Genomic DNA, 72,089 nt, shown 5'->3' on the forward strand with positions numbered 1-72,089 from the left:
GACGATATATCGAACGCCACTGACAAGGATGCGTTTGGATCATGGGAACTTTCCGACATCTCCACAGGATAACCGTAAGAGAAACATGTTTGTTACCAGGTGATTTACATCATTCATTTCGTGGGAACATTATGGCGATGAGCAATGATCTTTGTGCGATAGACTAATCACATTCAATTACCAATTTCCTATTGATGTCATCAAAAATCAACGCATGAGGAGAAGCAAACATTTACAAATCACTGACTTAAGAGATTTTAACCTAAACATAGTTACTACGTACTTCGTATCTACTATCATAAATTTGCTATCGTTACATGCACTGCGAATATAATATTGTGCTGACTGCATAATACGTACACCAACGGCTAATAAAAGGGAATAAGAAAGATACAACGCTCTATCCAAGCAAACATCATAGAGAAAATAAAGAAAATAAAAACCAATAAGAAAAGGAACACATGTATGTCAAATAAGGAAAAATTACCCGAACAGCCAAAGATGTTATTAAACCAAAGCAGGAGAAAAACAATAAAGTAAATAACTAGAGTTTCATCGACCCAGCAAAAGAATCTCGGTACTTGTCTAGAAAGGTGATTCAGAATCTCATACGAAATTGCAGTCTGGACGAATGTTAAATTATCTCGGATGCAGTTGTTACACAACTTGCCTTGTGTATTCTCGATCATCAGTTATTAGCTAAGATGTGCAACTGTGTTTTCCCTGCTCTGTTTCGATTCCGTATTTATCCTCTTGTCAGAATCGAGGACAATATGCTAATTAACGACTTACGAAAGACGGTTAGTGTTAGCATTACTTGTCAACAAGTAATGAGCTGCACTGAAACTCCAACTGTTCATTTCTTATGAAACTGAGGGACGGTAAACAAGATTATACAGGCGCACAGAAATATTGCTATGAATAATGGGTTATTTATGTGTCGGGGGGACTAAAACAACGAATAACTAACATGTACAAAGAAGAAAAGAGAATTAACAACGAAACGATAGAGCCATTGGATGATTTTTTTTGTATGTAGGGCAGCTGAAGAAAAGGCATGGACAGCAAAAAAATTAACATTATAGAAATGATGTAGAGTGCTTTTAATAAACGAAATAGTATTTACAAAATTAGGACTACCGTATATGTGGAAAGGGGACCCTATAAGCAGTACGTGATTTCTTTTTTTGACGTAGGACAGGGAGACGTGGAATTTTTAACACGAAAACCATTCATAAACTGGAGGTTGTTCAACGAATAATTGAGATATGGATGTGAAAAATTACTAGCAGGGACAATAAAATATAGAAGTGGGTCCGAGATCCAACTTGAGTAAAAGAATCGTGACTAAAATGGAGATGGGCAGGACATGTAGCAAGGCAAATGGAACGTATACGGAAGTACTTAACTGGATTCCAAGGTAAAAGAAGAACCCGAGAAAACAGCTTAATAGAAAGTAGATAGATAACATAAAAAAATGTAGGACCAAAATGAATGTATCGTGCGGAAAAGTTTGGATGACTTTAGCGAACTGTGGATGCCAAATGTTTATTATATAAGTGAATAAACGCGAGCGTGTTAACAAGTAGGGATTTAGCTGTTTGTAGTGAGAAGCAAATAATCTTTCTGAGAAATACAACTGATCCATTGTACGTAGAAACTGCTATCGTGACAAATTTCTATTGTTGAGACAGAATTTCTGTGTGAACTAGAAATAAATTTCTCACATTCATAGTGTATATGGTAGTTTAGTGTAGATCATGAAATAGGAATGTTGACTGCGACTACCTCGAGTAGTAAAAAGTCCGTACTGTGATTTTAAATGTTGTTAACGTCGTCTGTGAGCTCCTAAGGCAGTGGGTGCCGTTCTTTTGGCAATGCTCGTCTCAGAAAAGCAAGGAAGACTGGAATGCGAGCAAAAACGCTTTCTTAAAAGTTTTCCAGATACCATATGCAACAGTAAGGTAGAAATACAAAGCTGACAATTTTTTTCTTTACCGTTCATGCATGGTGCGATGCATGGTTGTATAATCTGAACTAGGATCTGTATAGGTGTAGGAGACACCAGACTTTCACCTGGAGATTCCTTTGCGCCCTGTTTGTCAAGCAAAGCATCAGATGGCTTAGCCGTAGTGATCTTGTTTATCGACCGCACTGATTGCTCCACGTTTTCTCCAGTAGATTCTGTTTGCGAAGAGACAAACAAAAGAGACGAGTTTGTCAACCGCGTTATAAACAGTGGGAGCCTTATAGAAGTACAGCAATAGGCTCTCAGACGAGCTCCCTGTGATGCCACGGCGAGAACTTATCTGTGTACCGAGGTCGGTTATTAGAATTTTGTTTGCAATAAAATCATGTGCTTTTGCACTGAAAAATTCCTTGAACACATTATTTGTGTGCTCTTGTCCGCTACAATATACTACTGGTCATTAAAATTGCTACACCACGAAGATGACTCGCTACAGACGCGAAATTTAACCGACAGGAACAAGATGCTGTAATATGCAAATCATTAGCTTTTCAGAGCAGTGACACAAGGTTGGCGCTGATGCCGACACCTACTACGCGCTGACATGAGGAAAGTTTCCAACCGATTTCTCATACACAAACGGCAGTTGACCGGCGTTGCCTGGTGAAACGTTGTTGTCACGCCTCGTGTAAGGAGGAGAAATGCGTACCATCACGTTTCCGACTTTGATAAAGGTCGGATTGTAGCTCTTCGCGATTGCGGTTTATCGTTTGGCGACATTGCTGCTCGCGTTGGTCGGGATCCAATGACTATTAGCAGAATGTGGAATCGGTGGGTTCAGGACGGTAATACGGAACGCCGTGCTGGATCCGTACGGCCTCGTATCGCTAGCAGTCGAGATGACAGGCATCTTATCCGCATGGCTGTAACGGATCGTGCAGACACGTCTCGATCCTTGAGTCAACATACGGGGATGTTTGCAAGACAACCATCTGCATGAACAGTTCGACGACGTTTGCAGCAGCATGCACTGTCAGCTCGGAGACCATGGCTGCGGTTACCCTGAACCCTGTAACGCTGAATCACAGACAGGAGCGCCTGCGATGGTGTACTCAACGACGAACCTGGGTGCACGAATGGTAAAAACGTCATTTTTTCCGATGAATCCAGGTTCTGTTTACAGCATCATGATGGTCGCATCTGTGTTTGGCGATACCGCAGTGAATGCACATTGGAAGCGTGTATTCGTCATCGCCATACTGGCGTAGCACCCGGCCTGATGGTACACGTCTCGGTCACCTCTTGTTCACATTGACGGCTATTTGAACAGTGGACGTTACATGGATCTACCCTTCATTTGATCCCTGCGAAATCCTACATTTCAGCAGGATAATGCACGACCGCATGTTGCAGGTCCTGTGCTACCTTTCTGGACACAGAAAATGTTCGACTGCTGCCCTGGCTAGCACATTCTCCAGATCACTCACCAATTGAAAACGTCTGGTCAATGGTGGCGGAGCAACTGGCTCGTCACAACACGCCAGTCACTACTCTTGATGAACTGTGGTATAGTGTTGAAGCTGCATGGGCAGCTGTATCTGTACACACCATCCAAGCTCTGTTTGACTCAATGCCCAGGCGTATCAAGGCCGTTATTACGGCCAGAGGTGGTTGTTCTGGGTAATGATTTCTCAAGATCTATGCACCCAAATTGCGTGAAAATGTAATCATATGTCAGTTCTAGTATAATATATTTGTCCAATGACTATCCGTTTATCATATTTATTTCTTCTTGGTGTAGCAATTTTAATGGCCAGTAGTGTAGTATATCGTTCTTCAGAAGTCACACACATTTATTAGTGTGTATGACTTCTGAAGAAGGCTACGTTATTATAGCAGAAACCATGGTCAAGGTTTAAAATAAACATAATTTAGTGCAACTGTGAGCTGTTTTTCATTCGAGACAATTTCTAACGGTTGCTATTGTCGCTGCCATGATGAAAATCATGAAAACTTCTTTCACAACAAATTCCGAACGAGGGATATTCCAGGATGCGAAACAGCATGTCAAGGTCTGTTGACGGCTTCATTCTCACAGTTGGCGCTGAAGCAAAAACCCTGCATTAATTAACTTGGCGAGCACGTGGCTTTGGGAACTGGAACTTCCAAGGCCGGGGCACGCTAGTAATACGTCATCACGGCTTCTGACCTCAAGTGGGAAACAGAAAAAAGAACAATTACACTGTATCAGCGAGGAAAATCCCTGAAAATACATGCTTTTATATTGTACAGCTAGATAAAGCTTTTGATAACTTTTCTAGCTCCAGTGTCTGTGCTATCACTCACAGACAGAACAGAAGATCCGTGCAAGAATAAGTTGATAAGCTTGGTAAACAAACATATGAACCAACATTTTCCTTAAAAAACGGCACTTTTCAACATAAACTCGATCGAGAACGTCGTAGTTGGTCTTGTATCACTCTAGTTTATTTTAATTTTCTTAAAAAAGAAATTTACTACCAACCCTATACAACACTTGTCTACATCAAAAAAGCTTCATACCACGAACGCTTTTTACCCGAAAGCATCTACATAGTTTTAGAAACAGAAAAAAGTAAAATTTGATGAACATATGGTACAGAGTGGATGAAGAACTACTGCAAAGCCAATCCCATGGAGTTTTGGTGTCTCAGCGACTGATGTCCGAATTGGTAGTATGTAGTGCTACAAAACCCTGTATTCGTCGCGTCTGTTTTATTCCACTAAACAAACACTTTGATAACTTTGCTCAATGAAAAGTGTGTTACAGTGGAAGGTAAGATAAGGAAGAAAAATTTACATCTCTATCAACTCGTGGTTAAGTGAAATCGCCGCACGGAGTGGCCACGCGGTTAGAGGCGCCATGTCACTGACTGCGCGGCCCCTCCCGCCGGAGGTTCGAGTCCTCCCTCGGGTATGGGTGTGTGTGTTGTTCTTAGTATAAGTTAGTTTAAGTAGTGTGTAAGTCTAGGGTCCGATGACCTCAGTAGTTTGGTCCGTTAAGAACTCACGCACACGCACGCACACGCACGCACACGCACGCACGCGCACGCACGCACGCGCACTTTAAGTGAAATCCTGTTCTATTGACTGATTCGGCGTACACGTTTCTGCCACAGTAGAGCGCTCTCCACTTGCAAAAATATTACTTTCCCAAGATTGACTATTCTGTTCGAACTCACTCACCTGCTGATCACACGCACCCTGATGTGTAGTTCGCTGTCACAATCCCATTTTGTTTTATGTCTTTTCATGGACTTGGAACTAAGACTGGCGTAGCATCGATCTTCCTCAGTAAGGAAGATAAGGCACCGCTGCGTCTAAATGAACATAATCTTAATGTCTGATTACCTCATCACTTGCCGATACACTGTTCTGCACAATTTATGAGTTTGGTGTTGCAGTTCTCGCAAATTTTAGTGCACTTGACGACTCACGCGATGTCTCGAGGCCAAACATCCTTAACAGCAAACAATGCAACGAATGTGCTGAAGAACCCATCTGCCGATACTCCGACAGTACCATCTTCCCCCCTGCGGGTCCGGGGGTTAGAATAGGCCCGAGGTATTCCTGCCTGTCGTAAGAGGCGACTAAAAGGAGCCCCTCCCCCTCAAGGGGGTAGTTAGGCCTGCATCCGGAGACGGACGGTTCCACGACCTATATTTGCGGTCATTTTGTTTTTTCACTTCTCGTCTCTTCCTTCCTTTGGTTGGTTCATTTCTTTGTTCTTCTCCATCTCACTGTCTTCCTTACTCTTTCCCTTGCCTTCTTCTCCTTGCCTTCTTCTCCTTGCCTTCTTCTCCTTGCCTTCTTCTCCTTGCCTTCTTCTCCTTGCCTTCTTCTCCTTGCCTTCTTCTCCTTGCCTTCTTCTCCTTGCCTTCTTCTCCTTGCCTTCTTCTCCTTGCCTTCTTCTCCTTGCCTTCTTCTCCTTGCCTTCTTCTCCTTGCCTTCTTCTCCTTGCCTTCTTCTCCTTGCCTTCTTCTCCTTGCCTTCTTCTCCTTGCCTTCTTCTCCTTGCCTTCTTCTCCTTGCCTTCTTCTCCTTGCCTTCTTCTCCTTGCCTTCTTCTCCTTGCCTTCTTCTCCTTGCCTTCTTCTCCTTGCCTTCTTCTCCTTGCCTTCTTCTCCTTGCCTTCTTCTCCTTGCCTTCTTCTCCTTGCCTTCTTCTCCTTGCCTTCTTCTCCTTGCCTTCTTCTCCTTGCCTTCTTCTCCTTGCCTTCTTCTCCTTGCCTTCTTCTCCTTGCCTTCTTCTCCTTGCCTTCTTCTCCTTGCCTTCTTCTCCTTGCCTTCTTCTCCTTGCCTTCTTCTCCTTGCCTTCTTCTCCTTGCCTTCTTCTCCTTGCCTTCTTCTCCTTGCCTTCTTCTCCTTGCCTTCTTCTCCTTGCCTTCTTCTCCTTGCCTTCTTCTCCTTGCCTTCTTCTCCTTGCCTTCTTCTCCTTGCCTTCTTCTCCTTGCCTTCTTCTCCTTGCCTTCTTCTCCTTGCCTTCTTCTCCTTGCCTTCTTCTCCTTGCCTTCTTCTCCTTGCCTTCTTCTCCTTGCCTTCTTCTCCTTGCCTTCTCTGGTCTCCGCCTCGGCGTTTGAGACAGCCTGTCCTCTCTCTCCCTCTCTCTCTTCTTTTTCCTCTTCTTCCTTCCTCCCGCGCTTGAAGGCCGACCCACGCTTTCGCACGCGTAGCCGGTGACGGGGTAACGCGTAATTCCCCGCCCTGGGTAGACAAGTAAGGCACGCACGTACCCCCTGGTAATGGCCAGGCCCAGGGAGGGGTGATTGCTTGAGCATGCTACCTTCTGACCATGCCGATTGGTCCCTCCGTCTGTTTCTCGGGAGGTGTGACCTGAGGTGTAAACATTCACCTAAGGCGGGAGTGCCCTCTGAGAGGGTCCCCACAAGGAAGGAGCGCGTCATCGGAGACGCTGGCAATCATGGGGGATTCCTCCGCAATGGATTTCTCTTCTTCTTCTCTCTCGACTTCTGCCCACAAACGGAAACTTGACCAGCCACCAGTGACAAAAGTACTACCGCCTGCCCCACACTTCCTCGTAGTTTCTCGATCTGAGGACGGAAAGGATTTTTCCTCTGTCAACCCTTTCGTTATCCAGAAGGACGTAGATGCCATAGCCGGATCTGTCAAGTCTTGTACCAGGTTGCGCAACGGTACCTTGTTACTAGAAACTGAGAGCGCCTTTCAGGCACAAAAACTGCTTCGGGCCACACTTCTGTACACGTTCCCTGTCCGGGTGGAGGCTCACCGCACTTTGAATTCGTCTCGTGGTGTGGTATATACTAGATCACTCGACGGATTGACTGACGGGGAGATTCAGTCTTTCCTCGCTGAGCAGGGCGTGACGGCTGTCCATAGGGTCATGAAAAAGGTCAACAATGACCTTGTCTGGACCCGGACACTTTTCTTGACCTTTGATAGTGTTCAGCTCCCGTCACGCATCAAAGCGGGCTACGAGGTTATTTCTGTTCGCCCCTATGTCCCGACACCTACGCGCTGCTACCAGTGTCAGCGTTTTAATCACACTCGCCAGTCTTGTTCCAATGCGGCTAAATGTCACTTCTGGCAGGGATGCCCATGAGGGTGACTGTCCGTCTCCTCGTTGTGTGAACTGTCAGGGTGGCCATGCAGCGTCCTCCCGCGACTGTCCCATCTACAAGGAAGAAAGCTGTATCCAAGAAATTCGGGTCAAAGAGAAAGTGTCAACCTCGGCTGCTCGCAAGCTATTTGCTAGTAGGAAGCCCACCTGCTCCCAGCGGGGAAATACAGTACTGTCCTCGCCTCTCCTCGGACTTCCATGGAGGTGGCGAGGCAGACATGCGATCTGACCTTCAGCACCACGGTCGTCCGTTCGGCCAGTGCTAAGATCACAAGGTCGACGTCTCCTCTTCCTCCCGTCACCCCTCAGACACAAGCACCTTCATCAGCTTCAGATGCACGGGCCTTCAAGAAGGAACCGTCCCGTGCAGACTTCCTACGTACCTCGAACTCCCAGCCGTCGACCAGTACTTCCACTAAACGTCCTTCCAAGAAGGCTCATAGGAAGCACAGTTCTCCTTCTCCGCCACGGCGCATTTCTTCTCCTGCGCCACCCAGCGGTTGCAGCCCCAGGCCGTCATCCGTTCCGCCTGGCCGCACCGTTGGTAGCCGAACATCTGGCCGTTCTCCTGCAGAGGAAGCTCCCCCTCCCGGCCATCTTAACAAGATGGCCGATGAACCTATAGAACCAATGGACGATGACTGTCCGCCTACTGATAGCGGCGGCAGCGCTCGCTCGAAGCCAGGCCCTCAGCGGCTTTCGAGGTGACTCCTTCTTTCATCTTCCTTTTTCTCTCACGATGGCACTTATTCACTGGAATATTCGCAGCATTCGCTCCAACCGAGATGACTTAAAGTTGCTGCTCCGCTTGCACCGTCCGCTCGTCGTAGCCCTCCAGGAAACGAAGCTACGCCCATGCGGTCAAATTGCCTTGGCACACTACACCTCTGTGCGTTTCGACCTATCCCCTGTGGTAGGTATTCCGGCTCATTGAGGAGTTATGTTACCGGTCCGGGATCATATTTACTACGATCCCATCACATTGCACACCGGCCTGCAGGCAGTTGCCGTCCGAATTACTCTCCCCACTTTTACATTTTCCATTTGTACCGTTTACACTCCATCGTCGTCTGCCGTTACCAGGGCAGACATGATGCAAATTATTGCTCAGCTACCTGCACCATTTTTGTTAACTGGAGACTTCAATGCCCACCATCCCCTTTGGGGCTCTCCAGCATCCTGCCCGAGGGGCTCTCTGTTAGCAGACCTTTTCAACCAACTCAATCTTGTCTGCCTCAATACTGGCGCCCCTACTTTTTATTTGGGACACATCTCGCACCTATTCCTATTTAGACCTCTCTATATGTACTACCCAACTTGCCCGCAGGTTTGAGTGGTATGCACTTTCTGATACATATTCGAGCGACCACTTCCCGTGTGTTATCCATCTCCTGCATCATACCCCCTCTCCGTGCTCAACTAGTTGGAACATCTCCAAAGCAGACTGGGGGCTCTTCTCTTCCAGGGCGACCTTTCAGGATCAAATTATCACAAGCTGCGATAGGTAGCACACCTCACGGAAGTCATTCTCACTGCTGCTGAATATTCCATCCCTCACACTACTTCTTCTCCACCTCGCGTACCAGTCCCCTGGTGGACCGCAGCATGTAGAGACGCTTTACGTGCTCGTCGACGTGCTTTACGCACCTTTAAACGCCACCCTACAGTGGCGAATTGTATCAATTATAAACGATTACGTGCGCAGTGTCGTCGTATTATTAAAGAAAGCAAGAAAGCCAGCTGGGCTGCTTTCAAAAGCACCTTCAACAGTTTTACTCCTTCTGTTGTCTGGGGTAGCCTGCGCCGGCTATCTGGCACTAAGGTCCACTCACCAGTTTCTGGCTTGACGGTCGCGAATGACGTCCTTGTGGCCCCTGAGGATGTCTCCAATGCCTTCGGCCGCTTTTTCGCAGAGGTTTCGAGCTCCGCTCATTACCACCCTGCCTTCCTCCCCCGAAAACAGGCAGAGGAGGCTAGGCCACCTAACTTCCGCTCCTCGAATCGTGAAAGTTATAATGCCCCATTCACCAGGCGGGAACTCGAAAATGCACTTGCCCGGTCACGGTCCTCCGCTCCAGAGCCTGATTCTATTCATATTCAGATGCTGAAGAGCCTTTCTCCTGCGGGTAAAGGTTTCCTTCTTCGTACTTATAATCGCATCTGGATTGAGGGACATGTTCCCGCATGCTGGCGCGAGTCTATTGTTGTACCGATTCCTAAGCCGGGGAAGGACAAGCACTTGCCTTCCAGTTATCGAGCCATCTCGCTTACCAGCTGTGTCTGTAAGGTGATGGAGCGAATGATTAACTCTCGTTTGGTTTGGCTGCTCGAATCTCGACGCCTACTTACCAATATACAATGTGGATTTCGTAGGCGCCGCTCTGCTGTTGACCATCTGGTTACCTTGTCGACCTTCATTATGAATAACTTCTTGCGGAAGCGCCCGACCGCGGCTGTGTTCTTTGATTTGGAGAAGGCTTACGACACCTGTTGGAGGGCGGGCATTCTCCGCACCATGCATACGTGGGGCCTTCGCGGTCGCCTCCCTCTTTTTATTCGTTCCTTTTTAATGGATCGACAGTTCGGGGTACGTGTGGGTTCTGTCCTGTCAGACACCTTTCGCCAGGAGAATGGGATGCCACAGGGCTCAGTTTTGAGCGTCGCTCTCTTCGCCATAGCGATCAATCCAATAATGGATTGCCTCCCACCTGATGTATCAGGCTCCCTTTTCGTAGACGATTTTACCATCTACTGCAGCGCGCAGCGTACATGTTTCCTGGAGCGCTGTCTTCAGCGTTCTCTTGACCGTCTTTACTCCTGGAGTGTCGCCAATGGCTTCCGTTTTTCTGCCGAGAAGACGGTCTGTATTAACTTCTGGCGCTACAAAGAGTTTCTCCCACCGTCCTTACGACTCGGTCCCGTTGCTCTCCCATTCGTGGAGACAACAAAATTTTTAGGTCTTACATTTGACAGGAAACTTAGCTGGTCTCCACATGTCATATTTGGCTGCCTGTTGTACCCGTTCTCTAAATGTCCTCCGTGTTCTCAGCGGTATGTCGTGGGGAGCGGATCGAACGGTCCTACTTCGCCTATATCTGTCGATCGTCCGCTCCAAGCTGGATTATGGGAGCTTCGTCTACTCCTCTGCACGGCCGTCCATCTTACGCCGCCTCAACTCCATACAACATCGGGGTTTACGTCTTGCGATCGGAGCGTTTTATACTAGTCCCGTCAAGAGTCTTCATGCTGAAGCCGGTGAATTGCCACTCACCTATCGGCGCGATATACTGCTTAGTCGGTATGCCTGTCGGCTACTGTCAATGCCCGACCACCCGTCTTATCGTTCCTTTTTTGACGACTCTCTCGACCGTCAATACGGGTTGTATGTCTCTGCCCTGCTACCCTCTGGAGTTCGCTTTCGTCGCCTCCTTCAACACCTTGATTTTTCACTCCCTGCAACCTTTCGAGTGGGCGAGAGCCACACGCCACCTTGGCTCCAGGCTCAGGTTCGCGTTCACCTTGATCTCAGCTCGCTCCCAAAGGAGGTTACCCCCGGTTCGGTATACCACTCCCGTTTTGTCGAACTTCGTTCGAAGTTCATTAATATGACCTTCATTTATACAGATGGCTCTAAGACCAATGACGGGGTCGAGTGTTCTTTTATTGTCGGCGCACAAAGTTTCAAATACCGGCTCCATGGCCATTGTTCGGTCTTCACAGCTGAGCTCTTTGCCCTCTACCAGGCTGTTCTTTACATCTGCCGCCACCGACATTCTGCTTATGTCATCTGCTCCGATTCCCTGAGCGCCATCCAGAGCCTCAGTGATCCGTATCCGGTTCACCCTTTCGTGCACCGGATCCAACGCTCTCTTCAGCAGTTGGTGGACGACGGTTCTCCGGTTAGCTTTATGTGGGTTCCTGGCCATGTCGATATCCCTGGGAACGAAGCTGCAGATGCCGCGGCCAAGGCTGCGGTCCTCCAGCCTCGGACAGCTTCCTGTTGTGTCCCTTCATCAGATTGTAGCAGGGTAATTTGTCGGCGCATTTTATCACTGTGGCATGCCGATTGGGCTGCACTTACGGACAACAAGCTTCGGGCCTTGAAACCTCTTCCCGCGACTTGGACGTCCTCCTCACGCCCTTCTCGGCGGGAGGAGGTCGTTTTGGCCCGGTTACGAATTGGACACTGCCGGTTCAGCCATCGCCATCTGCTGACGGCTGCGCCGGCGCCGTTCTGCCCATGTGGGCAATTGCTGACGGTCCGCCACATTTTAACGTCCTGTCCGGATTTTAATACACTGCGTCTTGATCTTGGCCTGCCATGTACTCTAGATGTCATTTTAGCGGATGACCCAGGAGCAGCTGCTCGCGTTCTTCGTTTTATCACCTTGACAAACATGTCTAAGGACATTTGATTATGCTGTTTTTTTTAATCCTATGCCTGTCAATCTGTCCTTTATCGTGTTTGCCCTTTTAGTTGCTGTTGTAAACTTGTGCCTCGTGGTGCATTCCTAACGTAGTCTGGGCGCTAATGACCTTTGAAGTTGTGCGCCCTAAAACCACAAAAAAAAGTACCATCTTTCTTGTACACAGAATCTCCAAGCTTTCTGGCTGCCCCTGCAGATCCACTAGCCTTACCCCTTGCTTTACCCAATGGTACCTCAACCAGTCCCATCAAATCGAGGCAATAATCACAAGACGGAGTTGCTGTCGCTAATGTCTCACTGATTTCAGCCTCATTATCTACAAACATTCGACCCACCTTACTAACACACTTTTAGACTGAACGTCGATCAAATGGTTCAAATGGCTCTGAGCACTATGGGACTTAACATCAATGGTCATCGGTCCTCTAGAACTTAGAACTACTTAAACCTAACTAACCTAAGGACATCACACAACACCCAGCCATCACGAGGCAGAGAAAATCCCTGACCCCGCCGGGAATGGAACCTGGGAACCCGGGCGTGGGAAGCGAGAATGCGGGCGAACGTCGATCAAAAACTGACTCGGCGCCCATCTAGAAACAACGCAAAAGACTACCATAGAATAAAACTTCTAAACCTACAAGCAGGTCAGACATGTAGATTACATCTTTCCATTATCTTATACAAATATGAAAACCTTATCTAAGCCATCCTCACCTTCGTCAGCGTAGCTTGGTCTCCATGGCCCTAAATTTTTACTACTCCTTACAAGTCTGAGAACATCGCATACATCTACATCTACATCTACGTGATTACTCTGCTATTCACAATAAAGTGCCTGGCAGAGGGTTCAATGAACCACCTTGAAGCTGTCACTCTACCGTTCCACTCTCGAACGGTACGCGGAAAAACGAGCTCTTAATTGTTTCTGTGCGAGCCCTGATTTCTCTTATTTTATCGTGATGATCATTTCTCCCTATGTAGGAGGACGCCAGCAGAATGTTTTCGCAATCGGAGGAGAAAACTGATGATTTAAATTTCATGAGAAAATCCCGTCGCAACGAAAAACGCCTTTGTTTTAATGATTGCCACTCCAATTCACGTATCATGCCTGCGACACTATCTCCCCTATTTCACGATAATACAAAACGAGTTGCACTTCTTTGTACTTTTTCGATGTCATCCGTCAGTCCTACCTGATGCGGATCCCATACCGCACAGCAACACTATAGAATAGGGCGGACAAGCGTGGTGTAAGCAGTCTCTTTAGTAGACCTGTTGCACCTTCTAAGTGTTCTGCCAATTAATCGCAGTCTTTGGTTTGCTCTACCCACAATATTATCTATGTGATCGTTCCAATTTAGGTTATTTGTAATTGTAATCCCTAAGTATTTAGATGAATTTACAGCCTTCAGATTTGTGTGACCTAACGCGTAATCGAAATTTAGCGGATTTCTTTCAGTACTCAGGTGAATAACTTCACATTTTTCCTTATTCAGGGTCAACTGCTACTTTTCGCACCATACAGATATCTTATCTAAATCATTTTGCAAGTCGTTTTGATCATCTGATGACTTTACTAGACGGTAAATGGCAGCATCAATCATCTGCAAACAATCTAGGACGGCTACTCAGATTGTCTCCTATGTCGTTAATATAGATTAGGAACAGTAGAGGGCCTATAACACTTCCTTGGGAACGCCGGATATTACTTCTGTTTTACTCGATGACTTTCCGTCTATTACTACGAACTGTGACCTTTCTGACAGGAAATCACGAATCCAGTCGCACAACTGAGGTGATACTCCGTTGGCACGCAGTTTAGTTAGAAGACGCTTGTGAGGAACGGTGTCGAAAGCCTTCTGGAAATCTAAAAATATGGAATCAATTTGAAATCCCCTGTCGATAGCACTTATTACTTCATGAGTATAAAAGGCTAGTTGTGTTTCACAAGAACGATATTTTCTGAAACCGTGATGACTGTGTCAATAAATCGTTTTCTTCGAGGTACTTAATAATGTTCGAATACAGTATATGTTCCAAAATCCTACTGTAAATCGACGTTAGTGATATAGGGCTATAATTCAGCGGATTACTCCTACTTCCCTTTTTGGGTATTGGTGTGACTTGAACAATTTTCCTGTCTTTAGATACGGATCTTTCTGTGAGCAAGTGATTGTATATAATTGCTAAATATGGAGCTATTTTATCAGCATTCTCTTAGAGGAACCTGACTGGTATACAATCTGGACCGGAGGCCTTGCCTTTATTTAGTGATTTAAGCTGCTTCATTACTCCGAGGATATGTACTTCTATGTTTCTCATCTTGGCAGTTCTTCTTGATTGGAATTCAGGAATATTTACTTCGTCTTCTTTGGTGAAGGAGTTTCGGAATACCGTGTTTAATAACACTGCTTTAGTGGTGCTGTCATCAGTGACTTCACCGTTGTTATCGCGCAGTGAAGGTATTGATTGCGTCTTACCACTGGTGTGCTTTATGTATGACCAGAATCTCAGTACCATCACTTATTAATTTATGTGGTATATATCTCTCAATTTCTGTTGATACTATCTTTTTGAAAACATTCCACAACTTTTCTACACTTACATGATCAGATCGGAAGGAGTGAAGACTGTCTCTTAAAAAGGCGATAAGAGCATTTTTATCAGCTTTTTCAAATAGATATACTTTGCGTTTCTTTTCTTTGGTTGTAGGTGTTACTGTATTCAGCCTAGCAGCAACTGCCTTGTGGTTGCTAATCCCTGTATTCGTCACAATACTCACTATTTGTCCAGGATTATTTGTTGCTAAAATGTCAAGTATGCTTTTGCAACCATTTACGCTTCGAGTGGGCTCATGAACTAAGTGTTCAAAACAATTTTCTGAGAAAGCATTAAGTACGATTTCGGATGACGTTTTATGCCTGCTGCCGGCTTTAAACGTATAATTTTTCCAGCATTTCGAGGGTAGATTAAAGTCACCACCGACTATAATTGTATGAGCGGGATACTTATTTGAAATAAGACTCAAGTTTTCTTTGAACTGTTCAGCAACTATATCTTTTGAGTCGGGGATCGATAAAACGATCCAATTAATAGTTTAGTCCGATTGTCAGGTATAACCTCTACCCATACTATTTCACACGAACCATCTACTTCAGTTTCGTTACAAGGCAAACTACTTATGACGGCAATAAATACTCCACCACCAACTGTATTTAATCTATCCTTTCTGAGCGCTGTTAGATCGTTTGAAAAAATTTCGACTTATTTCCGGATTTACCTACAACTATTTGAGCTTCAGTGCTTTCTATTAGGGCTTGGAGCTCTGGTTCTTTCCCAACACAGCTATGACAATTTGCCGTACAACTACAATACCAATCGTTTCTAGAACTAGCTTACTGTGTTTTACCTGCCCAGTTTTAGACGGAGGTCCCTTCTGTGGTACCCTGAGAGCCTCTAACCTAAAAAACCGCCCAGTCCCTTCCACACAGCCCCCGCTACCCGTGTAGCCGCCTCCTGTGTGTAGTGGACTCCTGACCTATTAAGCGGAACCCCGAAACCCACCACCCGATGGCGCAAGTCAAGGAATCTGCAGCCTACACGGTCCCAGAACCGCCTGTGCCTCTGATTCAGACCCTCCACTCGGCTCTGCACCAAAGGACCACAGTCGGCTCTATTGACGATGATACTGCAGATGGTGAGCTCCGCCTTAATCTTGGAAGCAAGACTGGCAGTCTTTACCATTTCCGCTAGCCGCCCGAAACCAGACATAATCTGCTCCAATCCAAAGCGACACACGTCACTGGTACCGAAATGAGCCACCATCTGCAGTTGGCTGCACCCTGTACTCTTCATGGCATCCGGAAGCACCCTTTCCACATCCGGAATGACTCCCCTCGGAATGCACACTGGCTTCCTTCCACTCCTTGGCAGCCATGTTCCTAAGGGGCCCCATTACGCGCCTAACGTTGGAGCTCCCAACTACCAGCCAACCCACCCGCTGTCAATGCCCAGACCTTACTGGCCGAGAAGCTTCGTCTGGAACAGTGTGGACGACTGCATCCGGCTCAGACGTCGTCAGCCACAGATAACGCCCGAAAACTGTTCGTCAAACGAACCAGGGAGGCCCTACGATCGGCCCCTCGGAAAGTTTTTCGCTGCCTGCCAGACTTTGAAATGATCTCCCGTCCGACCACGGGTGAAGGGTCAACCTCAGTGGAGGCAGTAACAGGGGCGTCCACGGCAGTGGACCGATTGGAGGACACGTGGGACCTGCTCGACGTCCGTCGCATCCCCGCGTACGGTCCAACACAGTGACGCCCCTTGTGTGACGGAAGCCAAATCAGCCTGGAGCAGAGAGCGAAGGGTCGCCAGCTCAGCTTGCATCTGTACACAACAATCACAGTTCCTATCCATTACTACAGTCGCTCCTGTTTGAAGCTCGTAAAAATATGTAACAAGCGAACGGTGTACTCGCCTTATTAGTAGCAGGAACTAGCGGTGCTGCTCTCGCTGACGGTCTAACCGACGCTGAGCTGTTCTAACCGTCACCTTGGCTTCCGTATCCACCGTCCTTCTCCTAGGCCTGTCCTATACACCATTCAGATTTGAAGAAACTTTGCAAATCTTCTGCCTCCCTGAAGAACATCAACATCCCTAGTCGTTGTTATACATTGAGGAGTGTGTCTGTGAGTGGGTGGTAGATCAGAGTTGAATACGAGAGTCAGACTGCTGGATAAATTGTCCTTTACTCAAGGAGAGGATGAGTTTTGTGACACTGCCGAATCATAGCCAGTGTGACAAGTGTTGATGCTAATTCACAGGCATTGTGACTAGTCGAGATGCGAATCACAGCATGACCATTGGTGATTGAAACGGCAAGTGAACTACGTGCTTGTGTAGTGGCAGGGCTACGCCATCAAACGTCACTCGCACAATGTCAGTTTTATTAAAATAAATCAAAATACAAAACATTGCCCAAAGCTTTACAATACGATTATAAATGCCAGCGGTATACCTATTAGCTTCCTTTTACAATCAGCTGAAAGTTGGGAAGACACAAAGCCGGTAACAGCTCACAGCACTAGACATACCGTTCTAATGAATCTGGCCAAGCATCCCAGTCATTAGCACCTGGAAAACGTATAAACAGAATACTTTTAACGAATACAGAATAACCAGTTCTCAAAAGTGGGCGTCTCTAGAAAGTTTTCCAAATTACACATTGCACTGCGCCACACCAGAAATATATTTAGAATAACCTGTGTTGACACTAACAAATATTCCAAACCCAATAAACAAGAATAAGTTGAAACAGTAGTGTTCGTATCTGACGCCAATAACTATTAAGTCTTCAATAATAAAATAACAATTCCTGACAAACCTAGTACAAGCGTAATAGGGTTAGGTTTAAACTTATTAGAAACAGTGCTGATGACGTAAGGCGAATCAAATAGACAAGGAATGGACCAACTTCGATTAGGACGAGCTACAATATTCATATAAATTGATGTTGAAACCGGACGCACTCGCTGAGCAAGATGAGACCAGTTGTACCACTCAAATCTATTCTCATCATGCACTCTGGTACTCAAACTAATTAATGAGCAATTTAAACCTAAGGCAAAAAAATAACTGGAATAACAATTTAACTGAAACAATAAATAATCAACTCTTTTCAAGTCACTCGGAACTAATACCAAACACCAGATGAAAAAGCCAATTGCAACTTAATGGGGAGTGGAGTTCGGTAAATACCACTAAACAGACTGGACTGCATATTAAAGCTGGCTCTGCGGCACAAGTGCACAGCAACGACCAATGCTCTGAAACGTACTCACCATGTTTAGTTCTTTTTGGTTGAGAAGGAACTGTTACAAGTAGCCACAGGTACGCCAATCTTCCTCGGGCCACGCCCCGCGACCTGTTGATTCCTTTGCCCCGTGTATAGCTGCCCACTTCGCCATCTGACCGCACGCTCGCATAAGCACTTGGCCACACTCTGCTCTGAAGACACCCACCCAGATGGTCTGCTCGGAGTGGAGTCGACTGTCCTGTTACCAGCTCGAAACTTCTTTCTTAACCGCCAGAGTCCACCACGCGAGCCTAGTACGCCTGTAAAAGGGCGCTCATGTCACCTCGGGCACCACACGTTAAGCTGTTGTTGTGTAACATTGAAACAATTTAACCTGGCGCAATATCGATAAGAGTCCACACGGCTCAATCTCGCTTTCCCCCATCAACCAGATACCCTGGGGGTGGGGTTTACAAAATTTTAAGTACCAGGACCAGTCTTCACGTGGCTTATGTATAATCGGTATTTTACTTTTGGACTGGTTCTCAAGCAGAGAGCTTATTGGATTGAGCACTTTTACAAACTTTCAAGATCCCACATTTCACGTTATATGAGAGAATGATGGAGAATAAGTTTGTCGGATGTGAAGGGCCTCTGACTCACACGCAGAAGGGTAATAAATATGTACTTGTCATCACTGATACCTTTTCGTGTTTCTTATGAATGACCCCTTGTTGAGTAGTAACAACTGGACTAACGATTAGGCTTCTTGCCAAAATCTTTTCCATATTTGGATCATCTAAGTACGTAATGAGTGACAATGAACCCGCTTGTGTTTCGAGGCAATTTAAGATATTTTTCGTTCAGGGCAGTATATCTCATATATCGATCATTCTTCATAACCTCAGCCTTCTTTCGCTGAGAAGGTGAATCGTAATTTGAAGTCTGCTCTACAAATATTGCATTTTCGAGCACAGACAAAACTGGACAGGTCTATCCCTTGGTTGAACCTAGCATTTAATACTGCCACTCACGAGACACGTAAGACGACCCTGGGACCTTTAAAGTTGAGTGTAAAACTTGACTGTAAAAATACTCACCGCAGTTAACCGCCTGGATGATAACTAATCCACAGGTAGGATGCACCGAGTACATATAACTCATGGTAATGCTGGTTCTGGTACTTAAAACTTTGTAAACCCCACTCTCAGGGTGTTTAGTTTAAGGGAAGGGGGAGGAGGGAGACTGAGCTCTGCTGCAGAGATGTGTGCGAGCGAATAGACGAACAACGGTTTAGCGACTGACCTATCAGATGAACCAAGGGGCTACAAACAACGTCTCCTCAACGACCATTCAGCGAATGTTGCTGCGTGCGGGAATTTTCAGCAGGCGCCTGGTTCATGCGCCCTCGCTGACTGCTGTTCAATGGCGACGAAGGCTGCAACTTGCACGCCAGTACCGCAACTGGGCGTCCACTAAATGGCAACAGGTGATCTTTTCATATTGTAATGGTTCTCTATTTGCGTGACCAACCTCAGTTCCCGATACCAGTAATATCGTACTACTTTTCTGCGAAGTAACAGACATATTTTTGTGACAATATTCACATTTGGTTTTATTAATGCGTAGGTACTCCGATGTATCGAAATATTACAGTGATATGGTTCTTGTGTGTATTCATTTCTGTAAGACTGTCGTAATCTTTGACTTACTTGTAACCGTTTTGGCGTGAATGCGCACAGAGCAGTCTTTGTTTCATTTTGCAGAAGTTAAGTTGTTATTTCGCTTTGTAAAAGAACAGTTAAGTCTTGTGTTATATATATTAAATATATATATTACATATTATATATACTAAATATATGAATATTGACATGAAAGTGTTTTCTTGATGATGTGACAAGAAGTATATATGAATTTACAAGAAGATTAATAAAAATGTGGATCGTGAATACCAAGTCAAAAATTATTTCTACCATACCATTGTTCTGATCTGGGATTGTTTAATCATTAAGAATTTCCTGAAAAATGCATTTGTTAGGTCTTCAAATATTGCTAAAATACAGATCTGGACCTTCCAGCAGTCAAAGTGGAATCACCCTAGAATCAACAAGATGAGCCATAACAACTTCGACGAAATCTACGTGGGAATCCATTCGAGATAAGTGCCAAAATTGACATTTTTTACAGTGACTTCATTATTTCCATTCTGACGATACCATCCACAGTCAATAACTTTGTTGTTGCCCAATAAGGCGAACATATGCTGCGTGAGCAACATTATTAATCTGATTGGTAACCTACTTTGCAAGTGGTGGTATTGTTAGAACATGAACCACGTCATATATTCCGTCGGACAGACGGCCGCTGGCGTGTACGGCGCGAAATGTCTGAAAGGAAACAAGGAGGGAGCTTTATGGTCTGAGAAATGTTTTCGTTGCATTCCCTGGGTGATCTCGTCGTTCTGGAAGGCACAATGGCTCAACAAAAGCATGGACCACGGCCACCCACAAATGGAGTTTATTTTTTCTTCTCGGCACGATGGCATCTGCCAGCAGCACAATGCAAAGTGTCACACGGTTCGCAGAGTAGATGCATGATTCAAAGAGCACCAGCATAAGTTAACCGTACCTCCATTGCCACCAAACGCTCCAGATTTAAACCCAATCAAGAATCTGTGGGACCACCTCGATTGGGCTGTTCAGCGCAGAAACTTAGCGCAGCTGGCCTTGGCGCTGGAGTCATGGCTCCACATCCCTGTGGACACCTACCGGAACCTCACTGATTCTCTCCCTGAACATCCCACGGCTGTCCGCGCAGCAAAAGGTAGTTATTCGAGCTTTTGACAGGTGGTCACAGTAATGAGACTGGACGGTGCATCAATTGACCAGCACTAAAAGACCATGCCGCTGTCTCACCCATTATGTACATCGAGACTGTTCTCCTGCCCTTACCGTTCGTAGAATTCGACGTTGGGCACAAATGTTAACTAACTTATTCGCTCACTACTAAAAATCAGAGGGGATGATGCAGTGGTAAGACAGTGGATTCATATTCTGGAGGACAAGTCCCAGTTCGGCCACACAGATTTAGGCTTTACGTGATTTCCCTAAATAACGTAAGGTGCATGCAGAGATGGTTCCTTTGGAGGTCCGATTTCCTTTCCCATCCTTCCTCTCTCCGAGCTGGTGCTCCCGCTCTAATGATGCCGTCGTCGACGGGTGGTAAACTCTAATCTATCTTCCTTCCTTCTTCCTCTCGAAGTTCTGCATAACATTCGTACTTGTATGACGAAAACGCAGTAGACGACTGCTCCATACACTGTCCTCATTTTATAGCCCTGCCCACCTTTTCTTCCAGCCTCACAAAAATCAAGTTCTTGTAATAAAATCAACAAGTTGTTCTTAGGTGTACTTTTCATTTCAGTCGTGAAATACAACTCATTACCATATTAAAATGGATCACTTACATCATCTCTTTTACCCTGTAATTCACAAATGCTCATTAAGATTTAGCGCTTCAATAACATAAATTTTATAAAATGTTATTGTTATCAGCAGCCGTTTTTGATTGTTTTTAGACGTGTAGTTGAAGATCACCTTTCTCTGAACTGACAGCTCACACTCTCGTCCTTGAGGGGTGAGGGGAGACACTATTAAAGAAGAAAAGGACAACTCTCGAAGCTGAAATTATTGCTGAAATCAGCAACATCAGCAATTACTCTGTCGAAGCAAAAGTAAAGTCCCGCGGGACATGGAATTGACAGTGAATGTACTCAGTCATTATCTCGCACTTTCCTCGTGCTTCCAAGAACTTCGGAAAGTCAACAAGACGGTTTCTCGTGAGCCCACCGAACAGTACATAACACCTCAGTTACAAGTTGACGCTTCCCCGTAGTTGCAGTTGCTAGAATTCCGTTCCAGCCTTAGCAACCACACGCTACGAAGATGAATTTCATGACATATTTCTTTAAAAATGAGATATCTGCGCCACTCTACACATTGGCTACGACCTCTTGGTAAAGTCACAAAGCTTGTGCTGAAATTGACTCATTATCCAAGAAAGACAATAATTATTACTTATTAGTGTCTGTCCTACAATTTAGTTTCACTATACGTTCACAATTATTTTAGAAACTGATGAAACAAAGAATTTTACGAATGTCTGCGCGATTCTGAACAACGATCGCAATATTTGAGGTGCGAATCCCCTGATGATAAATAAGTAGCAATTTTTAATGCACCACAATTATATAAAACCTCATGTGGTGACAACAGTGCAAAACTAGGAAATTCATATAACGAGCCTTCGTAGTGTGTGCTACGGTCACGAGAACTCCCGTGAATGAACTAACATATTTTCGATAGTTAGATTATATCTGTGAGGGAAATAGTCCCAAATGAATGACATGTCGAATGCATACGCTGTTCTTCAGTCGTGAATGTAAAACAAGTTTTTAATATGCCGTTTAGAAAAATATGTTGAGCAGAATCTCATCTGACAGTAAGAGAAAATCCCCTATGACTCTACATCCTACAGACGAACCACAAGAACAAGAGTCACTTTTCTGGTGCTCCTTAACTATTTACATTTACAGCTTTATCTTGCCAATCAGTGTAAAATGAGTAACAGATTATTTACTGTGGTTTTTTTGTTTTTTTTACCGTTCCATTCACTACTTAGTATTTCTCCGTGCATGCTATTATTGTTTAATTTTGTCTCTACGGGTCTGTGGGGAAGGAAATGGAAAAAACAAGTAGCTACATAGTATTCCTTTTTTTAATTATTTAACGTATTCCATTACATTTTAGTATTATATGTTACGTAGTGCCCACTATCATTTTCTATGTAGTAATTTGTGAAATGTTCAAATGGCTTTAAGGAGAGAGAGAGAGAGATGAACAAACTACTTGAAGGTGTACTGGAAAAGAAATAATGAAGCGAACAAAGAAATGAATCGTCAGTGACTGTGAGGTCACGGCACAGAATTAACGAACGATACCGCCAATAAACCGCCAGCATCCTGGCGAAAGCGGCTTCCGAGAGAGGGGATAGGCAGGACGCCACCGACAAAGCGGGAGCAATGTAGGCAGGCGACTTCCTTTCAGAAATGTTGGAGGCTGTAGCATGAGACTTTGTACGGATGTAAATAACGAGTATAACTAAATTCTCTTTGCAGACGTTGAAGACTTGGAGTGGAGACCAAGATAATTAAGTTTGTCACAGGAACATATGTCTGGAAAAGTAACGTTTTACCGCTACACGCGAAATACCACAACACACTTTCAAATATCCCGCATTTTCGGCGCTACTGACTGGGATGTTACGCACATCATTCACCGATCACCTGATGTCCCATGCCCAGTATAGCTTTGTTTACATGCCATCCAGTCGAGTTTGTGATCTGCCCAGAGAAATTTGAAAACGTTGTTGTGCTTGCGGAATTTCTTCATATTTTACTACTGTACCCACCCAGAGATGTTTCTACTTGCTGTTGTGATTGTGTTCTTTCTTCATACTGTACTACAGTACAGCAGAACTCATCCACAATAATAGAGAATGCAAGCTGTACGTGTATTTCATATTTAGTGTGTTTCTGTTGACCATAGTGAAATTTACGATTGAGGAATACGCCGATACGGTGCTACCGTACATCGAAGCTTGGTGCAGTATGAGGGCTTCTAGTTAGCTGTATGAAGAGCGTTTCCCACACCGCCAGACATCTTTGCGCTCCCTCATTGCTGAGGTGTACCAGCGGACCTCGGGTACATTCACCACCAGAAGGGACGACTGTGGTGCTCCACGGCGGCGCCGCACACCCGGGTTTGAAGAGGATGTACTCCATAAGTGGAAGAGGACGCAACGACGAGTACCAGAAATAAAGCAGACAGACTGAATGTGGGTCACCAAACAGCCTGGCGTGTTCTGCAGGAGCAGCAGCTACGAGACCGACTTCAACGGCCAATCTCCTTCTTCACGGAAGGCATTCTCAATTTCCTCAAACGCCATGTGAAGACTGACGAAAATCCGCATACTGCACGCCCTCGAGGGATTCAGGAACGATACGGTCTGAACATCTGGGCAGGGTTCCTGGATGGACATGTGACTTCTTTCACCACATCTCGCGGGTGCCGCGTACTTGCAGTTCCTTGATGGCGCCTTGCATGGACTCTTAGAAGATATGCCACTGCTTGTGTGTCAGAACGTATAGTTCCAGTACGATGGCGCACCCGCTCAATTTTTACGTGCGATCCGAGGTCATCGGACCAACGATTGGGGCAACAGTGGATAGATCGTGGAGGCCCGAATGCTTGGCGTTCATGTTCTCCCGACTTGAGCCCGCTAGACACTACATGTGTGGTTACATGAAATCCTTGATTTACAAAACCGTTTTGCCATCCGAGGAAGACCTAATGAGGCGGATTATGGATGAGGCGGATGCTGGAGGACCAGGGATTGGTAATCGTATGTACCAGAAAATGGTACGGACGTACCGCATGGTGTTGATGGCCGTGGTAGTCATATAGAATCCTACTTGTAAGTGGTCTCAGGCGAAAAGCAAAGTGTGCTCTGATACTTTACGTGTATCGGGAAAAATGTACGTTGCCGGACTTTAGGTTCCAATCTAAACTTAACCTTGGAAGGTACGTAAAAAAAAAAAAATTGTTCAAATGGCTCTGAGACTATGGGACTTAACTTCTGAGGTCATCAGCCCCCTAGAACTTAGAACTACTTAAACCTAACTAACCGAAGGACATCACACATCTCCATGCTCGAGGCAGGATTCGAATCTGCGACCGTAGCGGTCGCCCAGTTCCAGACTGTAGCGCCTAGAACCGCTCGGCCACATCGGCCGGTAAAGGTATGTACAAAGGATAAATTAATTCAAGTTTTGAAAGAAAATATTGTATATAAGCAGAGATGGTCAAATGTGGTATCGATTGTATACTAGCGTCGCTGCTCAACAGCGATCGTTGATTCAAGGTAATGTGTTAGAGTAATGTGTTAGGGTAACTTTAGATCCAGCTATATATGGAGGACTCGCAAGTGTAAAGACGTGTTGTATCTGATGTGTGCTGAATACATACTTACTCGCCGTGAGCGGTAATTATGTTTTATTTGCGTTCACATGCCATCCCCATTTTAACAGTTGGTTTTCAGACTGCTATCAGTTACGTAATTTCAGTTATATTTAAAACATACATGTTTCAATCTTCTTGGTCCCACTTAACAGTCAGTAAAGGGAATTTAGTTACACCCAGTACAAACAATTTGAGTCATTGTCTAGCGAGGCAGTATCAAGTGTATGGTAACTGGCCACGGTTCCAAAATTATTATTATTGTGGTAGTTATGCCGATGATTGGCTTGTTGTAACTCTCAACGCTAATGTATCCTGTGTAGTTCTTTTCATCTCTGCGTGATTACTCTAAAATACATCAAGTTCAGCCTGTTTACATCTCAGAGACATGGTCTTCTTCTACAATTTTCACACCACTGCGCTTCCTTTCATTACCAAATTAACTACTCCTTTTTATCGTTTGCTTTTTGAATCTCCACAATTATTCATGGATGTTTCAACGTCCTGATCCTATCAGTCTACTCCATCTGTTAGTGGCAACGTGACTACACTTCTTTTATCCCAGTTCAGTACCATCTAATCATCTGTATTCTTGTGCGGCACCACATTTCAAAAGCTTCCATTCTCTTCTTGCCTGTACAGATCATCATCCGCGTTACGCTTCCTTATGAGGCTACGCTTACGAAAAACATTTTCAGAAGAGACTTCCTGACACTTAAATTTGTATTAGATGTCAACGTATCGTTCTTTCTCTGGAGAGATTTTCCTAATATTGCACGTATGTATCTTATATTTTCTCTGCTATTATTACGTATTTTACTGTTGAAATATCGGAACTCCTCTACTAACTTTAGCGTCTAATTTCGTAATCTAATTCTCTCAGAATCACCCGACTTCATTCGAATACACACCAATTTCTTGTTTTAGTCATATAAACGTTCACCTTATAACCTCTTTCCAAGATATTATTCAGTCCTTTAAACTAAGTCCTTTGGCGTAATATATGACAAATTATAATGTGACCAGAAAACGTTAAAGCTTATATTTCTTCTGCTTGAACTTCAGTTCTATTTCAGATTTCTTCCTTGGTTTCCTTTAGTGCTTGCGTAATACAGAGATTGAAAAACGGCTACAGATATAGTTCTGCTTCTCTTCTTTCTTAATTACTGGTTGCCTTGCATCGGCTTCGACTTTTAGAACTGCAGTCTGGCGTCTGTACAAGCTGTAACCAACCCTTCGTCAAAATCAGTTTCTCCCTGGTAACCAAATTTTCAAAGTGTGCACATTACATAATGTAAATAAACAGAAGCTTGGGAACTACGTAATTAAACTGCATCTATCTATCGTCCTTCAACGAACAGGGATTTCTTAAATTGTAGCAGGAACCTTGTAACACGAGAATACCCAGCGGCACGTTTAGTAATCATCGTTGTCTTCGTGCTCTTCGAGTGAGCCGGGTAGGGTGTCTAGGAACAATTTGCCTCCATTTTGCTCTATCTTGTTATACTTGTTGTCTTGATACTGTTTCCCACTTTTCTCCTCTAGTCTTCAGATCTTCCTCAATCTGACTCAGTCACCTTTTTCTGGATCGTCCTGTTGGCATTTTCCCCTGCACATTCCTATCCAAGTTTTTTTGGCAGGTGGTTATCCTTCTGCTCTTCACAGGTCCAAACCACTTGAAACCTACAGTACTCAGTCTCAGATCCACTCGCATCTCTCCTCTGATGTCTTCATTCTTAATTTTACAACAAAATAATACGCGACCAGCAGCGTAAAAGAAATTTGCTTTCTTAAGCGGTTTCGGGCACTCAGTGCCCTTCTCCAGAAGGTTATACAGTACCTATCGCATTATTTGCGAGTGTCAAGAATAAGAGGCATACAGCAAAATGCCTTGGTATAACCTTCTGAAGAAGGGCACTAAGTGCCCGAAACCAGTAAAGAAATTGAATTTCTTTTATGCAGCAGGTTGCTTATTATTCCGTTGCATACGAATACAATTTCTGAGGATGGATAACGCATTAAATTGCTAATTTTATTTCTTTTAGTCTTCTGCAAGACCGATCACGGGAACTTCGTTTCGCATGCTAGTAACTTTCTCAAATCTGCCATGTTAATTACACAGCACTCCAAGCTGTATAACATAATCGGAAAGAGATAGGTTTTGAACATGGTCTCTTTGGCTCTCACAGGAACTCCTCAGTCCCACTCAAGGCCCCGAACTTCATAAACAAAATTTTATCCCTTTTTTACTCTTTTCTGTACTTCTAGTTTGGTAGTTTCATTCCTTAATATTATTGTACTTCCCCTGGTAATTGAACGCTTCCACATACTCAATTTTCTCTCCAGCTAGCATGAGGTTTATTAGGCAAAGGTCGTGCTCATAGTCATTGTTACAATTTTGCTCTTGCTTACTGTCAGCTGGCGCCTTACCTGTACCTCTAGATCTATTTCACCAAAAATGGCTACAACATCAGCAAAGACTAAAGCACTAAGATCATCATTCCCTATCTGCTTGATTTCCTTTAGAACCACTTCCATAAGTACAATAAAATATTACGGGGAAAATGCACTACCCTATTGCACTTTTTTCCCTGTCCTGAACCAGTACAATCTGCCATTACCCATTCGTACGTTAAGTTTTGCAGCTTTCATATAGCACTTGCACCTTCCTTATTAGTGAGCTTGAAACCATTAGTTTTTCTAAACACACACTTTGACATACTGTCATATGTTGCTTACAAATCCAGGAACACGATTAATAAATCTTTACTCTTTTCCCAATACTTTTACGTTAACTTTCTTAGTGCAATTATGATACCTGTTGTTTCTTCGCTGCTTCTGAATTCATGTTGTTACTCTTCAAACTGGTTTTCTAACAACGATATTAATATTTTCTCAATAGTCTTTTCCAATATGTTAAGAAAGTGTGATAACAGGGTGATCCCTCTGTAACTGGAACATTTTCTCCTACTTGCTTTCTTGAACAGTGATATTACATTCCCCGTCTTCCAGTCATCTGGTGTTTTATTTTCCTTCCAGATGACTCCCAGTGTTCGATGTAGATACTATATTCCTTGACTGCTTGATCCTTAATTACGTCTGCTGTCAATTTATCTAGCGCGGCTGGTTTGCCTCCCTTCATTTGCTTCAAGGCATTTTCAGTCTCTGCCCAGATAATAGGTGATTGTTCCACTCCAGGTTCTGGTAAATCTTTAATTTTCTGTTCCTCCTCTATTATCACCTTGCCATTGAATAATGCGTTTAAATATTTTTTCACCTCTTGTCTGACCGCTTCTACATCCCGCACTATGCTCCCATTTTCTCTTTCTATCGCCTTAGTGCCTTCGCTCTCTGATCTTTTGCTTTTTATCAATCGGAATGGCATTTTCTTGTTTCCATTGCTGACCTCCTCTATCGCATTTTAATAATGTTGTCTTAAATATTTTCCACTCTTCGTTTGCACTACCTGTTTCATTTGTTGATAATTTTGCAATTATCAGACTTTGATGGAGTTCTTATTTTATACTTCCTATAGTCTTCATCCTTTGATCGTAGGCATCTTCCTTATCTTCCTTGAACAGGTTATGATAGATATTTTCTCTCTTCATATGAGCTATAATTGATAACTGTCCAATGAACTTGTCGGTGTGATTTCTACATCTGACTGCCGCTGTGACCGAGTGGTTTTAGGCGCTTCAGTCCGAAACCGCGCGGCTGCTGCGGTCGCAGGTTCGAATCCTGCCTCGGGCATGGTTGTGTGTGACGTCCTTATGTTAGTTAGGTTTAAGTAGTTCTGAGTTCTAGGGGACTGATGACCTCAGATGTTAAGTCCCATAGTGCTTAGAGCCATTTGAACCATTTCCACATATCTTACTCTTTCTCCAATGTGTTTGTCGGCTGTCATATACTTAATAACTGAATTGCTTCTTTCATTTCAGCCGTATCTGTTAATTTTATGGCTGTCTATTTTGTTGAAGACTGTGTTCTTTAGGGAGAGGCTATTACTTACATAGAACTCTAACAGATATTCTCCTTCAGTAATTATTTCTCGATACCCAAAAGAACCACCACCTTCTTCATATCTAGATCTGTCTATTCCACTCTGGGCGTTCAAATCAGCTATTAACATGATGTTACATTTCTGGATATGATCTTCCAGTTACTGGAGGAAAGTTTCTTAGTCCACATCACCACATACTTGTTGTTGGGCACACCCATGTAGAGTTGTGAAATTAGTCTTCGCCGTATTTATTCTGGCTTTAACGAATCCTTCATTGACGCAGACGGTATCTGAAATAGCATCTATTCCCTATGAAGGACCATACCAACTCCATCTTTTGTCGTGTTTTGATATCCATGGCAGTACAACTTGTAGACTCCCTTCAGTTTTCTTTTTTTTTTTTATTTCCTCTTTTCCATTTTGTTTCACGCGTTCCAAGTACATATCTTTTCCTTCTCCTCGTCATATCGTCTCGATTTATAGTTAGTTTTTTGACGTTCGAAGTTCCCACTCGTAATCCATTATGGTCTTTAGGTCTATTCCTCGTTTGGTTGTCATATTTAGTATTCGTTCGTATGATCTCAGTGTGAACATCGGACTCCAACGGATCATCATACATTCCAGGGGCATAAGAAGACGAGTCTACATTCGATTTTTCCATCTGAGGCTTGTTGTAGTATTGAAAGCAAAACATTCATATTCAACTGTTGACTTGCGAGGTTTAACACAGGTGAGGATTTTCGGTTGGTGTTTACTCCCTTAGCCTTTAAAGATCACTGTTCTTCCAAAGGCAGTGATATCCTCTTCTGTTTAACCACAGGGAGGATGGGTTGCCATTTCCTCCGTCTCTACCGTTCGGAAAGTCGCCTTCTCTGTCAAACGCGCTTTTTTTTATTGTATGGTTCCCCAGAATTACTAACAGTTTGTGGCTGGTCTTCCTAGGTGGAAAGGGTGAAAGAGTAATATTTTCTTTATTTCCGTTTCAAAAGGGTATTGAGCACAAGGTCCTTTGACCCCTCTAAGATGTTGGTTACTTTATTACATCTCATTTGACATTACATATTCTTCCAGTTGACTTTACATTTCTGTCACACAATATTACATTACTTTTTCTTCTATTTTGTCTATAAACATGTATTACTTTGCAGTGTCTTGATGATGGTGCGAGGAACTCTGATTCATGCCACCCCTCAGGGGCGACAGATCCCACGTAATAAAAATGTCGCGTAGTGGGCCTTAGTGCTTCAACGATAGCGAGCTGTTTTTGCTTGGATGATACTATTACTTCCCTGATGGTCTCCATGTGCAATTACTGATGGAGATCCCTTATCCTTGCCCATCTACGTGCTCCATTGATTAACTGTAGACATCCGTTTTGTTGCACTCCCTGTCAATAGTATTCTAGATCATCTACTGCTGCCTTACTGACTCATTCTTAAGATTCGTATCTTTTCTTCTTCCATATATAATATTGTGTATTTCATGGGTCACCCATGATAACTTCGCTTCTGTTCTCGCAGTAGCTGTTGCATGCAATTATGTCTTATTTCCTTCATTATTATATTCCGCTCCTCTTCTAGTGAACGACTTTCAACGGTTGTAGTTAGGACATTGTTAACTGCCGCATGAATGTCCTCTGGGCCTCATTCTGTCGAAAGTTTTCAGTATTCTGTTTCAATGTACACTACTTTTTCTTTATCCCTTGAATGTCTCCTTGTTATCTCTTAATATATGTCTTTTTTTGTAGTTTTGGGAGTTTATGCTAGCTATCAACAGCTGAAACCTGAGGTAGAATTCTAGAACTATGCCCTCCCCCTTTCATTGATTGTCCCGCAACCCTACTTCCACAACCTACCAGCCAATATGGTTCGTATCATCTAGGACTAGGAAAGGTTCATCCTCCTATACATACTTTTTCAATTCTCCTATTCCTTCGTACATTTACTTGCTCACCAGTAATTTGTGATGTGGACCTGTACAGTGATAATTGAATCTGGAATAGTTCCAATACTCAGAACAATAATTATTTCATTGTAGTATTACAAGAAACTCATTCTGTCACCCAAATTTCTGCACATAACAATGCCAAAATGTGTTACACCCTGCTGTTGTCAGTACCTTTGCGATGCTCCAGAAAGAACCTGCATCAGCTGTGCGACTGAGATCTATGTCGCTCCCCAGTGAAATAAGATACTAAATTAAGAACTGTTGTGCAACTGATTTAACAATATCAAAGTGGTGGCCCTGGTAAAGGAGTCCTAGGTGTTGATTGTCGTATATATCATGAATGGTATACTGCTAGGAAAAGGAATTCATTAACTACTGAATTAAAATCATTTCCCAGGTGAATCTAAGTTTATTATAATCATTCTCAGATTGCAGAAGTCAGACAATGACATTAACATGGATCTTAATTAAGCACAAAGCAAAAGCAACATCTAATTATCTCAAAGAGATTGGGTAAAACTAGTGTTGATTAACTAGACAGAGTTTCAGAAGAGGAATTGGTGTTCAGAAACAATTACACTACTGGCCATTAAAATTGCTACACCACGAAGGTGACGTGCTACAGACGCGAAATTTAACAGACAGGAACAAGAGGCTGTGATATGCAAATGATTAGCTTTTCAGAACATTCACACAAGGATGGCGCCGGTGGCGACACCTACAACGTGCTGACATGAGGAAAGTTTCCAACCGATTTCTTATACACAAACAGCAGTTGACCGGCGTTGCTTGGTGAAACGTTGTTGTGATGCCTCGTGTAAGGAGGAGAAATGCGTACCATCACGTTTCCGACTTTGATAAAGGTCGGATTGTAGCCTATCGCGATTTCGGTTTATCGTATCGCGACATTGCTACTCGCGTTGGTCGAGATCCAATGACTGTTAGCAGAATATGGAATCGGTGGGTTCAGGAGGGTAATACGGAACGCCGTGCTGAATCCCAACGGCCTTGTATCACTAGCAGTCGAGATGACAGGCATCATATCCGCATGGCTGTAACGGATCGTGCAGCCACGTCTCGATCCTTGAGTCAACAGATGGGGACGTTTGCAAGACAACAACCATCTGCACGAACAGTTCGACGACGTTTGCAGCAGCACGGACTATCAGCTCGGAGACCATGGTTGCGGTTACCCTTGACGCTGCGCCACTGACAGGAGCGCTTGCGATGGTGTACTCAGCGACGAACCTGGGTGCACGAATGGCAAAACGTCATTTTTTCGGATGTATCCAGGTTCTGTTTACAGCATCATGATGGTCGCTTCCGTGTTTGGCGACATCGTGGTGAACGCACATTGGAAGCGTGTATTCGTCATCGCCATACTGACGTATCACCCGGCATTATGGTTTGGGGTGCCATTGGTTACACGTGTCGGCAACCTCTTGTTCGCACTGACGGCACTTTGAACAATGGACGTTACATTTCAGATGTGTTACGACCCGTGGCTCCACCCTTCATTGGATCCCTGCGAAACCTTACATTGCTGCAGGATAATGCACGACCGCATGTTGCAGGTCCTGTATGGGTCTTTCTGGATACAGAAAATGTTCGATTGCTGCCCTGGGCAGCACATTCTCCAGATCTCTTACCAACTGAAAACGTCTGGTCAGTGGTGGCCGAGCAACTGGCTCGTCACAATACGCCAGTCACTACTCTTCATGAACTGTGGTATCGTGTTGAAGCTGCATGGGCAGCTGTACCTGTACACTCCATCCAAGCTCTGTTTGACTCAATGCCCACGCGTATCAAGGCCGTTATTACGGCCAGAGGTGGTTGTTCTGAGTAATGATTTCTCTGGATCTATACACCCAAACTGCCTGAAAATGTAATCACATGTCAGTTCTAGTATAATATATTTGTCCAATGAATACGCGTTTATCATCTGCATTTCTTCTTGGTGTAGCAATTTTAATGGCCACTAGTGTAACATCCTAATGTGTTAATCGCATGTAACTTAATCGTAACGAGTGTACGATAATACCGATAATGAAAAGAAAATAACATGCAACTACTCCTACTACACCTAACTTCACTCCTTGACTAGCCGATGCCACCAGGTAATTTCACCTTAATCGTTGTACAGGAATGCAAACTGTGTGTAGCGCAGTTGACTGAGACTGGTACTCAACAGACAACACACAGGCTGCTTCACAGAGCAGTTCTGCTCACTCCTGCGTCCTGTCCTTAAAGTCTGAAGTCTTCTGCATTAAGACTGGGGTGTCTTGTGTTTCTAATCTCCACGCAGTCTCCCATACCGCATCTCTTGTCCCTGTTCTGAGCAGAGTCCCTGCCACACACATAATCCTGCAATGAAAAAGGTGCTTCAAACTCTGATTAATGAGGTAACTGTTAAGGCACTGTCTCTTCTCCCGCCAAGGATTCCAATCAGCCGGGTCCCCGCCGACGCCATTCCTACAGCATTCTACGTTGCATGCCTCCGTCATCAATTTCTTTTTCAGTCCTCAAATGCTCGGTCTTCCTACATACAAAACTTTCATAAAGTCAGCTCCTAGCTTTCCACTCTCTATTATGATTTAAGAATGTCGAATGAGCACATCTCTTGCCTTTGTTGGATGTGTACTCCACTCTGTCAGGGTTGTCATTTGGTTTACACTGTTCCTCACTGCACCTGCCTACTGAGAAATGACAGGGCTGAAGACAAAGCCCTCTACAAAGCATGCTTTGATGACCTGATGTGCTTGTAAAATGTCCATTTATTATTATTTTGGGCACATCTTAGTCCTGTTCATTATTATTAGCATTTTAGCCAGATACATGCTGTGTGCACTAGCGGACTACAGCTCATGGGATAATTCTTCAGGCACTGTGTGAACCATATCCAGCGAATGACGTGGGTCATCTGTAGCTGATGAGGGGCACTACCCCTCCTCCTGCTGTCAGGGCCTCAAAGGTCACTCTCTGTCCCTTAATGTACGTCAATGCAGGAATGTCGGCCTGCAGGCACTGTTGTGGCTTGCTGCTGGTTCCCAAGGCCAGGGCTCACAACTGTTGTCTAATATTCCACATGCAAAAGCTACCAATCGGAAAAGACAGGATTAACAGGGAGGAAAACATGGCCTGATCTTTACAAACACTGTTATCATTAACATAATTAGCATAAAGCATACAACAATTGGTAGAAACACGAATTCATTTGTGACTTATGGAATTTTCGTAATGAAAACGAGATGTGTGAGGCCAGTAATGGACTCACACCTCTCATCTCACCCGAATCGTACCAAAAATTTGTGAGTGTGGTATTACACTTATGGGTATGGTGTGACAGTATCTGCTTTTCTTTCGTTTATTTTTGTTCGTTACGCAGATAGGTACACCGTTCCACAACTTAAAGTTGGATTGTCAGGACACGTGGAAAAGGTTGTACTGCCAACATTTAAGCATACAATTCATTGAATCATACATACGGAAATCAGAAATTCATCATACTGATTGCTGATACAGGCACTGAAGGCTTTTGTTTAATGCCGTGTCTTACAGCTGACATAGGTAGGAAATTCCTTTTAAGAAACACAAATATAGCTTGCAAATCACATTCATTCCAAAGTTAAAATTTTTGCAATAGTCATTCGTTTTTATGCTGATTCATTCTCTCGCGTTATTATCTTACTTGTGCACACTGAGAATGATTATAATAAACTTAGATTCACCTGGTAGATGATTTTAATTCAATAGTTAGTGAAGACTTTTCAGCATATGTTCCTCACTCAGTCATTCAGCCTATCGATGGTTACCTTGATTTACTCACTCCCTTCACACATCAATAATTAAACACGAAACCCCCTCATTCTTAAGTAATATAATCTCTGAACCCGTACTGCTCGCAAACAAGTATATACGTAGCCACTTTTGACCAAACTCATTCGTTCCTTTTTAACACAAAACAAACATACAATTGCCGATGGCAGAACGCCGAAGTAAGCCTTATTTACGTGCAGACGTGACCGAAGGTGGCCGACAGTACTAAACAATACCCGAATGACCCAGGCTGCTCGGCGCTGTATAGTTAAGTCATACTGATACTGTAGTATATTACAACTAATGTGTGTTCTTGGCGTCTCCTGAAATGTATAGTTATCGCGGAAATATGCGTTATCGGAGAGTACGTTCAGATGAAAAAGTGTTAATAAATAACGTAGTTCAGTTCTGTCGATAAATACGTAAAATCTTTGTTAAAAACGTTAGAAAGAGCTATAGTGAGAGCAGTAGCTGCAGTACAAAACTGTTCAGCCCTTACATGGATTAAAGGTACTGTGTACACTTATTATGCAGCATCTAGCTACACAGACCCTAATGCTTTACACGTTAATTATTAGATTATAAAACAAATTTGATTTTTCCACACTAGTCTGTAAAATTATGTAATAGCAAATCTAGTTCTGTGTTTATTCGTCTGTATTTAGTTATTAGTTCGTGCACCGAAATTTCTGATTCGTTTTCATTTCTCACTCTTTCCTATAGAGTCACGTATTAATACCGAACGTGTTTTTTTTATCTGCTACACATTCAAGTTATTAGATCGTAAAACAACAGTTTAATTTTCATTTTGAACGCATCTATGTGAACGTACGTATTAATTTCTAATGTATGACACGTTCGCTTCAATTTTTAGATCGTAACACGACTTTTTTATTTTCATTTTCAACGGTTTCGTGTAAAACAACATATAAAAGTGAATGTATAACAAAAATCCGTTGTCTCCTTCACGCTCTGCTGAATTTTCAAGCCATAAAAGAAAAGTCATTTTCCTTGTGTTCGTTTCGCTTGTTTTTCGACAGAAGTATGTGTTAACACAATGCAGTTTTAAGTCCGCTTTATCCGCTGCCGTACACCAAGTACAGTTCAGGAACCATATTACATTTTGATTGAGCGCGACGTTCTTCAGAACAACGAATAGCAGAGTATGGAAACAGATCACATCGCTCCCACCCAAAACGGCAACTGTGAAGTGATCGGGTAATAGTTATTACTTAAAACATGTTTTTTTGGGGGGGGGGGGGGCGCATATAATATGGTGTGTCTAGGGACTTAAATTTTTAAATCCGCCATTGTCTGTCCCGCATGCATTACACAACGGCGTGGCTACAAAAATTCAGAGACTGGAATCCGTTGGTGTCTTAAAACCCATTTCAGCAAGTCACTGACCATCACCCTTACTCTTCACTCGTAAGCCGAATGGAAAAATCCGCCTTTGTGCAGATAAGAAACGCACAGTAAATTCACAGACAGTTATTGATTCCTACCCGCTCCAGTGTGTAGAGGAACTTTTTGGATCACCTAACGTGAGGACGGACTAATAAAAAGTGATCTTGCAGAAGCCTATCTTCAGTTACCACTGGACTAATGGACAAAGAAAATTTTTGTTGTGAGTAGGGCCTTGCCTAGTACGACGGTGCGGGTCTCCTGGTCGTCCCCTATGCCCTGTCTTGGAGTATGGGACTGCATCATCATCACACCATCGGGTTGGTTTGTTTTGAATATCAGCACCTATCTTTCGGAAATGTTTGTGCTCCTGCGTTATTTCAAAAATTTCTCGAACAAGTAACGCCTAAGGTGCCTTCTTGTTTTAATTATCGTTTCCGGACAAACACCAGGAAAACACCTTAAAAATATTGAGCGTCTTTTTCAAGTTGTAACTAGGCTGGCTTAAAAAGAAATAAAGTTCAAATGTGTGTGAAATCTTATGGGACTTAACTGCTAAGGTCATCAGCCCCTAAGCTTACACACTACTTAACCTAAATTATCCTAAGGACAAACACACACACACCCAAGCCCGAGGGAGGATTCGAATCTCCGCCGGGACCATCCGCACAGTCCATGACTGCAGCGCCTAAGACCGCTCGGCTAATCCCGCGCGGCGCTGGCTTAAAATATAACTTGTAAAAATGTTCTTTTTTCAGTACAACTACAGAATACTTAGGATATATCATCGACGCCAATGGCGCTGGTCCTTCGACGAAACATATGCAAACAATTCAGAAATTGCCATCTCCTAAGAATTTACGTGAACTGCAAGCTGTTTTTGGAAAATTGTCTTACTATATAAAGTTCATTACAAATGCGGGGAAAATTGCCGCGTTTCTGAACCGTCTCAGGCGTAAAAATGTTCTGTTCCATTGGACAAAAGACTGCGACCAAGCTTTTCAATTACTGAAAATGCGTTGCTGCATCAGTCTTGCCTTATGCACTACAATCCGCTCAAACCACTTGTGCTTGCAGTCGATGCCTCGTCCCATGGTATAGGATCGTTTTTAATTCACAAAATTGGCAAAACAGAAAGTCCCATCGCATTTGCTTCCAAAACTTTGAATAGTGCTCAGATCAATTGTAGGTGGCTGGAAAAGAAGCTCTAACTGTGGCGTCACCAAATTTCATCATTACCTGTATGGCAGAAAATTTTTCCTGGTCACGGATCATAAGCCTTGGACTGCACTGTTTCATCCGCCGAAACAAGTTCCCGACCCCAAGGCCCAAAAGCTTCAACGATGGTCACCAGTACTACATTATGTATCGCCCGACAGCACAACACGCAAAGGCCGACAAATTGTCTAGTTTACCTGCCAGCACAGATGCAGCATTCGATGCAACGGAAGCTTCTTGATTACATAGTGATTCTTTAAATTCGTAAGCACTGGATTCTTTTCCTTTCGATTCACGTCGGGTCTTATGAGCCACGGAGCATGACCAATTACTACTATTGCTAAAATGTCATATTGCAAAAGTGGACTGCGCTCTCACAAATGTATTCAAATGGTTCAAATGGCTCTGAGCACTATGGGACTTAAGTTCTGAGGTCATCAGTCCCCTAGACTTAGAACTACTTAAACCTAACTAACCTAAGGACATCACACACATCCATTCCCGAGGCAGGATTCGAACCTGCGACCGTAGCGGTCGCGCAGTTCCGGACTGAGGCGCCTAGAACCGCTCTTCCACAGCGGCCGGCCAAATATATTCCCGATCACTTATTGCCAAGATATATTGTGTTCTGAATGATGTGTGATTCTGCTTTCCAAGGCTGACGAACAGACTATAGTATTAATCCCCACCTCGTTGCAATAGCAGGTGTTAAGTCATCTGCACAGAAGTAATTGGGGAACAGTTGGTACTAAGCAGCTGGCGCGCCAACATCGTTCGTGGCTAGGTTTAGATAAGCAAATAGAATGCGTGACGGCACAATGTCGGGCTTGCGTGGGCCATCAGGCCGCTCCGCGCCAGGAATTTTTCTCCTGGCCACATTCTGACACTCCGTGGCAACGACTTTACATAGACTTTGTTTTTCCCTTTAGGCAAACACGTTTGTTAATTATCGTCGATGCCTACAGCAAATACCTTTCTGTTATTCCAATGTATTTGACGAATGCTGCCAGCACTTTCAAAGGCGCTCGTTTCTGTATTTTCTCTCGAAGGCTTGCGACAAACATTTTTTTCTGACAGTGAAATTCCTTCTTCTTCAAAGGAATTTGCACAGTTTTGCAAACAAAATGGAATACAGCGTATCAGGACAGCACTCCTCGCCACAGTCAAACGGTGAGACCGAACGTTTCGTTGGAACATTCAAGACTCAAAAACTTGGAGTTTCACATTCACGAGATGATGCCTTACTGACTTTTTTGAATTGGTATCGTACTTTGCCTGCTCCCGACGTTTCGCCGGCAAAACGTTTGTATGGGCGACGCCACCGGAACTGGCTGCATTTGCTTCGTCCACACCGCTCTGCTCCAGATTCAGACTTAACCACGAAGTTTCGTCAGAACGTCAGAATTCAGTATTGAGTGCACAACAAGCCACATTTGTGGGAATCCAACGTTGTTTCCGGATCAGCTTTCAGGGCGCAGTACATTATTCGCGGCAGCACAGACACACATCAGCCCCTCCAAAATCAGCTACGGCTCCGTGAATTCACTTATCCTGACGTAGATCAAACTTTTTCAGATTTCTTCACTGCAAGATGTCCGGCTGCCGTGACGCAGCCACATCCGCCCGCCGCAACGGAGCCTGCTACGCAGCTTACCGAGCGGGTGCCTCCACCCGAGGCAGTCTCGCCGGTGGAAGTCCCTGCCTGCCCACTTGCAACGCCGTTTCCGCCACCTTCGCAGGTCGCCTCTCCCCTGGACACCGACGCCGTCACCGTCGGCTCGTCGCCAGAACCCTCTGCGGCACTCTCAGTGCTCCTACCTGTGCCGTCGGGAGAGTCCTTCGCCCGTTTTTCCGAGCCAGTTTCCCTGGCGCTCGCAAGACGCAGTGTCTGGACGTGGGGTGATCTCCTCTGCCCCCAGCCAAGCAACCAGCCGCGCCGCTGCCCACGGCACATGCCTCCCGCGTACATTCCGAGTGGGGCGAGTAGGGGCGCCCTATCGGCCGCTATCCAGGCGGGCGCACTTACAAACACGCGCGCCGACAGTTAGGCCGCCGCGAACGAACGATTACAAAAAAAAATTTCAAATGTGTGTGAAATCTTATGAGACTTAACTGCTAAGGTCATCAGTCCCTAAGCTTACACACTACTTAACCTAAATTATCCTAAGGACAAACACACACCCGTGCCCGAGGGAGGACTCGAACCTCCGCCGGGACCTGCCACACACGAACGATTACCTCGCTGCAGTGAGATGCAAGCATCCCTTCACCAGAGCTCCAGCGGCGGGCGTAATTAAAGTTCGAACATTTATGCACTGACCCCATTTTGCGTCTGCCAGTTGAATAACATTTACAGACTTTCATAGTGGTCAGGTCTCGACATTTTCTGAATATACATTGTACTGAAGAGTGGCAGACTTATAAATGTTTTGCGTCTTTATATATTTATACATTGTAATATCCCAAGAAACCAGAAAACCCAAATAAGAATGTCATGATAATTTAAAGTAGGGAACAGTGTTATCCTGACAGGTACGACAACTTTGACAATAATATAACACCTTAAAGTTTTGATGAACACCAATTTCAATAATTAGTGAGTATGTCATGGTATAAAACTGGAAAGAAAGTAAGGTTATTTTTAATTAGCTATCAAACATCTTAGTAATAACTGCAAATCAGTACAACGAAAGTTAAGTCCAAATTAATATGTCGGTCAGAGATAACATTTATTCTGAAAGAGAGTTGTAAACGTGGCGAAAAGGAAATTCAATGCGTCTACAATGCTCGATCATGGAAGAGTTAGTCGCTTACTAGCTTGCTTGCTATCAAGTCGTGTGAGAGCACCGTTTGTCATAGTACTACAAACGGAACGCTACGAGATTGTTTCTATTCACAAAAAAAAAGGAATGTTGTGTGATAGTGATGAACTTTTATACTCTCATGTGAACGCTCCGTTTCATTTTAAGCTTCCCCATCGCACCAATTCCTTATTATTGTGCAGAGCGAAGACAACTTACTTCTGATAACCAAGAGATATCTTTACTACATGCAAAGTAAGAATACTTCTCGAGCAGAAATCACATACAGGCGCACTTTCAGGCGAGGAGTAATACACGGCGTACTGCTCCAGTTCATCATAGATAGCTGGAGCAACGAAGTGTACTAAGCGATTGGAAAAAAGCGCTGTTGTATCTATGTTTCAAGAAAACATGCTTAATTACATGTCTATATCACCACTGTCAGTCGGTTGTAGGATTATGGAATACGTTTTGTGATCGCTCGTTATGATTTTTTGGAGATCTATAATCTCCTCCATGAATATTAATGTACAAAGTGGTTATAATTACAGTGCAGCTCCTCACGGAGGTCCAGCGCGGGCTGTAATTATCGTATGGCAACTAAACTTGGCAGGTACGCTGATGCGTTCATTTGGAACCTATTTACGCTATAAAAAGATTAGTTCCAATTTTGAACGCGAGGTGAAAGTCATGTGCTGCATACTGTTTGTATGACGGTACGACATTCACGTTGTCATATGAAAAGCCATAACGTGAATGAACAGTTTGGCTAATGGGAAGAGAAACCATTCGCTTCTAGTGAAACTTCTTTTTTATCTGAACGGCAGCAATTACAGTGCTGCATTGAGAGAGTATCGCCGACTGGAAGATGAGAGGTGAAGAGATATGTCAGTAAATGGTTTAAAGAAGATGGTAATGAAATTCGGGAACACGGGTAAGCTTGGTTTGCCACCTGGAAGATGAACGTGTCCTATCCAGGTGGAAGTTATTGACGAGGTTCCTGCAACTGAGCATGCAGCGCGTGCACCGGGTAGTGCAAGTGTTCGTGTAGTGTCAGGAGAATTGTCCATCCCATGGTCAACAGTACGGAAAATTTTGCGGACTATTTTACATTGCTACACGTATAAGATCCAGACGGTGCAGGAATTGGAATCTCACGATCTGCAGCAACGTTCTGAATTTGCTCTTCGGTTTCTAGCACGGGTCTTAATTGGTGACATGTGACCGGGCAGTATTCTATGGAGAGACGAGGCACATTTTACACTACAGGGTACAGTGAATATATAGATCAATCGTACTAGGGGTATTGTTAAATCGCGTCTTGTGCGCGAAGAAACAGTGCGCAGGCCGTATGTGACTATGCGGTCTGAATTCAAAATCCCGGGTTCGATTCCCGGCGGGGTCAGGGATTTTCTCTGCCTCGTGATGACTGGGTGTTGTGTGCTGTTTTTAGGTTAGTTATGTTTAAGTAGTTCTAAGTTCCAGGAGACTGATGACCATAGATGTTAAGTCCCATAGTGCTCAGAGCCATTTGAACCATTTTTGAATTCAAAAGCACCTTTATTGTCGGTCCGTCCTTCTTTGAAGAGGATAAACCCAGAGGGTCTATCAGAGGCACCATGACGTCCGCACGTTATCGAGACGTGGTACAGTTTGTGATTCCTCTTTGGAAGAGCGCAACTGTGTGGAAATCACTGTTTTAAAGCAAGATTAAGCAACGCCTCATGTGATAGACGCTGAATGTGTAAGTCCTGGGTTCGGTCCCAGTCTGGGCGGGGATATTTCCTCGTTCCTTTACCTCCATTAGGGCCCCACGTCCCCTCAGCCAGCTGTCAGATAACTACTGGTTATCTTTCCCGGCCAGGGTGATGGGCCTGCCATCCTCCACTTTCGGAGAAAGGCTGATCTCCATCTGCACTAAGGTCAATAGCCCCGTCACATACTTGCAACACAGACTTTATCATTACCTTCATTACTGCCAGAGTCAGTTATTTTGCTACGCAAAAAGCAAATCTCGTTACTACTTTCATTGCCTCATTTCCTAATCTGTTTCTCTCAGAATCAAGTAACTGGATTCGACTACATTCCATTGGACTTGATTGACTATTGACATTCATCTCTTCAAGACACTACCTATTCTATTCAGCCGATCCTCCAAGTCCTTTACTGTGTCTGACAGCATTCCAATGGCATCCATCGGTGACCCTCGAAATTTTTATTCCTTCTCCTTTAATTTGAATTCCGTTTCCAAATTCCTCGTGAGTTTCCTCTGCTGCTTGCTCAGTGGATGTATTGAATGACGTCGGAGATAGGGTACAACACTCACTCGCTTCTCAATTAATGCTTCCCTTTCGTGTCGTCTCACACTTGTAACTGTAGTCCGGCTTCTCCACTATTAAAATTACCATAAAAAATATGTTTCACTAACGAATGGTAATGTAATGGAACTATAGCGGCCTTCGTTGACAGGCTTTTCCGCGCTGGACCAAAATTTTTGATGTGGTAAATAATGCAGTAGAGCTTTTCGCTGTTAATGTGTTTCACTAAACAAAATTCTCTCTATTGAAGCAGCATTATTACAACACACGTATGTAAGTGGTAATTTCCGTTCCTGTCGTTCCATTCGGGTCCCTCACTGTAAACAGTGCCGAAATAAGTTTGATAACTAAGGCTCTATGGATGCATCTTCAGAGCATAAGACTAAAAACATCTGCTTTACATGAGATCGAACCTAATACCAACACACAAGCCCACTGGGAATAAAGCATGCAGTAATTTTAATAGGAATAGGGTTTTTACCCTGGATTGAATTATCACTAACAATCACTCCAAAATAATACACAGAATGTCTCAAATCTTTTCTGTCAAACTGAAAATGGTGATAGTGGGTCCACAACTGAATATTTAGAAAGTAGGAACTAATGGTCATAAATGCATATTTACTGTCTTATGGACACATACAGTGCACATCTCACAACAACAACAAAGTGACGACTGCCAGTCTAAATGCATGCATGGCAGCGGTGCATGAAATTCTTCCGTATTCTGTCAAAGATCCCTGATGCCTGTTGTACCAAGAGACAGGGCAGCTTGGACCCTACGGGGGTTTCATTCACCAACGTCGTTACGTAACCCCAGAGGAAAATGTCCATGGGTGTGAGATCCGATGGCCCCGCTGTCCATGGGACAGGACCAACCCTCCCAATCAAACGACGAGGGTACGTGTTGTTCAGGTGCTCGCGGACATTAACATCGAAGTGGGCTGGTGCACCGTCGTGTTGAAACCACATCCTTTCGTGGACAACAAGGGGTACAGTCTCCACGAACTGTGGCAGCACATCTCGGAGGAACGCCAGGTAACGAGGACCAGTGAAATGGGGAGGCAGCAAGTAATGTCCTAGTAAGTGATCTTGGACAACGCCCGTTCATAAGTTGACAGGGAATCTTTTTGCTGGTGGCCACCGATGTGGGTGTTGCGGTTGTAGAATACACCGTAACGGTTGAATGAGGCCTCGTCCGTGAATGCTACAAACCGTACGAAGTTCGGCTCTACAACACTGCAGTGGCTAATCCATCGACAGATGTGAACACAAGGGTCAAAAGCGGTGGGTCCCAGTCCGTGCACACTATCTTTGTGATAGGGGTGTAGTAATTGTTCCACCAGTAACCTCCGTACTGTATCATTAGAAGTGCGCTTTTTATGAGTAAGTTGACAGGTGCTTGTTTCTGGATGGTTTCGAGCTCCAATATTTTTTCTGTAGACTGGTTTACTTTGGTTAATTGTATGTGCTAAAATATGTTGTTGCGAACAAGTGAGATTAATTATTATTATACTGGAACTGGATTTTTATTAAATGAACGCTGTTTTGTCACTGTAACTCAATAGAATGCATAACATATACATCTCTGCTACAACTATTGTAAAAATGTTCTGTAATTATTTATGTTATCAAAAATAATGAAGTTACCGTACGCAATGCTTAAAGAACCTCAAACTTTGAAGTGGATTTTTCGTCTACATTAATTATTAATCAGTACCACGGCTAACACTAGAGCACGAGACTATCATTATTAACCAGAAAATGATTTTATATAACTTTTACCAGTCCAGAATTTTGCACAGCAATATTTCCTTTTAAAATATGAAAGTATTTTAGCTTTGACACTGTTAAAGTTTACAATATTAGCAGCCCGCGTCCGCCTGTGAAACACAACATAAAGTCTACTGCTTTACTCCGATCTCGAACTTCTGTAAGAAACAATTATAAATTCACTTTTTACTTGACCGTTTATTGCGGTATGATTGCCCTTATTATCAGATTTGAATCTGCCGCGGCGGCGGCTCGTTCCGCCCTGTCGCAGCTCTGCACCACGAACTCTACTTAAAAAGCTGAAAATGTCTTAAATAAATGGGTAAAATACCAGGCAAGCTTTCTAATAATAATATGCAAGTTCTCATTAAATAACTATATTTAAAACTCGAATAATAACAGGTTCACACGCCTTTCTTTATAATCAGCGCCTAATGGCGTCCTGCTTACAATCTTGACAAATGAAAGCTACCTATGCATTAAATATAGTCACAGGTTCCTCCTCTCTACGAGACTCCAAGAAGACGACAACGACATTATTATTCTTACACTACTACTTATACAATGGCTGATTGTCATGAAATCTCTGTGTTTTTCTTTACTAATTCTTTTCTCTGGCGGTTTCAGAACTCGTCGACACATATTATTTCACAAATTCAGTACTTAATCCTATTCTATTATTATTCAGAGTCCACAAATGCGATCAGTGCCTATATATAAATAAAATTGTAATTGCATAGTTATAAAGCATGTTTTACCAGGAAACGTTATAATGGTCGACCACACGAGCCAACACCATCTCCTGAAAGTCTGGTGTTCGGTCATGTCTTCGACGGCAGCCTTGGCCGGCTCTCTGTGTCGTGAACCATCCTGTCACTCGTAAGTTTGTATTCCGGTATTCACGGAGATACACTTCTTCCAATCAGGATAACACCTATTGAGAAGGCGTTCTTTGTACATGCGTGCTGCTTTACGGGCACTACATACTGCCATACCGTACATTAAATCGATGTTTGCCATCTTTGACTACCCGTCATGCGCTGCACACAGTAACACACCTCATCATAGACACATCATAAACTGTTTGATGCAGTGGGCAACAGGCACCAGGGATAGTGGTGTGTTGTGCGGCACACGTTAATACACAGGTACGATGTATGCCGTCGTCATACGAGCTAAGTTGTACACAGCATATCTGTTTCGTGCTTAGGAGTGTACACTATTTATCACCTGTTGCCTGTTCCAGTGTACAACAGACATCCTGGATCTTTCCGAGAGTGTGGCAGAACTACGTGCGTCATTGCAATACTTGCATTGAGACTAGCGGTCGTTGCTTGAATAACAACTATGAGCTACGTTGTTGTTATCCAGTGTTGGCTACGTGTGTCCATAACACAATAAATATGCATATCCGACCATTGGTTAACTATCTGAAGATAATCGGTTGTGAACCGATTAACAACTGCCTTGACCCAAAAGGTTTGAGACATCCTGCATGTAGAATGATTGAAATCTAACGATTTCACGAGCTAACAAGAAATGCCGAATTAGATTTTTCTGCAAGTGCAAATTAGTACGGCCTGGGCGTTAAACTTCCCTTTGATCCAACGATGAATTAGCGAAGTGAAGCGAACACAACAGATCTGCTTTTACAAGACAGAATATCTTTAATTTCAGCAAAAGCGTGCAAACAATTGACACACTGCCTATGCATGAAGATACCAGACGAGATTCTCAATAAAAATTTCGATAGCAGCTGTTGGAGATCACCACATTTGAGCAGTCATTTTAACCGACTGTTTGGATGGGGCACGCTATTTGAACCCCCTGTACGTGTTACGTGAAATTCTGGAGTACTTTTTCTAGCAACTATGTGCTAGTGGATGGTAGCACCACGATGGTTGATTGGGAGGTCGTTCCAAGGCGTGGCAGGCAGCGAAAGACGTCCCCTGAGGCTGATCAGAAAGCCTCCCCGGTGCGTCTGACAAACAGGTTTCAGGCACATAGGTTCCACAACGAAACATTGTCTCGAAATTTGGTAGAAAATCCGAAGAAATTCTGGTCGTATGTAAAGTACACAAGCGGCAAGACGCAGTCAATACCTTCGCTGCGCAGTGCCGATGGTACTGTTACCGACGACTGTGCCGCTAAAGCGGAGTTATTGAACGCAGTTTTCCGAAATTCCTTCACCAGGGAAGATGAATGGAATATTCCAGAATTTCAAACACGAACAGCTGCTAGCATGAGTTTCTTAGGGGTTGCGAAGCAACTCAAATCGCTTGATACGGGCAAGTCTTTAGGTCCAGATTGTATACCGATTAGGTTCCTTTCAGATTACGCTGATACAATAGCTCCCTACTTAGCACTCATATACAACCGCTCGCTCACCGATAGATCTGTACCTACAGATTGTAAAATTGCGCAGGTCGCACCAGTGTTTAAGAAGGGTAGTAGGAGTAATCCATCTAACTACAGACCTATATCATTGACGTCGGTTTGCAGTAGGGTTTTGGAGCATATACTGTATTCAAACATTATGAGTCACCTCGAAGGAAACGATCTATTGATACGTAATCAGCATGGTTTCAGAAAACATCGTTCTTGTGCAACGCAGCTAGCTCTTTATTCGCACGAAGTAATGGCCGCTATCGACAGGGGATCTCAAGTTGATTCCGTATTTCTAGATTTCCGGAAAGCTTTTGACACCGTTCCTCACAAGCGACTTCTAATCAAGCTGCGGGCCTATGGGGTATCGTCTCAGTTGTGCGACTGGATTCGTGATTTCCTATCAGGAAGGTCGCAGTTCGTAGTAATAGACGGCAAATCATCGAGTAAAACTGAAGTGATATCAGGTGTTCCCCAGGGAAGCGTCCTGGGACCTCTGCTGTTCCTGATCTATATAAATGACCTGGGTGACAATCTGAGCAGTTCTCTTAGGTTGTTCGCAAATGATGCTGTAATTTACCGTCTAGTAAGGTCAACCGAAGACCAGTATCAGTTGCAAAGCGATTTAGAAAAGATTGCTGTATGGTGTGGCAGGTGGCAGTTGACGATAAATAACGATAAGTGTGAGGTGATCCACATGAGTTCCAAAAGAAATCCGTTGGAATTCGATTACTCGATAAATAGTACAATTCTCAAGGCTGTCAATTCAACTAAGTACCTGGGTGTTAAAATTACGAACAACTTCAGTTGGAAAGACCACATAGATAATATTGTGGGGAAGGCGAGCCAAAGGTTGCGTTTCATTGGCAGGACACTTAGAAGATGCAACAAGTCCACTAAAGAGACAGCTTACACTACACTCGTTCGTCCTCTGTTAGAATATTGCTGCGCAGTGTGGGATCCTTACCAGGTGGGATTGACGGAGGACATCGAAAGGGTGCAAAAAAGGGCAGCTCGTTTTGTATTATCACGTAGCAGGGGAGACAGTGTGGCAGATATGATACGCGAATTGGGATGGAAGTCATTACAGCAAAGAGGCTTTTCGTCGCGGCGACATCTATTTACGAAATTTCAGTCACCAACTTTCTCTTCCGAATGCGAAAATATTTTGTTGAGCCCAACCTACATAGGTAGAAATGATCATCAAAATAAAATAAGAGAAATCAGAGCTCGAACAGAAAGGTTTAGGTGTTCGTTTTTCCCGCCCGCTGTTCGGGAGTGGAATGGTAGAGAGATAGTATGATTGTGGTTCGACGAACCCTCTGCCAAGCACTTAAATGTGAATTGCAGAGTAGTCATGTAGATGTAGATGTAGATGGTGCTCCATCCCACTTCAGTCTCCTGGTCCGATCACTCCTAACGGACACTTTCTGACAGAGAATGATTTGGATTCCCAGTCCCAAGACCTGCGCACACCCAGACCGCATTACTGTCGACTTTCTCCTAAGGTGCCACATGCAGGCCAATGTGTACTCAACACTGGTAGGAAGTCTAGAGCTTGTTGGGAACATCTTTGCGTGTGGCATCACTAGTGTGCAACAAGGTATCTTACAGAGGATAAAGCGAAAGGTCACTTTGAACTTTTATTATAAATCAGTTTGCATCATCAGATATGTGAAAATAAAGATCTTTTATTTCAATTTTCAATAAATTTCTCGCACTTGCGAGCAGATAAATCATTTATCGAAGTTTGAAATTTATCACAGAACACGGAAAGAAACACCATTCTCACAGTAGTATATAAACTTCACGACACATTTCCAACATAGTCTCCTTGTTCGTAAATGATAAACACTTCAGCCTGTAGAACCCCCCGCCCCCAAAATTTCAAAAACCCAATGTAAATGTAAATGTCATGTGACTAGGGCCTCAGTCGAGTAGACGGTTCGCCGGGTACAAGTCTTTCGATTTGACGCCACTTCGGCGACTCGCGCGTCATTGGGGATGAACTGATGTTGGTTAGGACAACACAACACCCAGTCCCTGAGCGGAGAAAATCTCCGACACAGCCGGGAATCGAACCCGGGCGCTTAGGATTGATATTCTGTCGCGCTGACCACTCAGCTACCGGGGGCGGACAAAAACCCAATCAGCAATATAGTGTTATTGTACTGTTAGTACAAACATAATGCATCAACGAAGAAGAGTTATTTTCTCTCAGAATAAATCATTGTAGAGAACAGAGTAGGTTTAGATGGGGTGTGATTGTAGGGCATCAAAAGTTCGATAAATACAACAATCTGATTTTTCTCAGGAGATACCTGGCTGTGATGGCGTCCACTGTTACAATGTCGCGAAAAGGAGGTATCTGGAATGACGTCCAATGTTAAAATGTTATTGCGAGGCTAAATGGCCAGAGAATTACAAAACCCATCATCATCTAAGAAGCCCTGAATTCTGAAATGTACTATACAAACTAATCATCAGACAACTATGTCAGTTATTGTAGAGCGCTTCCGTTGTAGCGAATGAATTGAAATCAGTAGTCACACCGCTGTTCATGTGCCACTGGTAAGTGGAGGGAAAGTGCGACATCGCTTACACTGATGCAAACAATTCCGTGTGGTATATGAAGTAGGAAGAGGTTTCATGTAGTGTTACACATCCGGAACACGATTAGAAATGCAAACAGGCCTGCACGTGCGACAAGGATCACTGTTATCTCACCGTTTTATTGCGCCAGACCAGTAGAAATGGTTCAAATGGCTCTGAGCACTATGGGACTTAATTTCTGAGGTCATTAGTCCCCTAGAACTTAGAACTACTTAAACCTAACTAACCTAAGAACATCACACACATCCATGTCCGAGGCAGGATTCGAACCTGCGAGCGTAGCGGTCGCGCGGCTCCAGACTGTAGCGCCTAGAACCGCTCGGCCACCACGGCCGCCCCAGTCCACTAAGATGTAGTTGTTGTTATAAACTTGGCAATTTTTCCCTTTTTACTAAAGAATGTGCATTCGAGTTGGTCGACGAGCAATGGACTCTGGTTTTGGTAAAAAACATTGTATGCAATCGCATGCTTCTCATACTGTGGTTACAGCTGTTCTCCATCTACATGTATATACAGTAGATACTCCGAAAGCCACCGTTAGGTGCGTGGAGAAGGGTACTCTATGCCACTACTTGTCATTTTTTTCCTCTTCAACTCACAATTAGAGCGAGGGAAAAACGACTGTCTGTATGTCTCCGTATGAGCCCTAGTTTCTCGTATCTAATCTTCGTGGTCCTTACGCGTAATGTATATTGGTGGCAGTAGAATTGTTCGGCAGTCAGCTTCAGATGCCGGTTCACTAAACATTTTCAATAGTGTTTCTCGAAAAGAAAGTCGCTTTCCCTCCAGGGATTCCCATTTCAGTTCCCTAAGCATCTCCGTAACACTTACGTGTTGTTCGAACGTACCGATAACAAATCTAGCCACTCATCTGCAATAACCTACATTTTTCCACATTTTGGAGACAACTGCCATTCATCACACCAACTGAAAATTTTTTCTAAGTCCTCTTCTACCTTCCTACAGTCACTCAACTTTGACACCTACCCGCACACCACAGCATCATCAGCAAACAACCGCACATTGTCGCCCACCCTATCCGCCAAATAATTTATGTATATAGGGAACAGTAGCGGCCTAATAATCTCCCGTGGTATACTCCTGACGATACTCTTATCTCTGATGAACAATCGTCATTGAGGACAGCATACTGGAATCTATTATTTGAGAAGTCTTCGAGCCACTCACATATCTGTGAACTTATTCCATACGCTCATACCTTCGTTAACAGCCTGCAGTGGGGCACCGTGTCAAATGCTTTCCGGAAATCTAGAAATATGGAGTCTTCCTACTGCCCTTCATCCATAGTTCTCAGTATGCCATGTGAGAAAAGGCGTTTCTCTTTCTACAATCACTATAACATCATTATCCACAATATGAACAAACTGCATATGGAGGTCTAGCTCAAGTACACTGACCACCCGCTTAGTTTGGGGGGATGCGTGGAAGAAAGTCGGCTGTGTTCGTTTCAAAGTAATGGTCGTGACATTTCCCGTAAGAAATTTATCAAAACCGCGAAAAATCCAAACATGGATGGGGGACGGGGAATAGAATCCGGCTCGTCACTAACGCGAGTTCGGTGTCTTAACCACTGCATCACCTCGCTCGTTGAGCTTATTGCGAAAGGTGACTTGACCCTCCGCTTAGGCAGGAACTACGGCATCGATTGCGCATTAGATCTCATCGTCCAAAATCCGACGCCAGCTTCAGAAAGAATGGAAACTAACTTCGCCTTCAGTTATTAGCAATTAATGGAAACGCCTTAGAGATTGAACGCTGTAACAGCACAGTACCAAATGCGGCTTGCACACACTACTATCAGTTACGCAGCTGGTGTTTCGTAATGAATTATTAATCCACTAACCTACAGGATAAATAAACAATACAAAGAGGCATTTATTATACATAATTATCTTGGTTGATGAGATAAAGTGGTGTTATTACAATTAAGTAAAAGCACTGGCTTGGAACTTCCTACAGGGGCATGCGTCACACAACAGGAAGCAGTACACACGCGGTGAACGCTACATCCGACTGCTGCGTGCTGATTAAATTATCTTGACCTTATCCGAGAAAATTACGTGCTCATCACTTCCTCTTCAAGACGCGTGCAAGGTGACTCGAGACCTCCGGCATGTTTCCATCGAGGGCCACGTATAGGGTGTTATTGCGATGGAGATAAAATTCAGCGATAACGGAGAAGAGCAAATATATCGGCTTGAGGTAGGGAGCATTTTCTGTAAACGTTTGAGTCGGAAGTTGTAAGTGGAACACATAAAATTTCAAACCTGCCGTTGATCTACAAATAATGACAAATATGCAAGTAGGCAGCTTCTTATAATGATTTATCTGCTCGACTTACATAAGGTGTTACGCTCACAACACATGTTCAAAGTTTCGTCCCCCTGCTTCAACGCAGGAGTGGCATCACTGCTTAAATTTCAGCCATCTTCGTTCGAAGAATACTGACTTTGTTCGAGCGATATGACGGCCAGCTATAATGCTTGCCAGGAGATTTTGTAGAGTCTCTAAACGACGTCTCGTACACAAGACTCTTCACGTCCCACCAAAGAAGAAAGTGGGGGCTAGTGAAGACGTTGGCCACGAACCATGGCTTCTCCTTCCTCTCCATCTATCGTTGCTGGTTTACGAGAGCGAAGAGCTGGGTACAATCGATTCACTACGGATAAGGTCACTGGCGCGAAACTGGTCATCGCCGTGAGCGGCGCTCGGAGTATCAATGTCAACAACTTATTTCCAACTTAACACCATGGGACCCCGAAATTTGTTGAAAAGTGGCACAGGGCATGAGTTTTTATACATCAAATCCAACTTAACAGCTGACCATTTCGATTTAACCGTGTGCAATTCTCAGAGGGCGTATGTTATGCCACACCAGACGATGTGCCGTGCTGACGTGGGTCTTGGATCCAGATACTTTTCGCACAGCCAGCTCTATGTGGACATCTCCTGCATTAGCGAAGCAAACAAGCTCTTCGTTTATTTCCCCAATCACACTACTTCAAACGTTGTATACAAAGATCCCCTACAATTTAAAAATAAATCCCATTCTTACGAAACCTTGGGCACAGCTATAAATAAATACCCGAGCGTCGCCACGCTACACGCTATAGTTTATCGAAAACAGAGCATCAACACGTTTACATGTTCTGGGATAAGCGTCCGCAGAAATTTATCCAGGAGGTGGGAGGGTGGGAGAAGAAAATGTCCCCTCTTGCCACCCATTGGGCACGCCTAGGCTTTCATGATGTACCTAAAGGCTCTATTATTGAGGGGTTCTATGGAGCGAGATAATGCATGATGCTCTTGACCCTGTTTACTTTCGGAAGGGGGTTTTAAAGAGTGAGTTAAAGCCTGATGTTCTCGATCCGCAGCAAGTCTTGCCTCACGATCTCTTCTGGATTCTTGAGACTACGTAGCTCTCAGTCTTTCAGTCGTCCTGGTCCACTCACAAAGACTCGACCATTTTCCAGGTATTTTTATTCATAAACAAACCGAAATTAAAATTTGATGAGTAGGTACCTAAATCACAGAGAAAACTTAATAAATTCGGTTTTGCTGCAAAGAATATAAATAAAACCTGCTGACAGAAGCAAAGCAAATTCGTTAAGTTTTAAATCAGTAAATCTGTAGGATTTAGCCAAGTAAATTCGCTGTTAGGTTGTATTCATAAAGACAATATTGCATTACTTAATATCACCGAGTTAAACTTCCAGAAATACCTAACAATACCATCAACTGGTTCTTTGCTGTAAAACAAAAGTAACAGCTCCACCTGCTGGTTCTTTTATGTACTATGCCGTGATGATTAAACTTCCGAATTACCAAGCTGAGCAGACGGCTTTAGATGAAACTTTAAATTACGATATATTTTTCCATTTTTCCATTTTGACGAAATAAAGACTATATAGTGCCTCAAGTTACGCTCAATTAGTGTGTGAAAACTCCTTGAAAATCTAGAAGTTTTCGGATTTGCGTTTTTAAACAGACAGACATGACAGTTTTATACAAAATTTTAATTACTGCAAAACAAATTTCATGTGTTTCATAACGGCTGTAGTCACCTTGCATGTCTGAAGGATCATTTCATCATAATTCGGAATAACAGAGGCACTGCATATCGTATACATCTTTTTTCTGTTATTCGATTTTATTGAAATTTGGCGTACATACTGTGCCAAGCTACCTTCAAGTTATCTGTGAAAACCCCATGAAAATACGTCTAGCACTTTTGGAGATTAGTGTGTTCAAACAGACAAAGAGACTAACATGATGGTTTTTTCAGTTTTCTTATTAGTATAGATATATATGTTGCGTGACCAGCTTGAACATCTTCAAAATTCTGCTGCTCACACGAAACATTGTGCGATGCGAGATATATTCCGAATTTGTAATTCTGTATACTTTGGGATGACACCAAGTTGTAGGCAGTCTCGCTTTAAGTTGATCATGACGATCCGTACCAACTTCAACTTCAGTCTCCGGGGGCAGTGGAGTTCTGAAGATGCTCGCGCCACATGTCACATGTAATTTTGGCCACTCTACAATGTGACTTCTGGCTACTCTACAATTTAACCTCTCAAAACATTACCATAACTTATTTAACACAAAATCGCAATGTGCACTCACCGTTATAAGTATTTTATGGAGCACTTCGATTGTGAACACAAGTACGCACATTATGACATGAATGCGTCCAACTGTCGATTTTTCAGTTTCTTTCAACCGTTTTCGCTTATGTTCGGGAAATCAATCTTTTCTTTCCACGTGTGAAAGAAACTTAAAAGTATCCTGTGTCAAGCAGAGCTTACAGTTACCTAGAATTCCTTACCATTTTTGAAATTCTTAGTTTTCATGCTACTTTACTCTCCGAATCTTAACTGAGAAATGTATAAATAATCTAATGTAAAATTATAAATGCTTTTACTAATTTTTTTGGGAGGGATGGATGGTCATGACTCCGGTTCCCCCTCCATCGCCCCCTCCCTTTTCACCTCTTGGCTCCACTCATGACTAAATATATGTATACATATAACTCAGGGACGCTTCGTGTGTTCACCAGTGTGTGTCTGCTGCTGTACAAGCTTTTGTGAAATTTTTCATACTTTCACAATCTATATAGCAGTCGAAGAAGTGGATACGGTTTTAGTTTACGGCAGATGTTGCCCAACTGTTAGAGCAATGGTGCAGTTGTATGATGAAAAGTATACTAACCGAGCTAAGCCCCCATCCCCTCCCGATCTAGATTTGCAATTACTATAAAACGACTTCAGGTAACTTGACGTGTGAGGAGTAAAATGCGCCCACGATAAATGTGAGCACAGCACACAGTTCTAATGTCACTACCAGGTAGCTTGATGTGCGAATGGCAACAGCTAAACGAACGTTCTATGGATATTGTATTCCAACGCATTTCATCCTTTCCCAAATTTCGATCGTTTAACAACTTCATAGTAACGACTTAAGCAATTAGACATGGTTCTCTGAATGGTGTCTACAAAAACTGCAAGTCGTGCTGTCTCTCCACGCAATATTTTATTTATGGTTGAAGCAATAGTTCCAAATCGTAGGCAAATCAATCCTGGAAATATTCATTACTCGTCTGTTGGAACGCTGAAAGGAGCTGATAACGAACGCCCTAGGTGTGTCAACGTGTGGTGCGGGTTTTTCAGCAGTCGCATCATTCAGCCGCGCGGGATTAGCCGAGCGGTCTGGGACGCTGCAGTCATGGAATGTGAGGCTGGTCCCTGCGGAGGTTCGAGTCCTCCCTCGGGCATGTGTGTGTGTGTGTGTTTGTCCTTAGGGTAATTTAGGTTAAGTGGTGTGTAAGCTTAGGGACTGATGACCTTAGCAGTTAAGTCCCATAAGATTTCACACACATTTGAATTTTAAAAAAAATTTAAAAAATTTCGCATCATTCATCCCCGTTTTATTGATGGGAGTCTAAATAGCCACATGTATCTACACTTTCCAAAATACATGTTGTCACAGTTATTGGAAGACATCGCACTGGACACTAGGTAATACATGTGGTGCCATCATGAAAGATGACCAATCTGTTCCATGCAGATAATCACATTGTTAACATTTGGAGTCGTTGGACTGATCGGTCTGGAAACAGAAAATAGCCTACACACTCATCATAGTAATCCCTGTGGACTTCTGTCTTTGGGGAAGATTGAAACATGACGCCCACAAGGAAACACTGATAACTTCCAGAGACACGAAATTTCTCGTGACACGGACCTAGGCTGCGTGTGGAGATGTGTATTACTGTCTTTCTGGAATGGCTTTATAGCGTGTGTTAATGTTTAAGGTCAACATTTTGAGCACAGTCACAATAAGGAAGACGTGAATTGTATCAATATTAGTTGCCAGATAGTTAAACGTACTGTAGATTGCTTAGAGACACTTCCACACAGTAGCCGTTCACGTTGTAAAGCTGTTTACATGAATGTTTCGGTCTGCAAGAAATGGAAAGGAAACGGGACAGGAAAGAGATAGGAAGGAGATAATTACTTCCAGTGGCATAGGACACTGCGGCAAAGCTACGGCGAGAGATGAAAATTTGCGCTGTTCCAGGACTCAAACTCGCATACTCCGCTTGTCTGGAACGGTTCACTTAATCGCATCGGCCACCCTCACACGCATACCGTCAGACCCAAATTCCCAGCGTCCCACTCGCCACACCGCAACGATCCCCACCCATTAACCCTCTATTCGCAGATTTCTGGTTCCTGTAGGAATTCGTATATTGGTTTTGCTTCTGCACTGGAACTTTTTAATCAAAGAGCCGTCGCGCCCAGGGAATCAGAGATAGGAGTCGGACATGGGTAATATTTACAATTCTGTGGACACAACAGTTGTTTGACGAAAAAGTTTCGGTTTCGAGGCACAACCAACGTCCGAACTCCTATGGGAAACTAAAATCTGCGAGTAGGGGGCTAATGGTCGGCGGTCGTTGCAGTGGGGCGAGCGCGAGCTGGCAATTTGGGTTCAACAGAAAGCGTGTCCGGATGGACGATGCGGTTGAGGCAACCATTTAAGAGAAGTGGAGCACCCCGACTCCAGTCCTTCGAGAATTTTCAGCTCTCGCCGTTGCATTGCCGCATTGCCCCGTGCGGTTGAAGATCATTATTTTCTTCCTATGTCTTTCCCATCCCAATTCCTTTCACCCCGGGTCACGTATGTGCCCCAGCTGCTTCATCGCGAGTGGTGTCTGTTCTGTCGGACATGTCCCACAGAAAAGATACCACTCGTTTCTGTAGTGCAGTTTGTTTCTATTGCCGCAAGCTTCAACATGTGATCCCAGTAGGCCTATTCCATTCCGGAATACAAGCAAACCTCCACCACATCGGCAGTCTGGCATAAACAATACTTGTCTTAAGGGTGTCCTCATGGATTTCTGTATTTGGCAATATTAGTGGTAGAGAGTAGCCATAGTGGTCATGCGGTAGCGTTCTCGCTTCCCGCGCCCGGGTTCCCGAGTTCGATTCCCGGCGGGGTCAGGGATTTTCTTTGACTCTTGATGACTGGGTGTTGTGTGATGTCCTTATGTTAGTTAGGTTTAAGTATTTCTAAGTTCTAGGGCACTGATGACCATAGATGTTAAGTCCCATAGTGCTCAGAGCCATTTGAACCATTTGAGTGGCCATATGCCCTTCCTGCCGCCACACCTACCTCCATCGAGTTGGAAATTGTGTACCCCATTTGACTTCGACTAGTGTTATGCATGTGAAAATGTGAGAACATAATCGACACGTTTTCGAACCGTGGAGATGAGGCGGGATGTGCGTACCATCCCCCAAAAACCACATACAGGCTGGCCCGCACGCAGGATCGCGTCGGTAATCCACCGCGTGCGTTCCATCAAGGACCAGAATACCTCCATAAATCCCGGAAGCGGTGTGCTAACGCGCGGCTGTGGGGGCGGATCGTAAGATTGACAAAACGCTGGAGTACAATTTCAGTTAGATTCATGAGCCGAAGTCTGTGTTGTCAAAGAAGACAGGGCTGCTTCCTTGTTTGACGAACACTGAGGAACCCATCGCACCTCGTCGGTTCCGCAAATCATCTGATCTTAATCCCATTACATGTTAATTCCACAGAAACCGTATGGGGCTGTTTGGAATAGCGGGTGGAGCGCAGTCAACAACCCAGCAGTTTTTTAGCTAATAATCACTGGGTAGCTTCAGCTGGCTGTGGAATACCTGGAGAATATTACGGAATTATCAAGATTAGAAGCGAGTCTACGTGTTTTTTGTGTGGTGTCTCATGGGGGTGAAAATTTTTTTGTGCGGCTTACTTTTACCACACGATAACGACTGCTTCTCGATGGGCATGGCTCATGTTTTGGCGTACAAAACGTATTGAAACATCTTAGTATGTGATTTACACGTATTTTAAAGGCACTGTTGGTTGGGAACATTTTTCGTTGCAAGAAAACGAGCATTATACTTTCCATCGACACAGGAGATTTGCTTTAGATTAGATTAGATTAGATTAGATTAGTACTTGTTCCATAGATCATGAATACGACACTTCGTAATGATGTGGAACGTGTCAGGTTAATAAAAGGTGTGTATACCAGATATTACATTACACAAAATATTACATGACACTTAATATTTTTAATTTTTTTTTTTGTAGGGTTTGGTGAAATTACCCACATCCTACATCCAAAAATTCATTTAATGAGTAGGAGGAGTTGCCATTAACAAATTCTTTTAATTTCCTTTTAAATGCTATATGGCTATCTGTCAGGCTTTTGATGCTATTAGGTAAGTGACCAAAGACTTTTGTGGCAGCATAATTTACCCCCTTCTGAGCCAAAGTTAGATTTAACCTTGAGTAGTGAAGATCACCCGTTCTCCTAGAGTTGTAGCCATGTACACTGTTATTACTTTTGAATTCGTTCGGATTGTTAATAACAAATTTCGTAATGAATATATATATATATATATATATATATCGTGAGGCTTCAGTGAAGATCCCTAGCTCTTTACATAAGTGTCCGCAGGATGATCTTGGATGAGCTCCAGCAATTATTCTGATTACACGCCTTTGTGCAATGAACACTCTTTTACTCAATGATGAGTTACCCGAGAACATGATGCCATACGAAAGCAGAGAATGAAAATAGGAGTGGTAAGCTAATTTACTGAGATGTATATCGCCAAAATTTGCAATGACCCTAATAGCATAAGTAGCTGAACTCAAAAGTTTCAGCAGATCCTCAGTGTGTTTTTTCCAGTTCATCCCCTGATCAATGCATACACCTAGAAATTTTGAATACTCTACCTTAGCTACCGATTTCTGATCGAAGTCTATATTTATTAATGGTGTCATTCCATTTACTGTGTGGAACTATATATACTGTGTTTTGTCAAAGTTTAATGAGAGTCCATTTGCAGAGAACCACTTAATGATTTTCTGAAAAACATCGTTTACAATTTCGCCAGTTAATTCTTGTCTGTTGGGTGTGATAGCTATACTTGTATCATCGACAAAAAGTACCATCTTTGCATCTTCGTCAATATAGAATGGCAAGTCATTAATATATATTAAGAACAGCAAAATGGTTCAAATGGCTCTGAGCACTATGGGACTTAACATCTATGGTCATAAGTCCCCTAGAACTTAGAACTACTTAAACCTAACTAATCTAAGGACATCACACACATCCATGCCCAAGGCAGGATTCGAACCTGCGACCGTAGCGGTCGCGAGATTCCAGACTGTAGCGCCTAGAACCGCTCGGCCACCCCGGCCGGTTAAGAACAGCAAAGAACCCAAGACCGAACCTTGCGGCACCTCATTCTTGATTGTTCCCCAGTTTGAGAAATCACCAGTTTTTTGCATATTGTGTGAACTGCTTATTTCAACTTTCTGCACTCTTCCAGTTAGGTATGATTTAAACCATTTGGGCACTGTCCCATTCATGCCACAGTACTTGAGCTTATCTAGAAGTATTCCATTTATTACACACAATCAAAAGCCTTTGATAGATCACAAAAAATGCCAACGGGTGACTTCCGGTTACTCAGAGCATTTAATATTTCATTAGTGAAAGTATATATAGCATTTTCCGTTGAAAAACCCTTCTGGAAACCAAACTGAGATTTTGTTAAAACTTTATTTTTACAAAGGTGTGAAGCTACTCTGCAATACATTACTTTTTCAAGAATTTTGGATAATGCAGTCAGAAGAGAGATTGGGCGGTAGTTGTTGACATCAGACGTATCGTCTTTTTATGCAGTGGTTTAACAATGGCATACTTCAGTCTATCTGGGAAAATACCCTGCTTCACAGAGCTATTACATATGTGGCTAAGAATCCCACTTATTTCTTGGTAACAAGCTTTTATTATCCTGCTGGAAATGCCATCAATTCCATGTGAGCTTTTATTCTTGAGTTTATTATCTTCCAAATTTCAGAAGGAGAAATAAGTGGAATTTCAGTTGTATCAAATGGTGTGGGTAAGGCCTATTCCATTAACTGCCTTGCTTCTTCTAATGAACATTTAGATCCTATTTTCTCTACAACATTTAAAAAATGGTTATTAACTTGAAACAACTAAATATCTCGGAAAAGACGTATCGTACGAAAAAAATGTTCTAGATGATAAATTAATATTTTCAAAGGAGACGTCTGTCTGTCCTGACATTGGTCACCCCCAATGGGAACCAGCGATTTTACCACAGATTTACGTTCTACGCCAAAAAATACCGAGTATTTACGAAAAATATTTTTTTCCATTCGTGATAGATAGCACTGTTATCGATCAAATTCTGCAATTAAGAACCGACTCATTGGACTCTACTTAACATGCTCCATTACAATATAGACATTTTTGTTCTGAATCATTGGTATCATTGTCAAAAATTTAAGATAGTTTTTCAGATTTGATTGCACAGTAAAACTTTTACGTTTAAAGATTAAAAATCTGCCAGCTGAGGAGCATTTAACGTAACGTATTTTTCAGTTTCGTTCAGGATTGATTTCAGTGAGCCACACACCATCAGGATACTTGATTTCGGTGAGTCGCCCCGAATCCCACCACCGGGGTGACCGTTCTCCGCGTTTTTTTTTTCGTCCAGCCACATTAAATCTCATGCCGATTACAGCGCCATCTACCATGAATGGACAAAATTGTTTCGGATGGACCCTAGGTATTTTTTGACGTAGAAACAGAATCTGCAATAAAAAAAGGGGATTCCCATCCGAAAATAAAACGTTGATCCCCATGGGGGTGGTGAGTTAAGGGGTGGTGAGTTTTAGCAGACAGATGCCTCCTTTGAAAAGATTAACTTTTCATTTGGAACATTTATTTTCCATGCGATCCATATTTTAGAGATATTTGCTTGCTCCAAGTTAAAACAAACAACCTGTATGGTTCAAACGGCTCTGAGCACTATGGGACTTAACTTCTGAGGTCATCAGTCCCCTAGAACTTAGAACTACTTAAACCTAACTAACCTAAGGACATCACATACATCCATGCCCGAGGCTGGATTCGAACCTGCGACCGTAGCGGTCACGCGGATCCAGACTGTAGCGCCTAGAACCGCTCAGCCAAATGGTTCAAATGGCTCTGAGCACTATGGGACTTAACTTCTGACGTCATCAGTCCCCTAGAACGTAGAACTACTGGAACCTAACTAACCTAAAGACATCACACATCCATCCCCGAGGCAGGATTCCAGCCTGCGACCGTAGCGGTCGCGCGGATCTAGACTGTAGCGCCTAGAACCGCTCAGCCACTCCGGCCGGTAAACAACCTGTATAGTTATAATTTCTCCCATACAGGGTGTTTCAAAGTTTTTGCATTAAACGTCTAGGCCTGATACATCATGTCTGGGGAATAACTTTTGATGGAGACAAAATGTTTATTGATGCTTCCCAGTGATGCTAAGTGTCATTTAGTATTCGCCGGCCGCCAGATGACGAGATTTCACCGTACTAGCAGGACCTACCAACCGGGTCGCTGTATACCATGTAATATTAGTATCTGTTTCGATAGCTTAAATAAACTTACATTCGATAATCTAACCATGCAGGCTCATAACAGCCATACAATTTGTGATATTTCAAAGAATACCTTACGCGCCACGGCGCAGAATACGAATTGTTCATAAATTGTATCGATAGAGATATTTTGTGTTTCTTATGTTTTGACAGCTGAAGAATTGTAATCCTCTTCTGTTACCACAGTCGTGATATTTTTTAAAGACAGCGGACGCGTATGTGTCGTGGTCCGCAATCAATAATTAGTTATTATGAAATATTGCTACTGTGCAGTGCTATGTAAGAATTTATGTGTGCAGCTAAGATGAAATGTCGAAAATGTTAAAGGACTTTATTTAAAGAAACAGCCGGCAAGATATAAAATTGACATGTACGGAGCCTATTCTCAGAAATATTGACTAAGGTAATTATATTGGTTATTGTGCTCTCAAATGCTGTAGTGCCTGCTTATAACTTAAAGTATTTCTATGCTATCCATCTCCTATTAATAGCAACAGAAATAAAGGTGTTTTTATGGTTTTCATACAGCTACCAGGGACCGACTGCATGTTGGCAAACGTCGTAGTTAAGGCAGAAGGCGCATTGCTATTTACCTTGTTTGTGATTTAAATCCAACTTCTTTTAATGTGTGGTGTAGCATAGCAAAGAAAATTTCCAGCTCTGTCTGGTCCCTTAGGTCTCTCTGTCCTTAGTTGCTATGTCTCATATCTGGTCGTTATCGAACATGATCACGACACAAATAAATTAAGTGGCAATGCAAACTCTGTTCTTAATCTTGAGAACGCCACGCCTTCTGCAAACGATTTCAGGTGAAATATAAACCATCACATACAGTACTTAAGTTTTTTGAAAAGTCTTTGCTCTTCCCGCCAAGAAGTGGTGCAAAACTCACAACAGATTTCTGAATCTTCACAAGAGAATAATAATTTGATCAAAATATAAATATCTTTTTTAAAAAAGAAATACACCACAAACACCAAACCCTGCAAATTTAGAGAGCGCTTTTCAGCAATAAAACCATAAGAATGAATGTCTACGAGCGGAGAAATATATTTCAAAAGCGAATCAGGCACTTTAATGTTGCTAGGTCTATCCCCTATCACAAATTGCCTACGTCCTGTTGCCTCTCAGGGACACAACCAATACAAAAGGACGCCTCGTATCGCCAGGAAGCGTCGTCTGACACTCATAGACGTTTGATGCAAAGATTTTGGAAACACTCAGTATAATCGGCACAAATTATCGTGTCGAGGTTGTTCTGATATTAAATCAAGGTTAGTGGTTCGGTTCCGTGGGAATAACGTTCTCTTCTTACTCGCCCTCTGTTTGTTCGTTTACTGCCTGTACGCTCTCGTTTTCCTCACGGTTTGTATTTTTAGTGGTAACCTCCCAGGATCCATTCTTTTGTGACATCCTGTCCTCATTCTCTTATTTCTTCTAATTTTTCTTCTACGCTGTATATGTTTAGTTAAATTCTGATATCCATATTTACGATTGTGCTTGTCCTTTGGCACTAGAAACATTTCCGACTCTAGGTATGCATTTCTTGCTTCCTGAAATAGAATTCTTTCATTAAAAGGGAAAAATCATACAAAATTCAACTATTATTTAATTAATGGCGTTACGCAGCATGCCCGTGTGTGTCTTCGACATCCGCTACGCCTACTTTCACCAGAAATGTTCAGCAAGTTTTCCAGTGAATTGCAGACAAGCTGTAACCCCCAACAGGGACACTCACAGCTAGCACACAGGATATCGTGGAGCAAAGGTTGTAACAAGAATCACCTGATCTTGAAAGACGTTTATAGTTGCTGGACCCACCAACCAGCTTTGTAGTGTATTTTAAGTACCAAAAAACTTGATGTGAACTGGTGAAAATCTCCAGAAATCATGCGAGAAAGGAATGTAGCTAGTTTAGATACAGGGACTGGACAAAAATACACTGATCAGCCCCGGGTTCGATTCCCGGCGGGGTCAGGGATTTTCTCTGCCTCGTGATGGCTGGGTGTTGTGTGCTGTCCTTAGGTTAGTTAGGTTTAAGTAGTTCTAAGTTCTAGGGGACTGATGACCATAGATGTTAAGTCCCATAGTGCTCCGAGCCATTTAAACCATTTGAACCACTGATCAGCCAGAACATTATGCCCACTTGCGTAATAGCCGGTAGGTCCAGCTTTGGCACGGATAACAGCGACGATGAGTCGTGGCATGGAAGCAGTGACGCCTTGGTAGGTCGCCGGAGGGAGTTGGCACCACATCTGCACGCACAAGTCACCTAATTCCCGTAAATTCCGGGAGGGCGGCGATAACCTCTGACGTCACGTTCAGTCACGTCCCAGATGTATCTGAAGAGTTTAGGGGGGGGGGGGGGGGGCGGTTCGCACAGCAATTGTAACTCGCCAGTGGGTTCCTCTCGAAGAACCACTCCATTACTCTCCTGGCCTTCTGACATGATGCCTTAACCTGTTGAAAAAAGGCACTGCCGTCGGGAAACACTATCGTCATGAAGGGATGTACGCGGTCTGCAACCAGTGTGCAATACTACTTGGGCATCATGGTGCCTTACACGAGCTCAACTGGACCCGTGGATGTCCACATGAATGTTCCCTAGAGCGTAATAGAGTCGCCACCAGCTTGTCTCCGTCCCGCAGTACAGGTATCGAGGAGCTGTTTCCCTGGAAGACGACGGATTGGCGCCCTCCCTTCGGCATGATGAAGAAGCTATTGGTATTCTTCAGACCATGCAACGCTCTGCCACTGCGCCAACGTCCAATGCCGATAGTCACGTGGCCATTTCAGTCGTAGTTGCCGATGTCGTTTTGTCAACAATGGCACATAGATGGGACACCGGCTGCGGAGGCCCATCGTTAGGAGTGTTCGGTGTGCTGTGTATTCAGACACACTTGCACTCTACCAAACATTAAAGTCTGATATTAGTTCCGCCACATTTCAGGGTCTGTCCTGTTTTTTCAGTCTTCCCAGCCTACAATATCCGACACCTGTAATGATGGGTGGCCTGCCAACCCCACGGCATTTGGACGTAGCTTCACGTTGGTTTCGCCACTTGTTGAAGACACTCACTACAGCACTCCTCGAACACCCGACAAGTCGTGCATTTTCCGAAATGCTCGTGCCGAGCCTTCGGGCCATCACAATCTACTCTCAGTCAAACTTAGATAGATCCTGTACCTTCCCCAATCTACTCACGGCAGCACGCTCACTGATACTACATGCACCATTCGTGTGTCTGACTAGCAGTCATTCCTCACCAAGTGAGGCTGCTGTCGACTGGAGGGGTTTATATCGATTGCAGGTCGGTGGTCATAATGTTCTGGCTGATCAGTGTATGGAAGCACCGTGAAAAATGCATGTTTGAACATAAATTCAGATGCTAGCCAGACCTGCAGGTGGCGCAGTTGTATTCGACCACGAACGGCACCCTCAGTACGTTACGGTTCAAATGCCAGTTGTAATCAGAACACTGTTATGACGTGATTGTGAGAGCATTATGTCGGAGCTAAGAGAATGCGAACGTTGGCGAATTGTTGGTCCTCATATGGTGAATGCTTCCATAACCAAGGCAGTCAGTGTTCGGTGCTTCTCGTGGCACCGCATCGGCGATTTATAGAGCATACACGGAAAGCGGAAAACGTCGACCGCTAAGTCACAACCTGTGTTGAGAGTGTTGTTAAGAATGTGTGTTGAGAGATCATGACGGACGGTTATTGAGAGGATTGTGACGAAACGTAATAGGACGACAGATGCAAAACTCACAGTGGAACTGAATGTCACAATCACAAATCCTGTCAGCGCCAAAACAACACGAACGGAGTTTCATAAGCACGTAATTGCAGGGCGAGCGGTGATTCCAAAACTATTCATTAGTGATGCAAATGTCCGTAACAGCAAAACGTGCTGCCCAAGCAATCAAACTTGAAATATGGAGCAATGGGAAAAAGTAATTTGGTCGAGTGAGTCTTGTTTCACACTATTTCTAACTTCTGGCCGATTTTACGTCCCAAGAGCGCAACATTGCGGGGGTTCAGTGATAACTTGGCCAGAAGTATCGTGATATTCCATATCCCCTCTGTTACTGCGCGATATCATATTACTTCCAAAGATTATGTGGCCATTTTGGCTCATCAAGTCCATCCTAAGGTATAATATCCGTTCCTCAATGCCAATGCTGTGTTCTAAGACGACAGGGCCACCTATTGATACAGCTTGCCTGAACTTGCCATTATTTAGCAGGTAGAATGATACAAAATTCCCTTGAGAGCCATACAGACTGGGTAATCCGTTCCGCGAGGACTGTAAACTGTTCTAAAAGCCATCGGTTTCCCTACAGCATAGAACGCTTGGTAATGTGTTTTATCTCTGGTGTTCCAACATTTTTTTGTCCGCCCCCTTTACGTGATCACGAATTGTGGGTGAATCATTCCATGCTCTGTACGATTTATTGAAAACATGTTATTAACGGGTGCAGTTCATCAGACATTTCTATGCCACAGTTTATCCACACTATCACAGAAAGTTAACCTCGCGGAAATAAACTGAGTGGCCAAAAGTCAGGAAAAACTTTGTGACACGAGTGGGTCGTTGTCTACTGAAGCACATACGGTGGATTTGTTTCCGTACAGCCCTGTTCCTGACGCCCCACATTCCCATCAGCGGATCGGCTCACAACAGACCATCGATTGCCCCTTATAGCTCTGCAGAGGTGACGTGACGTCCGTTCGTCGGACACTTGTGATCGTCCATCTTGGTAGGTTACGCATGTGGGAACACTTGTCTCTGCAGTACTGAAGAGCCACTCTAGACACTGTTGACCTTGGAAACCCTAATTCTTGTGCAATCTCCTATGTGCCAGGACCCCACTCGTCTTGCAGAGATTTTCGTCCCACGTTCAAAGTCGCGACGCGCTGTCATGTCCACGACCTGTCTGTAACAGAATGACATTGTTTACGCACCCGATACGCACAACATATAGCCGAAACATTTGGGTGTCATACACGGCACATCTTCAAAAGGAACAACCCGTCCCGTGACTCTGGGCCACTCGGTTTATAACATTCCCTCTGATCAAAAGTATCCGGACGCCTATTAGTGGACATGAATGTGAGGAATGTTTACTCTTCGCCTTTTGATAGCTTAGACTGTGATGGGGACATTTTCAATGAGGTGTGTGAATGAAGAGACGATACCATAGAAGGTCAGTATGGAGGGTACTGGAACGAAGTCGGCTGTTCCATTGGATACGGGTCGCGACTCTAGGCAGGCCAATCCATTTCAGGGATGTTGTTTCCCACAAACCATTGCCTCATAGATGCTGCTTTACGATAGGGTGCACTGACATGCTGCTACAATCAGCGTCTCCGAACTGTTTCACTATTGCACGCAGTACACAATTCTGTGAAATGTGTTCATATCCTTTCATGTTTAGCTTTTTTCTTGAGTTTAGTAATGAGACCACACCCTACCCATGAGAAACGCACCTACACCGTAACACCACCTCCTTCATACTTCACTGTTAGCACTACACTAGATGGTAAGTAAAGTTTTCCAGCCATTTGCCAAACAAAAACCCTTCCACTGGTTTTCCACCGGTAATAGTGTGACTCCTCACTCCAAATCACTCATTTCCAGTTGTCCACTGTTCAGTGGCGTCGCTTTTACGCGCCTCAGGCGTGGCTACGGAAATATGTGGCTTAACTCCCTGAAAACAGTCAGTGAGCTAGCTGTACTGCTGGAAGCACTTTGGAACTCACGAGTGATTCCTTCCACTGACTTCATGCTTTTTCTACAACCACCCACCGCAATGCTCGACGGTCCCTGCATGTCAGTACATGAGATATGTCTGGTCTTTGTTCAGCTGCGATCGATCCTTCACGTCTTCACATCACTATAACATCACCAACAGTCGAATTGGGCAGTTTTAGGACTGACAATTCCTTAATGGATCTGTTACTCAAATGAAATCCAATGTTTAGCCCATGTTCGAAGTTACTGAGCTCTCTTAGCCAACACATTGTATCGTTCCTGCTTCTTAATGACAGCGCAGTACTCGCCGTCTCCTTTTAAGTCGGCAGGCCCGCCTCTCGCGACAATTAGTGGTCAAATCCACATTGCATAGAGGTGTCCGGGGCTTTTCATCAGAAACTGTATGTGGTTTATGAATGACGGAGCACCGTTAGATACATAGCCTATAATTCGCTATGGATTTGTTGGGAAGGTCGACTGGTGTGCCCTCCTGGTTTATTTGACCTTTTAATCGTTTGAATTTCTGACCATTGGGCAATTTAAGGGCAATGATTTATGCTTCATGTACTGGCAACATACATGCATTACGGGAGTGTGTCTCCCACGCTGTGATCAAACACAAGTACAACCAAGTATGTTTACACGAACTCAGCATCTACCTGCATCTATACTGATACTCTGCAAACCACCTTTTGGTGTTTGGTGTACGGTACTTCGTTTACCACTGTCTCTTCCTCCCTTTCCTCTTCCTGACGCGAATGGTGCGCGGGAGCAATGATTAGTGTGGGTTGGTAGATCTCTAATTTCACAATCTTAGTCTTTACGCGAGATATATGTACCAAGAAGCAACATGTTGCTTAACTCTTCTGGGAACGAACGATCTGGGAATTTTAACAGTAAACCTCTCCTTGATGCACAGATCGTTTAGGAATACGGGGCACCTTTTATAACAACCTGTATACAGAGGACCGTCGGATATACCATCTACAAGTGCCACAATAAAAGGACCGAATGAGGAGAAAAGCCAGCATCTGTATCAGCCCTTCGGATCAGTTAACAAACCTCACAATTATTGCACAGTCTGGTACACCTAACCGTACTATTTCGTCGTATATCCGACACAATACATCACAGTGAATAATTTTCTGCTTCTAACTATCTGTCAAAATTAGGTATGTACTTAAAGATATCATGCTGATAAAGCTGCCTAGTAGGAATTTCCACCATTAAGAACTGGCGTCTCTTTAACTTTTGGCGGTAGTCCAACAATAGCGGACAGGTTTTCCCCTACGTCAGGCGTCTTAAAGGTGGAAGGTGCGACGCTAGACGACACAAAATTGAGCGACATCGAGTAGATATAAAAATTGTTATTATTGTTTCGTTAATAATCGAGCTGGGGTCCATAATAACTTTATTTACATATTCAGACGTCCGTTTTCCTATTACTCACTTTATTTTCATCAAAGCGCGGTTTCTAGCATGGCATTCGCCTGTTCATTTCGTGCCGGCAACGTTTGCCTTCTCAGGAAGTCACAAAAATCAAGACGACTCTTCTGAAGAATTGTCAGTCTTCTTATCGTAATACCATTTCCTCAACATCTCTCTTGAGATACACTTACCAGGGAACTACTGCTCTTGGTTTCCAATTAAAGACCTTAACGACTGTTTTAATCCATTCATGCTCTCCTCCATCTGTCTTATATGACTACAGAAGCGAGCTCTGTGCTTGCGTATTTTATGTGTTGTACTCTGTATTCTGAAAAAAAATGGTTCAAATGGCTCTGAGCACTATGGGACTTAACTACTGAGGTCATCAGTCCCCTAGAACTTAGAACTACTTAAACCTAACTAACCTAAGGACATCACACACATCCATGCCCGAGGCAGGATTCGAACCTGCGACCGTAGCGGTCACGCGGTTCCAAACTGACGCGCTTAGAACCGCACGGCCACACCGGCCGGCTGTATTCTGAAGTCTAAAGTCTTATGTAGCACCAGTTTTTTAGTACGGACGAAGTATGTTGAGTAAGGCCATCATCGACACACATCAAAAAAGTTTTTCATCACCTCGGTCCCGAGAGTTCTGGAACCTGTACAGAAAATTGGAATAGAGATCAACATAAACATCATTTCCGCCCCCTTTATTGCTCATGAAAACCACACATTGTATGTGGTACCACCATATAGAGAGAGCTTCAAAGGAGGTGGTCCAGCTTGATGTACACAACGGTACCTCTAATACCCAGCAGCACGTCCTGTTGCATTGATGCATGCCTGTATTCATCGTGGCATACTGTCCATAAGTTCATCAAGGCACTGTTGGTCCAGATTGTCCCACTCCTCAACGACAATTCGTCGTAGATCCCTCAGAGTGGTTGGTGAATCACGTCGTCCATAAACAGCCCTTTTCAATGTATCCCAGGCAAGTTCGATAGGGTTCATGTCTGGAGAACAAGCTGGCCATTCTAGTCGAGCGATGACGTTATCCTGAAGGAAGTAATTCACAAGATGTGCACGATGAAGGCGCGAATTGCCGTCCATATAGACGAATTCCTCGCCAATATGCTGCCGATATGGTTGCACTATTGGTCGGAGGATGGCGTTCACGTATCGTATAGCCGTTACGACGCCTTCCATGACCACCAGCGGCGTACGTCGACCCCACATAATGCCACCACAAAACAGCAGGGAACCTCCACCTTTGCTGCACTCGCTGTACAGTGAGCCTAAGGCGTTCAGAATGACCGGGTTGCCTCCAAACACGTTTCCGACGATTGTCTGGTTGAAGGCATATGCGATACTCATCGGTGAAGAGAACGTGATGCCAATCCTGAGCGGTCCATTCGGTATGTTGTAGGGCCCATCTGCACCGCGCTGCATGGTGTAGTGGTTGCAAAGATAGACCTCGCCATGGACGTAGGGAGTTTCATGCAACCTACTGCGCACAGTTTAAGTCGTAACACTACGTCCTGTGGCTGCGCGAAAAGCATTATCCAACACAGCGGCGTTGCTGTCAGGGTTCCTCCGACCCATAATCCGTAGGCAGCGGTCATCAACTGCAGTAGTAACCCTTGGGCGGCCTGAGCGAGGCATGTCATCGACAGTTCCGATCTCTCTGTATCTCCTCCATGTCCGAACAATATCGCTTTGGTTCACTATGAGACGCCTGGATACTTGCCTTGTTGAGACCCCATCCTGGCACAAAGTAACAATGCGGACGCGGTCGAACCGCTATATTGACCGTCTAGGCATGGTTGAACTACAGACAACACGAGCCGTGTGCCTCCTTTCTGGTGGAATGACTGGAACTGATCGGCTGTCGGACACCCTCCGTCTAATAGGCGCCGATCATGCATGGTTGTTTACATCTTTGGGCGGGTTTAGTAACATCTCTGAACAGACAAAGGGACTGTGTCTGTGATACAATATCCACAGTCAACGTCTGTCTTCAGGAGTCCTGGTAAGCGGGGTGAGCAAAACTTTATTTGATGTGCATATTTTCGTCCTAATTCAGTAATTTTTTAGATGCATATGGAGGTACCAACAGTGGGACAATAGTGAATTTTTGTGTTTAAAGAAGTACCTGTTATTTTCTTATGTCCCTCGTGGATTGTATGGAGATCGTCACTTACCCGGCTGTTAATCTGCTGTTTGTCTAGTTCATTTCACCGAATCTATTCACACAGAACCAAATGTCTCATTCATTTGCTGGAAACTTCCTACTGTAGAAAAAAGAATTACTTACTAACATTTCAGTCACAGCTGTAGAACTACTAAGTGCAGCTGTGAGACAAACTTTGACGCTGCCGTTACAGATCTTCCGCTTTTTAGAGAGCCCGACTAAACTGTCAATCGTACGATATTTCGCCAAGGGATCAACTTTTTATCTGATTTCAATTTTCTTTTGTGTGTTTTGTGGACTTAAGATTCTCATTAGGGTCGTGGCAATAGCCACGAAATACACTTCTCTGAGGAAGACCGTGCTCCTCATTTTCAGTTCTACTAAGTTTCATGAAACATGAAGTCGAGTTTTCCGCTAGCCTCTAGTGAGACCTTCAAGGGGTGTTGCGTGATCGCCTGCCATCCTATGGTACTTCCGCAGATTCTTGGTATGTCCTGTTTCTCCTCATATTCACCACACCAAACATGCTGACATTTTCCTCTTCAGAAAAATTGTTAAAATATTTGCACGCAGGATGTTCCTAAACACTCGTTACGCACTCGAGGACTAATGTTGCAGTGAGTTCTGAGTCAGGAGATGTACCGTACATTCAAGTAGAATAATGCGTTCTACTTTCCCGTGTCCGCTTGATGAGTGTGAAAGAACTTCACTGGTACATTGTTACATTTGTAACTAATTAACTAAGTAAATAACTGTACTAATAACGGCCAACGCCAATGGCAGTGACAGTGATTTGGATTGTATATGAAAGAACTCTGTTCTTAAGGACTGGATACCCTGTCCACTGCTCATTGTAGCTGTGACGCCTTGGTGGCACAGTGGCTCACATCCTAGTGGAGTACAATCTTCTCAGAGCACTCCTACAAAGATAGTATCTTAATAGTTCCTTATACTTGACTCTGACCGATGGTGTGTAGAAGGTGTCAGGATGAATGGAGTGGACGATTGGTTCACTGCTGGGTGGGTGGGGGTTTGGGGAGGAAAGTTGGTTGGAAGTGATGATGTAGGCAACCGCGTGTTGTCAATCATAAACAAACGTAGTACACCGTGTAAGGAGATGGCAGACGACAGGCGTCGAACCTTGGACGCATTCGAGCCAGTGTGAATGTGCTGCTGTATGTGATACTCTAGAGGCGACCTTGTGACAAGCGGGTTTGCTATCACCTCATCCCTATGTCTGGCTCTTGCTGTGTCAAGGTGGCGTCACAGTATTGCTCAGGGTGACGAACCCTTGTTCTGGCTAGAGCGCTGTGTCTGACAGTGCCAGACCCAAGAGGCACGGAACTGGGATGTCCCCAGTCCATACCTTGGGCGATGAGGCAGTGGCATGATCCCCAGCAGGCAGCCTCATTGAGGTGGAGGCAGTGAAGATACGACCTGATGGCTAGGACGTTAAGCAGCTGTCGTTGGTTCCCAGCCTGGC

General features: G+C 43.9%; 1 protein-coding gene across 1 annotated transcript; it reads right to left on the minus strand.

The window, feature by feature from the left end:
- Positions 1-5,757: 5,757 nt before the first annotated feature.
- On the minus strand, positions 5,758-39,258 carry LOC124798928 (vicilin-like seed storage protein At2g18540). Its single transcript, XM_047262461.1, has 2 exons — positions 38,944-39,258; positions 5,758-6,462 (listed from the first exon to the last, which is right to left on the minus strand). The coding sequence occupies exons 1-2, from the start codon at positions 39,256-39,258 to the stop codon at positions 5,758-5,760; spliced, it is 1,020 nt and encodes a 339-aa protein (XP_047118417.1).
- Positions 39,259-72,089: the final 32,831 nt, after the last annotated feature.

Source organism: Schistocerca piceifrons, chromosome 5, assembly GCF_021461385.2.
Source record: "Schistocerca piceifrons isolate TAMUIC-IGC-003096 chromosome 5, iqSchPice1.1, whole genome shotgun sequence".
NCBI lineage: Eukaryota > Metazoa > Arthropoda > Insecta > Orthoptera > Acrididae > Schistocerca > Schistocerca piceifrons.

Bases quoted from the DNA above. Each gene is read 5' to 3' on its own strand.
- LOC124798928 (XM_047262461.1), bottom strand. From the start codon at position 39,258: ATGTACGCGGGAGGCATGTGCCGTGGGCAGCGGCGCGGCTGGTTGCTT. The intron at 6,463-38,943 runs GTAAGCTGCGTA...GGCAAGGAGAAG, and splicing joins CGGGTGGAGGCACCCGCTCG to AAGGCAAGGAGAAGAAGGCA.